The sequence below is a fragment of the Marmota marmota genome, unplaced genomic scaffold (genome assembly GCF_001458135.2).
Source record: "Marmota marmota marmota unplaced genomic scaffold, marMar, whole genome shotgun sequence".
Lineage (NCBI taxonomy): Eukaryota > Metazoa > Chordata > Mammalia > Rodentia > Sciuridae > Marmota > Marmota marmota.
In genome coordinates this window covers 65,634,307-65,706,151 of record NW_025999842.1, presented here as the reverse complement: position 1 = coordinate 65,706,151, position 71,845 = coordinate 65,634,307, and the positions used below count along the sequence as shown (strand labels likewise).

General features: G+C 42.8%; 3 protein-coding genes across 9 annotated transcripts in view; 2 read left to right on the top strand and 1 right to left on the bottom strand.

Annotated features, from left to right (window-relative positions):
* The window catches only part of Rmnd1 (required for meiotic nuclear division 1 homolog), a 79,955-nt gene extending 79,691 nt beyond the window's left edge, over positions 1 to 264 (top strand). For all 6 annotated transcript variants that reach the window (XM_048799961.1, XM_048799928.1, XM_048799931.1 and 3 more), the window contains one exon: positions 53 to 264. In XM_048799961.1, the coding sequence (XP_048655918.1) occupies positions 53 to 85 (33 nt within the window). In that variant the 3' untranslated portion in view covers positions 86 to 264. The remainder of the gene's footprint in view (positions 1 to 52) is intronic.
* Positions 265 to 11,640: 11,376 nt separating this feature from the next.
* Zbtb2 (zinc finger and BTB domain containing 2) lies at positions 11,641 to 33,357 on the top strand. The gene is made up of 3 exons (XM_015502263.2): positions 11,641 to 11,771; positions 25,203 to 25,387; positions 30,577 to 33,357. Exons 2-3 carry the CDS (start codon positions 25,215 to 25,217, stop codon positions 31,946 to 31,948), a joined length of 1,545 nt encoding a protein of 514 aa, XP_015357749.1. The 5' UTR covers positions 11,641 to 11,771; positions 25,203 to 25,214; the 3' UTR covers positions 31,949 to 33,357.
* A 7,750-nt stretch (positions 33,358 to 41,107) lies between these two features.
* Akap12 (A-kinase anchoring protein 12) lies at positions 41,108 to 61,887 on the bottom strand. 2 transcript variants are annotated; one of them, XM_015502257.2, is made up of 3 exons: positions 61,676 to 61,887; positions 43,377 to 48,297; positions 41,108 to 42,150 (listed from the first exon to the last, which is right to left on the bottom strand). In XM_015502257.2, the coding sequence occupies exons 1-2, from the start codon at positions 61,698 to 61,700 to the stop codon at positions 43,385 to 43,387; spliced, it is 4,938 nt and encodes a 1,645-aa protein (XP_015357743.1). In that variant the 5' UTR covers positions 61,701 to 61,887; the 3' UTR covers positions 41,108 to 42,150; positions 43,377 to 43,384. The 2 variants fall into 2 exon arrangements, with proteins under 2 accessions (XP_015357743.1, XP_048655869.1); XM_048799912.1 differs by lacking the exon at positions 61,676 to 61,887 and adding an exon at positions 52,649 to 52,688.
* Between the last annotated feature and the right edge of the window lie 9,958 nt (positions 61,888 to 71,845).

Sequence of the window (71,845 nt, the reverse complement as noted above, 5' to 3'; positions counted from 1 at the left end):
CATTTGTTTACTGTGGAGTTAATTTTTTTTTTTTTTTTTTAATCATCCTAAGGTAATGTTTGAGCTGGGACGAGTATTTTTCTGATCCTGTGATAACCAAAGAGATTCAAGAGATATTCAAGTTCTGCAATCAAAAATGAACATTCACTACTGGGTGATCTCTTATTTAATAGATATTTAATTATTTCAAATATCAAGAAATTGTTACAATGGTCTTTTTCAGCTCTAAATATATTATTGCTTGAATAAAAATTAGGAAGAGTACAGTGTTTTGAGTCTGCATCAATGACAGTTCAAAAGAAAATTGGTTTTCCTCTGGATAACCTTAGCATCCAGGAAATCTCAGCAGATTCCCCTGGGTTTTTGGTATTGAACCCAGACTTTTTAACTACTGACTGAGCTGCATCCCCAGCACTTTTTGAGACAGGGTCTCACCAAGTTGCTAAGGATTGTGCCACTGCAGGCACAATCATACTTCTTAAACAAATAGGCCTAGAATTTGAACACCACCCCTTCATCATGGCCTTGGCTAAAAAAACAGTACAGGATCTCAGGAGTATTAACATACATGGTATCAAGACAGGCTTTTGATGGTAGAAACACAACATACCTATTTTAGATGATAATTTGAGTCAACTGCTCACTAGTATGTGTTCTTCCCAGAGACACTTTTCTCGTTTCACACATACTTTGAGAAAATCAAAAAACTACCCAGCAGAAAGAACTTACATACCTAAAGAACAAGTCAAGGGCTCAGGACCCAGCTCAGTATTAGGGTGCTTTTGCCATCACTAGCAACACAAACACTAAAAAAAAAAAAAAAAAAAAAAAAAAAGGGGGTTGAAGTCACCTGTCTCAGCTACTCAAGAGGCTAAGGCAGGAAAATCACTTGAGCTTGAGCCCATGAGCAAGACCAACCCGAAGAACCCATTAAGACCCCATCTTAAATAATCTTAATACATACTCTTCCTTGGGCCCTAGTCTCCACCAAGATGAATTTGCTTTTTCAAACATACACGTTCACACAATATTACTTTGTTCTAAAATGCGAGACTGTCATTTTGTACCAGGAGATTGAACCCAAGGGTGTTTAACCAGAGCCACATCCCCAGCCATTTATTTAAAAATATTCTGAGACAAGGCCTCACTAAGTTGCTGAGGCTGGCTTTGAAACTGTGATCCTCCTGCCTCAGCCTCCCAAGCCAGTGGGTGCACCACAGCACCAAAGAAACTGTCATTTTAGACCTCAAATGATGCATAGCATTCCACCAAGAAAATACACTCACCTTATACCCTTACTGATAGGCGTTTTGTTTTATCTGCTGTAACAGTATTAAGTGAATGAACATCTGGCATCATTTTCAGCATAATACATAGTGTTTCTATCTTCCACCTGAGTTATGTGTAACTCCAAGGGTAACCAAACTTCCTGAGAAGGATGTAGACATGGATAGATGACAAATTGTTTTTAAAATCAAATTCCATGTAGTTCATAAGGTGAGCATGCTGTAGAATGCACCTATAATCAGTGTATCAAGCCAGTTCTCCTTTCCCATCTTCCCTTCTTACACTTCACAGAAGAGGCATCTCTTACCTATCCTGTATAGTTTGGTCCACTGTATTTAACGCCCTTTAAAAACTTTTAAAAAACCTTGGGAAGCCATAACAAGAAGACAATTTGAACTCTCTTTGAATCAGGGCCATTAACCTCCCCCCCAACCCCTGCCCCAAATCTATTTTAAGATTTAAGCAGCATACCTCCAAAAAATTTTTACTCAAAGTATAAACATGTAGAACTTGCTGTTTAGGTAAAAGTAACAATTTAAACTCAATCCAGAAAAAACATGAATATTTAGTGCCTTTGGTGACAGCAAATTAAAATTTAACAATTTATATACAAATGTTGCACAGAATGAAAGAATCATCAAGTCCATATAAACATTTATTATATTAGGATAAAGTTTTGCAGGGGGAATGTAACAAATTGTCAAGTAAAAGGAACAAAATTAAATTTTAATAATTTACTTGTAGTTAAATAAACATCAATTCATGGTATTACATTCCACTAGACAGAAAGACTGAAAAATCAGGTATAACAGAATTATTTTAGATACCAATATATATGATAAACTGAAAATTATGGATTCAAACAATTCAACTTTTATGATTAAAATCTTCCAACTTAAATTATGAAAAATCTTTAAAAATTACTTTAGTTAGAAATACAAATAACAAGAAATTATTTTCAGGACTATAATCTCAAGAACAAAATGACCAAGACAATTAGCCAGATACTGAGAATTTAAAGTAAATACATTTACCAATGGCTCCCAAATGCCCTACTCCCCCACTGCCACAAAGTAGTATAAGAATTCCTATCACCTATGAGCATTCAGTGGTTAAGATCAACCTGGATTTAAATTCCTGCTTTATCACCACTTACTCTTTGTCCAAGTCACTCAAGTTCTCTGGGCCTCAGTTTCTTCATCTTTTTGGCTTGATAATATACTCCTTCATAATGCTGCTGTGAGGACTAATGTAATGTATGTGGAAGTATGGGAGTGTTAACTATTCCTACAATCCCATTTTATTAGGCAAAAATTCATTCATGATTATGAGATTAAATGGAGGCTGAAGCAAATTTCTAGAATCCCCCTTTGAATCTTTTAAGTAACATTAAGACTAAAACTTAATGGGGCTGGGGTTAAAGCTGAGCGGTAGAACACTTGCCTCGCACATGTGAGGCACTGGGTTCAATCTTCAGCACCACATAAAGATAAATAAAATAAATAAAGACAATGTGTTCACCTTAAACAAAATCTTAAAAAAAAAAAAAAAGACAAACTTAAAGGATAGAAGTTACTGAATCCTGCATCATAATGGAGTTCATTTAAATATAAAATGAACTTACCACTGCTTAAAATGGATTGGCTCTCCAGCCCAGGCCTAAAAAGGCTTTTAGAATTCCACATACTCTGTATGTACCAGGAGCTGCTGACAGATATTCTGGATGCCTTCTTGAATAATTCCACAGCAGGCAAGAAAGAGATTACTTTCAATACATTTCTAGTTTTGTCATTTCTTAACTAATAAATTATCTTCACTATTTACCTTTAAAGCAGTTTTTTCCAAAGCACAGTCCTCAAACCAGGTACCTCAGCAAACACCCAGACTATCCATTAGTATTACTGATTCCTGAGCTCCAAACCACAGTTACTGTACCAGAACCTCTGAGGCTTCAGATAGCAAATTTTTCAAAAGCCATATTTCTATCCCCTCTGCACAATTTTGAAACAAAACGAGTCTAAATGCTTCCTTGAAAACAAAAATGTTTTGCCAGAAGTGGTGGTACATGCCTATAATCTCAGCAATTAAGTGAGGCCCTAAGCAACTTAGCGAGATCCTATCCCTAAATAAAGGGCTGGGGATGTCTCAGTGATACATGTTCCCAGGTTCAATCCCTAGTACAAAAAAAAAAAAAAAAAATCAGTAATAATCTGGAAATCATGCTGCATTATAAAACCTACTCATTCATTCCTTCATCCAATTCAACAAATATTTATTAGAAGTTTCAGTGTACCTACTCTTAGCTCCAAGATATAGTGGTGAAGATATGAGAGAGGACCCTTGCTTTCCACAAAGTTTGCTGTCTTAATAAGGCAGCGGGAAGCCAGTAAGCAACTATGTAGTCTACTTACTGGGACAGGTACTCAGCAAATCTATAGAAAAGGCAGCATGAAAAGTCAAGAAAAGGGAACAGATTAAGTTATGGAACTTAAAATTTACTTGAAGTTTAGACATCATATGGATTTTAAAACTCAAAACAGGAAAGATTCTCATTAAGTATAAACTCAACTTTTAACTTTTAACACACAAGACTCGGACACTGGGACTGGAGTTGTAGCTCAGTGGTAAAGCACTTGTCTAGCACAAGTTCGTCACTGGGTTCAATCCTTGGCATCATAAAAAAAATTAATAGTCATTTAAAAAAAATCCAAGTATGGATAACTTCAGGGTTTAAAAAAAAAACTTGGGAATTTACTTATCACCATAACAACTTTTTAAACTGCTAATATAAAAAAATGAATTAAACTGCTTCTTGAACTTATCAAAGACTTACACAGTGCAGCAAACTAACAAAATGATGTAATGAATCAAACCTAAAACCCCTCCTAGCCACAAAACATTAAATTCAAGATGTGGATCTTAATCCAGAAGGCCACTTGTGGCTTGGATTCTGACTACCTGGGAGATTTTGCACCCTGGTGACAATGAAGGCTTTGAAATATTAGTCCTATGGCTCACTAATAAAACTTGATGAGCTGGATAGAACCCTCTGGTTTTCTGGGTGTCTCTTTTCAGAGAGATTGACCAACCCATCCTGGGACTGCCTGGGACTACGGATCTTCCTGGATAGCCATGCTGGGTTAAACATGACTGGTCCTCTTATCCTCAAACATCATTTTACTCTAACCTTATTTCAAAAGCCACCCTTTTCACCTCAGGACTTTGCTGCAACTCTATAGATCTTTAATATGGATCAACTACTAAAAACAAGAGCCTCCCCTACCAATCATTTTCATTTAAAAAAAAAAAAAAAACTGGTATCAATACAGACATACAGTTGTATGTAATCAAGGGAAGTACAGATACTCCTCTATTTATGATAGGATTAGCCCCTCCCCCAATAACCCCATTCTAAATTTAAAATGTCAAGTCCAAAATGCATTCAAGATGCCTAACTTACCAAACATCCTAACTTAAGAATGTAGCACACTCTATAGTATCAGTTGAATGTTCACACTTGTGAATGGCTGACTAAAGCTGTAGCTCAGAGGATCATACCACATACCCTTACACAGGAAAAGGTCACTATTCAAAATCTGAGTTCAGTTTCTACTAAATGTGTATTACTTTTACATCATCATAAAGTGGAAAAATCTTAAAACCACTGTAAGTTGACAACCATCTATAGTAAATTATCCCTATAAATCTCATCATATATTTCACTTTTTCTTTTTACACTACTACTGAGGACTGAATCCAGGGGCATTCTGCCACTGATCTACATTCCCAGCCTTTTCTAAATTTTGAGACAGGTTGCCACTAAATTGACCAGGCTAACCCAGAATTTTGAGCCTCCCAAGTAGCTGGGATTATAGGCACATACTACCACGACTGGCCATAGATTTCACTTTTATACATAAAAATCCCAAGTGGAATAAAAGTCAAAGAACTATAAGCAAGAATTCAGATTCACATTTTTTGTTTAAGACATCATATTTCAAGGCCTGGGGGTTTAGCTCAATGGTAGAGTGCTTGCTTACTATGTGCTATACTGAGGCCCTGGATTCCATTCACAGAACCTGAAAAGAAAGGAAGAAAAAAAGAGAAAAGAGGGGAGGAAGGAAAGGAATAAGTTTCAAAATTAAAGTAAGTGTCTTAAAAATCAGTTGTAGTGCCCAGGGGTATAACTGAGCACTTCTGCCAGCTGCCCAGGGTTTGATCCCCAAAGCAAAAAGGGAAAGAGCAGCTGTAAACTACTGATACTTGTAACAACCTGGATGAATCTCTCACTTCACTTGGCTGAATAAGAGGCCAGTCTGAAAAGGATACAAATTGTATAATTTCATTTATATAACATGCTAGAAAACTCAAAACCTATAGTAAAGAGAGAACAAATTAGTTGGTGCCAAGGGTTGGGGATAGAGGATTTGGTCAAGTCTTAGAAAAAATAACCCTAGTGGGCCACACACCTGTAATACCAACTACTCAGGAGGTTCATGCAGCAAAATTGCAAGTTCAAGGCCAGCCTGGACAACTTTTGAGAGACCCTATCTCAAAAATAAAAAGGGCTAAAGATGCTTCTATGGTAGTACTACCCCTAGGTTCAATCCCAGAGCCACCAAAAAAACAAAAACAAAAAAAAACCCTACCTCAGGGAGTTTTTTGAAGTAAAAGACCTGTCCATCCTGGTGGAAATAGCAAAAATGTATATACCATCTTGAAATTCACAGAACTTTGTGGGGATAAGGCCAATTTTATTGTAAAAATTTATTTAAAATCAGTATTATAAAAATATATTAATGATCCCATTATTTACCAAGTAAACCCTCTTGTATATACCATTTTATATTCACAAAACTTTTTTTTTTTTTGGGGGGGCTGGTTTAATGGTTATTGAACCAGGGTCTTTATCACCGAGCCACATGTTCCCAGTCCTCTCTTATCTGAAGACCTGGATCTCACTAATAGAACTCTGAAGATAAATAGTAGCCCTATTTGAGTTTTAAAAAAAAGAAAAGAAAGAAAAAAATTTAAGTTCAGAGGTTAACAGTTTACAAGAATGGAGCATGATTCTGCCCAAAGCCTACTTAACCACTACAATACACTACACTGACTCCCCTCTATTCATAATTACCAACTAGTATGTCTCTCCCTGTTGACAGTGTAAGGAAACTATTGAGTTCCTTTGTTCTATTCCTAACTCGGTGCACTACAGGTAATATAGACAAGTAAAACTTAACTGTAGTGCAACATTAATAGAATTTTCTCCAACAACAGAAATCTTCTGTAGTATCTGTGCAATTCAATATAATAGCCTCCAGCCTCATCTTGGCCACTGAGCACATGTGGCTAGAAATTAATTTGTTTATATAACGTGTGGCTTTCATCTACTGAATTGAACCACACAGTTCTAGAAAATAAGAATGAACATGCCAAAAAAACAAGCAATTCATTAATTATGATGGTAATTTGCCACCCACCAACAAGAAGAAAATAATTCTAGGTAAATGTGTCATTAAAGAATAAAGGAAAGAAATGTATAACCCCCACCAACATGTCACCAAACTAAGCCCATCTCTTGAATATCTGTTCACTCTTCATGATTCATGTACATACAACTTCAACTACACTACCACAGTACTTTGCACATCTGTAGAATAGAACCAACTATATTATATGATTTGTGTTTTTCTCCCCCACTGGACTGTGAGCATATTAAGAGCAGAGTTAGTTCTTATCCATATATATATATATATATATATATATATATATATATATATATATATATATATATCACTAGCACCTACCAACTACACCCAAGGGCTTTCTACAACAATAGACATCTTTTCATTCAGTTACAATGGGAAAAATAAATCATCTTTGATCCTTTAGTACACAAGAGCATGCTCAAAAAGCTTAGGGTTAGGGTGAAGGGTACAAGATGGAGGTATATGAAGAGGACTAACCAGTAAGTCTATACAAACAGAGCTTTGAAACATGAACTATCAGGCATCATAATGGTGAGGGAAAATGGAAAGTGTTTTAAGAAAAAAGCTGTCATTATCCCATTCTCTAAGATCACTTACTGTATTCCCCCATTACTCGGAAAAGCCTAATGGAGTAGGTGGTTAAAAAAAAGACAGGCCTTAGAAATTTATCCTGGCTTCACTACACTATCAATGTCAGGGTCTCAAAAGAGTTCTTCTTCTACCACTAAACTAAATCTTAGAAAAAAATCCTTATGGTCCAAAGTTTCCATGAAAATTTCACAGCATAAAAAAGTGGTATAGTTTTCTATTTAAATACTTATTTAAATCCTGATTATCTATCATTCTCTTTTAGGTCTCTGAAATGTACTAACTGGAATTACTCTGCACAGTACAATCTCATGGTTGGTAGACAGGCAGTATTTGGGGCTAACTATATTAAAATTTGAAGAACTACTTGAGTCTGATTTCATTTAATAGATATTTTCTGTTTCCCCTAAAAATCAGTTAGGTGGGGAAAGCACTAATATGAGGAATCTACAAATCCAGACCCCCCCCCCCAAGCACTGTATGTTACTTAAGGCACAAGAACCGGAAAACTAGAAGATCAGAGAAGAGTTATGCATTATAACTTCCTTAGGAAGGCTAAAAAAATTTGCCAATCAATTTTCCATCTTTACCAGTTCACCGATTATTCATGACAAAGGTCAGAGAAAAGCTGTGAAATTCTCCTACTAGACTGAATGGCCTTGAGCCAGTTAATTACTTAACTTCTTTGAGCCTGCTTCCTCAAATTTAAGAGTGAGAAGAGTGAGACTAGATGCCTGGGGGTGAGGGGATTAACTAATGTAATTACTTACAGATTGACTTCAGCAAGGTTTTGGTTCAATCCTAATTTATCTATAAACTGGAAAAATATAAAACTGAAATGGTTATTAAAATACGACCTAAACCCTTGAGATTTCATGATGGATTTGGTGCTTTGTTTTTACTAGAATGATGGCCTAAGTGATGGTATGTGGCTTCCTCTTTGCTCTTGCTTAGATGATTCACTGTAGAGAAGCCAACTTCCACCATGTTGTGAGGACACTCAAGTAATACAATACAATACAATGGAGAACTGAGACTTGCCATGAGCCAGTGATGACTTGCCAGAAAGAGTGAGCCACCTTGGAAGCAGATCCTGCAGCCCCAGTCAACATCTTAACTACAACAGCATGAAAGACACCTTGAGACAGAGTCGCCCCATTTTGCTACTCCCAGATTCCTCACTATGTGAGAAAAACATGTTTATAGTTTTAAGCCACTAAGTTTGGGACTCATTTATAACAGCTGAAGAACTAATACACCAGTACTTTTCAGACTATGGACCCTGACCCATTTGCAGTTGATGAAATAAATTTAAGACTGTCCTATCAACTTTTTTAAAAATGAAATAGTTGAAAGATTAAAACATTGTACACATAAGTACTATTTCCTAAAATTTCATTTCAGTTTTACATATGTATGTAGTAGGTACCAACTGAAAATGTTTCTTAGAATTACAGTTGAAAATGTAATATACCTACAGGTCTACACCATTAAAACAAAAAGCTCCCTAAAACACAGGGAATTCCTTGAGGGAATATGATCTCAATAACAACCAACTATAAAACAAGCATTTTCTATAAAATTTTATGACTAAACCAATGAAACATTAAGAGTCTCTCAAAATACATCTTTCCTGATTCATATGTTACAGTTTGCTATAAATCAGAAGGCATGGTATCTGCCCTAGACTTCAAAGTCTAACATGTAAAAACATGTCATTTTCCTAATTTAAGAAGTTATTCAACAGGACATCCTTCATAAAATTTAGTAAAAAGGCTGTTTTGAGCTTTAACCACATTTATCATTTCTTCCTCCAATTACTTTTCTTATCAACGTTAAAGGAAATTATATTTTCAACCTGAGCACACACTCACAAATTTTCTCCAAAACCAAGAAAAAATACAAGGTTAAGTTCAGAAATATTAAATTGTTTTCTGCCCTCTGTCAAAGTCACACAGGAACTCTCTTCCTCACAAGCAAATATCTATTTTTATGGTTATGTCTCAGAACAAAAATCAAAACTTTTAGTAACACAAGACTTCGCAAAATATTTACTCATAACTTGATGAGTCCACTCAGATTATACATATGTGCAGTGGTTTTCTTTGATGTAAAATGTGTTAACAATTTTTGAACTCCTAATATGTCAGATTTACTTTCAAAATTGAAAATCAGTAAACACTAAAAGTGACTTATTTTTCTTATCACTTAACTCAGAGCATTTGTGGCTCTCCCAATAACCAGACTTTTTAGTAAATCTACATCTAATGTTGGAGAAAGCAGATACAGTCTGGCTCTCCTTATAATGCTACCGAATGATGCTGACAATTATCAAAATAGCCTGCATACTTGGCAAAAGTCAAGTGTGCCTGCCTATGCCTTGAGAATTAGCAGCTAAGTGGCCTAGTTATATATTCAAAAGCAGCAGCTCTTGAAAAGAATAGGATGCTCTGGACAGCACATTCCTTAGGAATGTTTTAGGGGTTAACCCTAGGCTTATTTCTATAAACCTATACAGATTGTAGGAGTGGGAAACTGTTCACTCACCTTAAGAATAAGCATAGTTACCTTGACCCAAGGCCAGTTCTCTAACACCTAGGTTAAGTTTCAGCCTAATGACTTCAATCTAAAACTTCCGTGTTATTTTTTTGTACACTTTTTCTTATAAAATCAGTTCACTCTTCACATAAGTACTCCATTAGCACAACTTTGAAGATTTCAAAGTCAAGGTCCAAATAATTAGGAGCTTAAACACACTTGAACTGTAGGGCCACTTCAAGGAATGTAGCATGCCAATCTGAAGACCAACTTTGATGTTTTAGTGACAGTGCACCAGAACACTTAAATCAGGATCAGAATTTGGTGCTGGAGGCAGACATTTAACTAGCAGATTAAAGAATAAGAAAGTTCAAGGCAGGTAAATGCTGTATCTATTATTCACTTTGGGCCACTAAGGTTAAACAGCTGCTTATTCTGTCTTCAAGAAGCAATCAGTCATCAGTAGTTGCAGAAACAACTGAATACTAAATCAAACTCAAGATTTTTAAGAGGGACATTCTGTACATTAAATTGCCTTCAGATAGTAAGCTTGCCTTACACGTTTTAACTCCGTGCCAGCCACTGTGCCAGGGTCTGGATGTACAAACCAAAACAAGTTAGACATCAAGATACTTAATAAATAGGTTAGCATGCTTTAAAACCGAGTAACCGGGAACTGCTGCCTCCATTTCCTTAAGAACCTTATCCTTAAGTTTTCAGAATCCTAGATATGTAAAACAAATCATAAAACTCCAATCTTCAAAGGACTCAACTGTACTTTAAAATTAAAAAATATAAATACCAGAAAAATGGCAAAAAAATAAATTTGATGACCATCAGGTATTCCAATTCCCCTGACATGTTACCATGTTTCCAGTATCTCCCTATATAAGACTTACCCGACCTCAAAATCTGAGGCAACTATGAAATCCATTCTACCAGCACCTCAAAAGACCAAAACTTAACAGGAAAGTCAATACTTCTTAAACAACAAGCTCTGCAGGCTTTGATTTTCTTGGACCCAAAGTTGAACAACTCAAATCCAATTTCTGAAATAACCATCACATTCAATCCTAACAGAAAGCTTACACCATATTCAACTCGTCTGAGGAAGCACCTCTACCCTCCATCACAACACTTCAATATGACTTTTCAATTACCACTAATGACAAGAAAGATACTAGTAATTTACAACAGTTCTTCGGTTCTACATGTCTTAAAAGATGAAAATTTAAGCTAATACAGGATGTCAAGAACAAAGGTACAAGCCGAGAGATGTCAAGCAGAAGCTGGAGAGAAGTATCCGAGCAGCTCTCATCTGTTCCCCGAGCGTCTCGAGGATATGTCCTACCAAAACACTTTATGTAAACAGGGGGCTTGTAACTCAAGCCTCCAGCCCCAATAGGTGCAGAGAAGTTTCCTCGCCTCGGCTGCACATGGCTCGCAGAAGTTTGGCTGGAGCAGAGAGCCGAGCCTGGGTGGGAGCGGCAGTGTAGTTAGTGCTGCAGGCGGCGGCGGCGGCGGCGGCAGAACAGCAGGAGGCGGAGGCGGAGGCGGGCGGGGGAGGGAGCGGCTGGGGGGGCGGAGGGGCTCTTGCCGCCACTGCTCTCTCGCCGCCTCTCCCCCCCGGCGGGAGCCGCTCTCAGCCTCTTTGCACTAGTCGCTCCGCTCTCTCGGTCATGTGACCTTAACGTAACCGGACAGGAAAAGCCCCGCCGCCGCCGCCGCCGCCGCGCCGGAGACACCGACCGCGGCGGCAGCAGCAGCAGCAGCAGCAGCGAGGAGAGGCGGCGGCGGGGAGGAAGGCACGGCCAAAGCTGCCCAGCGCTTCCTCCTCCACACCCCCCGCCGCAGCAGCACCGGCGACAGGTAAGCGCGCACCGCCTCCGCCTCCCGGGGCCGGTGCCCACGTGCCGCCCCCGGCCCGGGCTCCGGGAAGCGGAGGGGGGGCCGGGGGCCACCGGAGCTCGCAAACGGTTCCGGCAGCGGCGGTGGCAACAAAGACGACGAATGACCCCGTCCCGAGGCTCCGGGTGAAGGCAGGCGGAGGGCCCGGACCACACGGGACCCGGTTCTGGGAAGCGAGGGCAGGGGCGGCCCGTGGGGGCGGTGGCGGCTGCGCCTGGCGCCGGGGCTCTGGCCGCCTGACAAAACCATCCCCCGGAGCCAGGCGGCGGCGAGTCGGCGGCGGCTCCATCCGGGGCTTTGCGGGAGGGGGGAGGGGACGGAAGCCGGAGAGGGGCGGGGCGGGCGGATCGGANCGGGTATTGAGCGCGCGGAGCCTGCGGCCTTGAGCTTCCTCTATACGGGCGCGGACGCCATAAGGCCGCGCTGCCGGATCGGAGCTGCGGTTGCCGCCTCGCCTCGGCACAGCCCGCCGGGCTCCGGGAAGGGGAGGTTGCGGCGCGAGGCCGGTCTGGGTCTCGAGTCGTCTTCCGGGTGCAGCGAGACCCCCTAACCATTAATTTTTAAACAAAACCGCAGTGAGAACCGTTAAGTCAGAAGCTGCGTAGGAAGCAAGGTTTTTGTCGGCCTCAGCTGATGGTGAATTAAAGAGGCAGTAAAGGGAAAAGCGAGGAAGGGTAGTCGAATGGGCAGTGTGAGAGTGGTTACTGCTGCACCATTTACAGCACGAACTTCCACCCGCCGCTGGAACTCCTACTTGTGCCCCGGGGAAATAACCCGAGCTCTTTACTTCCCCCACCCATTTGCATTGTTCATTTGTTCTATCATCATCATACAATGGGTCTGCGTGGTGTGTGAGTGAGCCTGGATGCTCTTCGTTTTCACAAGTTGTTGTAATACAATAAGGCAAAAAGAAGGCCGGGATTTCAGGCTCACAGAACTCCAGGACGTCTGGTTTTGCTTAACAGAGGACTTCCAGGCCGTCCGTACAGACCCTGACGGCCCAATGGTGTACTGAGCACTAACATTTGAGTCTGCAACCTGAAACTGTATTATAAACGAGAGCATAAGCCGAAAATAACAGATGGGGGGGGGGGGGCATTCCTAATAACTTTGGTATGTAACCAGATGTTTGTAAACTGTTAAAAGGCAATTTTTAAGAAGAAAGTAATTGTATCACTAATATTGCTTTCTTTTAAACTGATCATTTCTCATTTAATAAACGTGAAATTTATGTTTATTTTCTAGCCAAAAAATTGGCCTGCAATTAAAACCTTTATAATATCTAAAAATACAAGAAGTGATACACCCGTGGTATTAAATGCCACCAAAAGTCAACAGTGGAGGAGCTTATGGAAATATAAACCACACATAAAGTGTTATACTACAGTCCATATTCGTATTTGCCAGTTTTAAAGCTTTTCAAAAAAGACGTAAATAGGTTGGTGCAAACTTTTTCCAGCAGCAGAGTATAAACACTAGACAAGTTTTAAGTCACAGAATAAAAACTTCCAGTGACAACTTCTTTAAAAAAAAAAAAAAAAAAAAAAGGACTAATATAAGCTTTGCACTAACTTCCAAATTTTGCAGTATTGTAAGATCACATAATATAAAAATTTACTTACCACCACACCCCGGAAGGAGATGCCTCTTGTAACCCTGTGATTTCAAGTTATCTACTGCTTGTCCTTGAATACCAGGATGTGCTTTCCACGGTTTGAGAATTACCAGGCCCAGTGAAGAAAATACCTAAGACCTAAGTGTGGCATCTGCTTGGGACCAACTTCTTTAGGGTAGGGGATCCACCTGCTATCTCTCAGTGTCTCTTGATGCTTCATCCAAAGAACCACTCCTCTTTCCATCCCTTTCCCTGTTGAAACTTTGAAAAGCTGGTCAAGTAGTGTGCATCAGGCACAAGAAAGGAAGATTGGAAGAACTGCTGATATCCTACAGATTTTTATAATAAACTTCAAAATGCATCTGGCAAAAAGGCAAGGCAGTTTTCCTATTTCCTTGAGTTTTTTGGGTCTCCGAACACAATCCTGAAAATATAAAAGGGAATTGAATTTATTTTCTGATGGGAAAATTATTGTGAACATTCTAAACATTAGATTGAGAACATTTTTAAGAGCTTTATTATGCTCAATAAGTTTATAATTTTCATTGGCTCATCCCAGCAGCTCTAGAGACTGAGGCAGGAGGAATGTGAGTTCAAAGCCAGCCTCAGCAACTTAGCAAGACCCTGTCTCTAAATAAAATAATTTTAAAAGGCTGGGGATATGGCTCAGTGGTTGAGCACTCCTGGGTTCAATCCCTCGTACCAATTAAAAAAAAGTGGAATCAGAGCCCCGCATGGTGATAACACGCTGTCATCGTAGCTACTGGGGAGGCTGAGATGGGCCAGTCTGGGCAACTTGGTAAGACCCCATCGCAGAACAAAACAAAAAATTCAGGGTGTAACTCCATGGTAGAGACCTTACCTAGCATGCAATAGACCCTGGGTTCAGCCTAGATACCACACAAAACAATGATTGACAATCCAAGACATGTAGGACCATTCTTGCATGGTAGAGACCAAGTTCGAGGTTGATGTTTATACCCAAACATACAATCCCCAGTTCACATGCATGAGGTATGTACCATGAGACTTTTGTTCTCATTGCAAGAAAGCTCACCATGTAAAGATAGGAATTTGTAAAGCACTTATAGATATGTGGACAAATATTTTTGGAACTACTTTTCACTTTGCAAAAGGTTTCAGTGTACCTCTTGCAAAGTGAAAAATTCCTTAAAATTGTGTGCATCATCTAAATTCAGCACAGAAGGAAGATGAATAATCATCTGAAAACAATTTCAAAGTGAGCATGCATTCTCCTGGGCCAGGCTGGTCATTTAGATTCTCCAAGTCCCCAAAATGATTTTGTAAAGTGGTTGTCAAAAAGTGTGGCATTACAGATCCTTGTGAATCCCTAGGGTCCTGTCAAGAGTCTTTGAGATCAAACTGTTTTCATAATAATACCAAGATATTATTGTCCTTTCAATGTGTTGACATTGGGAAAATATGCATAATTCAGTGAGCCAGTATTTTCCAAATAACCGGTGAATTATGTTAAATATCATGCGTGGGAAAAATTCCATTCAAAGTGCATATACCAATGAATTTTAGCAAAACAAAGAAGGAAAAGTTCAGTCATTGCTACCGTTCTAGATTGCACAACTAGCCTTTAAAAAGCTAACATCCCAAGTTTTGGTGTAATATCAAAGAAAAATATTCAGAATTACCTGACATTTTGGCTATTAAAATAAAGAGAATTGAAAAAATATTTAAAAAGCCACTTCACTCTTTTATATTGTTTCTGAAAATACAGTTATTTTCATTAAAACATGTTATTCATTAACGTGTAGTGGGGTTTTTTTTAATCAAATCCTTGTAAAGTTCTAAGTTTTATATTTTCTAAAGGTAAATATCACTAGTTGTAATCTACATAAATTTACAAAATTTTGTTTGTTTGTTTGTTTTGGTACTGGGCATGAATCCAGTACCTTAAGCATGCTAGGCAAATGTTCTACCACTAAACTATGTCAACAGCCTTTTTTAAAATTTTATTTTGAGATAGGACCTCACTGAGTTGCCCAGGCTAGCTCTGAACTTTACAATCTTTCTGCCTCAGCCTCCCGAGTAGCTGTAATTAAATGTCTTTAATAATTTTAAAGAGCATAAAGGGGTCCTAACACCAAAAAGTTGAGAAACTCTTTTAAAATAGGGGTTGTGGCTCAGATATAGAGTGCTCACCTAGCATGCGTGAGGCACTGGGTTCGGTCCACAGCACCACATTAAAAAAAAATAAAGATATTCATCCACCTATAACTAAAAAATAAACATTTTTTAAAAATACAGAAATATACTATTCAAGTCAGACCTCAGTTAAACACACTTGCTACTAGACCTGTAAGTGATTATGTTTTCTTCAGACTAATTTTATTAATCATCATATGGCACATAAAAAAGGAAGCCTCTACTTTGGTTAGTAGAAGCAGATTAGGGTTCTTAATTTTGCTAGGGGTGATCATATGTAGGTTTCTTTGAAGTTAATTGTAGCATAATTTCTTTAGAATTATCACTTTAATATCGACTTTTTATTAGCCATAATTCTCTGACCTACTTCTAACTTGACACCTAAAATATCCCTGATATGCCCCCTTCTCACTGCAATTTACATGTGGAAATTGAAATCTAATTTAAATGTAAACATAAGCAAAATATTGAAAAAACAAATCTTTTTACCAATGTAGTGCTTTCCAATGTGAAAATAAGTGCTATTCTAATTACTATGGAAGAAGGTTAACAAAAGAAATGTTAGGGAAAACATACCAGTTCATCATCACTACTAAGATGCCTTTCTTATCTTTGAGTTGCAGTTTTAAAATATGTTGAAATTCAAATGACCACCTCATACAGGTTCCTTCATGGATTCTCCAACATTAATTTTTAATACTACTAATTGGAAAGGCAGTTTTTATCCTAATAAGTGGTCTAAGCTACTTGAAAGAATCCATCTTACTTGTGAGTAATTCTGCTTTTGTTGCTGATGTGCCTCGTGCATTGCAGCATTCATTTATGCTTCACTTAAATAAAATCAAGGACTTCAGAGAACCCTTTTAGTGCCCTTGAAATGGGTAGTCTAAGTGGTGTTTAGCGTCTTCCAAGAGCTATTATCTTTAGAAGGTAATTCATCAATCCCCAAAAGCCGTTTTAGTCTTCACTTCTCATACTGAAAGTGAAGGAAGAACTTAGATTGTCAGAATGTAATGTGATTATATGTGTCCTGTTCAGCTGCATCTCCAAAGTAACTTGTTTAAGCACCAGCCCAACTGAAAGCACTTGACAGCTGGGCGATCAGTGTCCTGTTGTCAAAGGTGGAAACAGGGGCGCAAAGCATTAAATAGTTTAAAAGATGATCTATACTTGGCTTTGGAAAGTTTTGTTGGGGGGGGGGGGTGTTTGTTTGTTTACTAATTTTTTAAAACATTTTACATATATACACATAAAGAAAGCATTCTACCAAAAAAACAAAAGCCAACTTTAAAAAACTGCCTCCCCTCTTTTTGAAGTTCCATTTATAGTGTTAAGTTTTATATAGATCTTCAATGTCCTGTCATTGCCAGCCCTTTGTCACCAGGATCATTTAGAACTGTGAAAGACTGGCCTGGTGGCTCATTCCTGTAACTAACCCCAGCTACTCTGGAGGCTAAGGTAGGAGAATCGAAAGTTAGAGGACAGCCTCAGCAATTAAAAAAGAGAAGAGTGGGGAGTTGGGTATATAGCTTAGTGGTAAATAACTTTAAAAGTTTGCTTAGTGTGTATGAGGCCCTGGGTTTGATCCTCAGTACCACACATACACACACACACACACACACACACACACACACACACACAAAGAGAACTTGGAGTAGTGCTATATGGAACTAGGTGGGTAGTGCCCAGAGAATGAAGCATATACCCAGAAGACAGGCTTCAGCTTATTTGTTAGCCATTTGAAGAGCCGTAATTTAAGGACAGGGCTCTTGAGTCAGATAGCCTGGCTTCTCTGAAGACCACCAGACATCACAGAACTTCTGAGCCCCAGACCAGCATCACCTATCAACAGGCACTCTATCACCTCCACATCTGGAGGGAGGGGGCGAAGAGGGAGAGGCTTGTCAGTGTCTCCAACCTAGCATGCTCTTCCCCACCCACCTGGGATTTTGTCCTTGTTCCACCTGGTGGACAGCACCACCTACCCAGCTATAGAAGGAAGAAGTCTAGGAGTCATCTTGGGGCCTGCTGTTCTTCCCCACCCTGCTCCACCTGACTCACAGACCAGTGTTCTTGATTTTTTTATCTTCTCAATATCTCTGGAATCCTGCCTAGTCCCTTCCTCGTGATCCCCATCATCTAGTTCCTCATCTCTCTTCTAGACCACAAGAAAGGCTCCTCTGCCTGCCCTTTGTCCCTCCTCCCCAGTTTGGGCAGTTCTGCACCTGCAGCCAGGTAGTCTTTACAGTGGAACTATTCTATTGTGTCACAGGCTTAACTCCTTTTGGAGGCTTCCCATTGTTTTTAAGATAAGGACCAAAGTCCTTACCTGGGCCTCAGTGGTGCCTCATTCTTCCCAGGCTTTTTGCTCTGCAGGGTCATGGTAAACTCTAAAGTAGACTCAGAACCTAATTACTAGCAGCAAGAAACACTAAGTGACATTTTAAATTGAAAAATTCTTCCAAAATATAATACACATTAAGTTGATGAGAGTTTTTTAATTCAGCCCAGGGTTTAAAAAAAAAAAAAAACAAGCTTTTATCCCATATCAGTCAGGTGTGACTGGAGAACTCAGCAGTCTTCTCAGCCGTTAGCAGATTGTCTAGCAAAGACTGAACACAAAGCTAGGCACGAGTTAATGATAAGGACTGTGTGTTAGCTTTCTAGAGCATTGGGCTGCCGACCTAACCAGCACATTCACAGATGCTCCAAGGCAAGAAGAGCATTCTAGGGCTGGGGCAAGCATGGGTACACGCATGTGTGTGTGAACATGTACGTGTGTGTCTATGATGAGCGTGATGAAAGTAAGTTCAGAAGTCCAAGCATAAGTTCTAAGCTGCTGTTCACACAGCCCATCTCTCCCGACCTGGGCTGAATTAGAGATGAGATGGCTGAGTGCTCCCCTTGGAGAGCAGTGAGTGTTATACACTGTTAGGAGCCCAATAATGGCCTGGCCATTCTGGGCCCTCTGGGAAGAGAAATTATCATTCCTCCACTTAGCTCATCCAGAAATTGTGAGTGAAACATCATTTTGTCTCCATGATCAGCACACTCCAATCAAAGAGGATCTTTATCGTCGTCGTTTTGCAGTGCTGAAGATCAGACCCAGGGCGACGCACCTCTAGGCCAGTGCTCTACCACTGAGCTACATCCCCAGCAGAAACTTGATTTTTAGTAAGGGCTTAGATTTCAGAACAAGCTCCACACTTGATAATCACTTTGTAAAGATCACCAAACTAACAGTCTTGCATCAATAAATAATTGGACACTTTAATGTCATAAAGAGTTTATGTTGTAATTTTTTTGCAAATTGAAAAACCTTTTCATATACTGAATGTAATGCCAGCTGGAAGGATATGCTGATAATATGTCCTTCCTGCTTCTTCATGTGCAAAAGTCCCTGTCCCTGTAGGGTTTATAAATAGCTTGGTTCTGATTGCAGAATAAACAGAGAGCATCACTCTGGACCCCCAGTTTAGAGGTTGGTTGGTTGGTTGGTTGGATGGTAAGTGTGAAATCAAGGAGCTGGATCGGCACTGGAGTACATTGTGCAGACTGAGCAACAGTGAGATGGCACAGTCAAAGCTGTGCTCAGCGGTCAGGGCTTCTTCGTGGGGAGTCACAGGAAGATATGGAGCAAGACAGAGCCATCAGATTTGCCCTTGGGAAAGCTCACTCTGGCTGTTACAAGGTGGATGGGTTAAGGAGGCCAGAAATGGGAGGTGGATTGGGAGGTAAAACTAAGATGAGGCATGGGGGAAAGTTTCAGGTGAGGCAAGGTCTAAGAGAAACGGAGGCCTGAAGGCTGTGCTGAGATTCTGGTTTGATCAAGGGGGTGGGGGGCATGCATTGAGGTGGGGAATACAGAACAGGTTTGTGCCCCAGGTTTTCATGGTCTCTTGTAGAAGTGTGAGGAGCCTATAGGGCATTTGCTTTTACATCTACTGAGTGTAGGGTTCCTGTGGCACACTGAGCAGAGGTGGATACTCTCACCAAGAGCATTGGGAGGCGGCTGTGGACCAGGCGTGGAGAGCACAGCAAGAGTACTCCTTGGGCCAGACACTGTGGCACACACTGGTTATCCCAGCCACTCAAAAGTTCAAGGCCAAACTCAGCAATTTAGCAAGGCCCTAAGCAGTGTCTCAAAATAAGATTTAAAAGGGCTGGGGATGTAGCTTAAGTGGTTAAACACCCCTGTGTTCAATCTCCAATACCAAAAAAAGGGTGGGGGGGCCTCCTAGATAGGGAGCAAGGTGACAGCCTGAGTTGAGGCCAAATGAGAGTGGTGACCCCAGCACCATAAAGGAGGACTTATCAATGCAGAAAAAAGGGTATGAAGTACCACAGAGAGGCCGAGGCCTGCAGCAGAGGTCTTCCCTGACCCTGGTGAGCCTGTCAGCCCAGCAGGTGGCAGGGGCTGCACCTGTCCTGAGCAGTGGTGGAGGTCAGAAGAGCAGATGCTGTTTCCCTGGGGGAGGGGTGGCTGCCTCCTGGGCCCACACAGCATTTTTGTACAAGTTAAGCCTCATGGAAACAGTGCGGGGTGGCCAGGAAGCTGTCGCTGGGGTGAGGGGTGGGATGGAGCTGCCTATGGAGCAGTCCCCTCTGTTACCCCTTCTTTTCAGGTAATTCACATATGGAAAAGTCTAGAGGTTTTGTGTTTGATCTCAAGATTTTTTTAAAACTTGACCTGTGTATTTTTCCCCATGTAAATTTTGAGCATGCAACTCATCCTCTGGTTTTCCTCCTTTGCTTTTTTCATTTCTCTGAGAGCCATGCACGTGTTCTTCCCTCTATATTTGAACACTTATGTTCACCATTTCTTGATCTAAGAGATGTTCTTAAATTGAGATCCTAAAATAGCGAGTAGCCTCCCTTATAAAAAAGAACATTCAGCATTTTTATTGTGGCTTCATTCTTGTGGGTTGACGAGTACACTTATATTAGTTTGTTTGTGGAAAGAGAGGGAGCCATACATTTAGCTATGTCAAAGAAGAGAGTGCTGTATGTATCCACTGATGTAAAAACTAAGAACCTTGGAGCAGGAGGTGAGGTTCAGTAGTAGATCTTGTGCTTAGTATGCTCAAGCCTTGATTGTATACACACACACACACACACACACACAAATCTAAACAAAATTAAAAGAAAATTAGATGCTGGCAATTTAGCTCAATGATAGAGCACTTGACTAGCATGAGTGAGGCCCTGAGTTCAGTCCTAGCACTGCAAAAGAAGAAAGGGAGGAAGAGAAGGAAGAAAGAAAAATGTTAGTAGCATGTGACACAGAGCTCATTTTCCTTATGTTATAGTGAGTTTTATAAAATTAATATTAAAAAAATTACAAGAGCTGGGCAAGGTGGCACACACTGGCAATCTCTGATGCCAGCCTCAGCAACTTAGCAAGGCCCTAAGTGATTTAGTGAGACCCTGTCTCAAAATGAAAAATAAAAAGGGCTGAGGATGTACCTCCATGGTAGAGTGCTGGGCTAGCAAATGTGAGGCCCTGGGTTTGATCCCCAGTTCTACAAAAAGAAAAGAAAAAGAAAGAATAAAATGGGCGAAGCTCATGTAGAGATGCTAGAGGAAATAAGAGTGGCCAATTAATGTAAAATATGCTTTAAATTCATAGAAAGTTAAAAAAAAAAAAGAAACAAAAGTGATGTTCAGCAAAGATTCTTTTGAAAGTGGTAAAGCAGTAATTAAATGCCCAGTATTAGCCAGAGTGTGGAGAAATGGGTGAATGGCTGGGCAGCTCTCACATTTTGTTTGTCCATAGTATTTGAGTCTTTGTCTTTTTATTATTATTATTATTTATTTGGTACTGGAGATTGAAAACCAGAGGCTCTTTATCACTGAAGAGCTGTATCACTGAGCTGCATCCTTAGCCCTTTTTATTTTTATTTTGACACAGTGTCTTGCTAAATTGCTGAGACGGGCCTCAAACTTACCATCCTCCTGCCTCAGCCTCTGGAATTGCTGGGATCACAGGCATGTGCCCCTGCACCTGCTGTATTTGAGACTTCTTAGCAAGTGTATATATTTAAAAGTAACAATAAAAATATGGTATTTCCTGTTATCAAGTAAACCTTAATTTGAATTCCATTCTTGAACTTACTGAGGCAAGCTCTACCCTCTTTAAGCCAGCCTCCTTGTTCATAAAGTGAGTAGCAATACCATAACTATCTCCAGTAAGTAAGTGTGAAACTAAATGAACAGCATGTGGACATGAGGGGCTAATAGTAAGCCAGCCAGCCTTCATGAGCAACAGCCTCTCCTGTCCTGGAGGGATAACTGGTGATGTGCTTGATATTTCTGTCAAAGGTGTCACTCAAAGGTGTGGGACTGAAAGCTGCCTAGACCCACGGGTAAGCCAGGGCGTAGTCAGTATGTGGCAGGGCAGCACTTCAGAACTGGGTCTCAAGGATGTGATACCTTTTGCTGGAGGAAAGGTAGGTGAATACACTGGGAAGGGGTTGCTCTGACACTAGGCAGAACAGCTTTGAAGACAAGCTTCGAAGTCCTCCTGGGGCGGTCAGGTTAGAGTGACGTTTCTCTGTAATCACAGTTACTCTGCAACCTGGCAGTGTCTGTGGCTTTCATCCTGACCCCATTTCTTTTCTGTCTCTCCTTCCTAATTCTGATCGTTTCACCTTCATTGTACAGACAGATCCTGTGCACCCGTTAGCCCATCTCCCTAGTGGAAACAGCATGCAGAACTATAGCACTATCTAGTGCCACAACCAGGATAATGGCATTGATGTAGTCTCTAGCTGCAGAACTTGTCTGTCATCACCAGAATCCCTCAGGTTGCCCTTCGGTGGCCACACCCGCCTGCTCCCCCTTGCCCCCCCATTGCAAGTCTGTTCATTTCTATATTTTCAAGAGCAGTATACCAAAAGAATCACATGGTGTGTGATCTTTAGGGATTAACCTTTTTCTCTGAGCATAATTCACCCAAGCTGTATATATCAATACCATTTCTTCACATGGCTGAGTAGCTTTCCACATAGGGACACACCAATTATTTCTCATTTACTTCTGGTTTTGACTCTTGGGAATGAAGTTGATATGGACATAATGTACAGGTTTTTGTGTGAATGTGGTTTTCATTTCTCTGAAGTAAATCCAGAAGTACAATTTCTAGTTCACATGATAATTGTGTGTTTAGTTTTTAAAGAAACTGCTATTTTCCAGAAGTAAAGGAAACTGCACCATTTTACATTCCTGTCAGCAACGTATGAGTGGTCCAGTTTCTCTACATCCTCATCAGCATTTGGTACTACTGTGACTGTGTTTTATTTTAACCATCCTGATAGGTGTATAAGGATATTGTGTTTTGAATTTACATTTCCCTAGGGAATGGCATTGAGCAATTTCATGTATTTATTTGCCATCTGTATATCCTCTTTGGTGAAATATCTCTTCAGGTCTGTTGCACATCTTCTATTTCAGTTGTTTTTTACTGTTGAGTTGAGAGAATGTGTGTGTGTATTTTGGTTGGTTGGTTGAACATGCTAGGCCAGCACTCCACCCCTGAGCTATATCCCAGCCCTGGAGAGATCTTTTTGCATTGCAGATGTTATCCCTTTGTTGGAGGAGTATTTTGCAAAAGTTTTTTAAGATATTTTTCTCCTAATCTTTAGTTTGTCTTTTCATCCTCTTAACAGAATCTTTTACAGAGCAAAAGTTTTAATTTTGATGAAGTTCAATATATTATTTTCTCCTTATGAATGTTCTACTGCCATGTCAAGTGTAGAAACTCTGCCTAACCCTAGATTCTGAAGGATTTCTCCAAACATAGTATAGTCTTGTGTTTTTCATTGAAGGCTGTGGTAACTTAGGGTTCATTTGTATGTAAGGTGTGAGGCTTAGCCAAGTGCTGTCTGTCTGCCTGCCTTCCTTGCTTGTGGAAGTCAATTGATCCAGCACCATTTTTTGAGAAGGTTCTGCTTCTGTATCTGTGTCAGCAATCAATTGTATATTGTAAAATTTTGTCTAATTTAAGATAAAGTAATTGAATTTCTTTCAAAAATTAATTGTGCATATTTACATGGGTCTACTTCTGGGTTCTCTGTTCTGATGCATTGATGCCCGTCTGTCTCTCTGCCAGTTCCAACATTTCTAACTTCATGCCAGTATAATGCATCCTGAAAATAGGTAGACTGATTTTTCCCCACTTTATTGTTCTTTTTTTAAAATTGTTTGAGCTACTCCAGTTCCTTTGCCTTTACATACGCATTTTAGAATAATTTATCTATCAAAAAAGTCTTGAGGTTTTGATAGGAATTGTGTAAAACCTGTATATCAGCTTGGGGTAGACTCATCTTTATTATGTCAAGTCTTTCTATCCATAAGCATATTGTGTCTGTCCGTTTATTTAACACTTCTTGATTTATTCCCCAGCACATTGTTGATTACAACTCTGTGTTTTGTTTTTTGAGTCATTTTAAATGGCATTACATTCTTAATTTCAGTGTCCACACGTTCATTACTAGATTGGTATATTTATCTTGTAGGCTTATGACCTTGTCAAACTTATTTATTAATTCTAGGAGTTTTCGTAGATTCCTTGAGATTCTCTCCATTGCAATCATGTTATCTGCAAACAGGGACACTTTTATTTCTTCCTTTGCCCTCAGAATGTCTTCTATTTCATTTTTTGCATAGTTGTACTGGTGAGTACCTCCAGAGAAAAGGGACATCTTTGCCTTGATCCAAAATATAAGAAAGTATTCACTTTTTTCTCAGCAAGAATTATAATGTTAATCTGTGTGTTGTGGGCTTTTATAAATGCTGTTTGTGGAAAGGGAGTGATCTAGGGATTTGGGGAGCTGGGCAAAATCTGATAGTTTCTCTACTAGTTTGCTGGGATGCTGTTTGAATAATAGAAATCATAGAATTTTTATTGGAACATTCAGATTTAAATTTTGTCTCCCTCCCCCACCTTCAGATGGAAGGCCTGGGGCAAATACCTTATCCATATCAAATCCCATTTCCTCTTCCACAAAAGGGAGGCAGAGGCCAGACCTGCTTCCTCCCTGGATTGGTGTTAAGAGTGAAAAGGACAGGAGAATGTATGAGGGATCTTATCACCTGCATGTGCATGAAGAGGAGCTAGAAAACCCCCAGAGTTAGTAAGGTTTCCATCCTGCCTTACTAGAACTCCACCCAACACTTTAATTAATCAATCTTTGTGGAAAATTGAACAAATTCTGACAGATCATTAGAACATGTATTTGGGGTCTGCAAAAGACTCTCTGTTCCAGGAATATTTGCTGTGCCAGGGACTCAATGCTTGGAGGTAGACAACCTGGTTCTCTTACCGGCTTCTCCACATACCATCTGTGTAAACTTGGGCAAGTCACAAAACCTCCTAAGTTACGGCATTTGTTGTCATCTATAAGCCGGGAATCATGGCAGACCTAATTCCTAGGACTGTTATGAAGACAAATGAGTTAATTTATGGACCATGTTTAGCAATGCCTGACATGTTCGATACCTGCAATGACATGTTAGTGATGATCATTATTGATGACTGTAAAGGACACATTCTGATTTGTGAATCACCTTTCTTAAAAATAAAATTGTTTACTTTGCAGATATTTAAAAAAATGGATTTGACCAACCATGGACTTATTCTACTGCAGCAGTTAAACGCTCAGCGAGAGTTTGGTTTCCTGTGTGACTGCACGGTTGCAATCGGCGATGTGTACTTCAAGGCACACAAATCAGTTCTTGCTTCATTCTCCAATTACTTTAAGATGTTGTTTGTCCATCAGACCAGGTAACTAAAGTGGTTGATAATAATCTAATGACTATAGACTTCCTAACTCCATGTTCCTCTGTCCTCTGAGCACGCTCTTTGCCTTCATCCAGTCCATGGGTCTCTCTGCCTCTCCCTAGGCTCCTAGGTGCCCAGTTCCCTTGTGACCCTGTCCCCTGCCCTTCTTGGTTCCTCATGCTTTCAGCAGCACTTGAGAATCACCGACCTCTCTGCCCCATGCAGCCCCTCCCGCTCTAGATAGCCTCAGTGGGTGTCACCTGCAGGGTCTGGATGGCAGGTCCAGGTCCATTGCCTAAGCCCTCCCTCCTGCAGCCCCAGTGCCTGAGCGTCTGCCAGGCTTACAACAAGTCCTTCCTCTTAGTCCCATTCTGATGAGAAGCTGGAGGACATGAATTCCCCGAATTTCCCTCTTTTCTGTCTTTGCTCAGGTTTTCTTCTTCCTCTCTCTCCTAAGTGTCTTAGAGAAAGATCCTCTTGGTGTCTGAGGAGAATGGTCCTCCGACCTCTCTTGTGTCTCTCAGGTTTCCTTCTGTACTTCATACTTACTCTTGGTCCCTTCCCCGTGCCCCGCTGGTCTGTGGGAGATCAGGACCCTCGCCTTGCTGTCCGCTTGAGTTCAGCACTGTTCTCCTCTAGTTGACTGTGAACGTTCTCAACAGGGTCCCCTGTGTCCTCTTGTGCACCTTCCTCATCTCACCCTCTTCCTGTCATTTGCACCGTGGTTTCCTCCCATCACTCCGCTGACGTCGTGTCTCAAAGGTCACCCTTTCTCCCAGTGTCCATCCTACTGTCCTCAGCAGCACTTCTGCTGTCTTCTCCCAGCTGAATCAGAATTCCTGATTCGTGTAACTGAATGCCCCTGTTCTTTTCCTCGGGGCCCAGGCCTCCCTCAGCTTTGGTCTCGGGCTCCCTTGCCCTCCTTGTGCACTCTCCTGTGAAGCCGGTGCTTATCCTAGGTCTTGCCTTTGCTGCTGGGAACTTGCAGGTTACAGCTCTGGCCACTGTCTTTCTGTTTGCAGAACCCATTCCCAACCCCTGTCCCCCATCCTGGCAACCCACTGATGACTCAGCTTTGACTGTCCCCTTTGTCTCATTGGCATATCCAAAATGAATTCAGTCTCTACCCTCAAGCCCCTGACCTGCCTGTTGCATCTCCAGGTAACCCAAGCTTAACATGTCTTTCAGATCACATCTTATCAACCCCCAGATTGTGTTTCCTTCAAAATACCTTTCACTCTTGTCCTTCCGTTCTGGCTTCCTTTTTCTGTTCATTCGTTTTCATATCCTGTCAGGTTGCTGTCCCACACACTGTTTGGTTGCAGAGTGCCTTTGATGGGAAGCTACTAAACTGGGTGAGGTCTTTGATGATCGACCACAAGGACACCCATTGCATAAAAAACAATGTTCAGGCTCCTTACTCTGGCCGTGGGTCTGGAGCCTGATCCTCCGGCCTCGTCCCTTGGGGACATTCCACAGGACACTTCCCAGGACCTGATGCAGCTGCCCTGGCTTACTCACCATTCCCTGAGTCCAGCTCTCAGCTCTATGCCATGGCACCTCCCTTGTCAAGCAGACAAAATAATCAAAAGTGCCCTCCTTCCTCCCTCATGGGTATGACCCCAGCACTATTCATGCCACTTCCAGGGGCTGTACATTTTTCCCAAATGGTTGTTGTTTGTGTTTTTATTTCCACTCCTCATTTGTAAGTTTCTTGAGGGCAGAGATGGGGTTTTACACAGCTTTGTGGACACCACAGAGGATAACAATAGAACAGCCACTCAATAAACATCTGGAAGAGCAAAAGGGCCAGTAACAAAATAGCAGGATTGCAGGCTTAGTGGCGACAGCAGGTTGGGCACATGGCTAAGTGGTAGAGCACTGGCATGGCGCTAGAAGGCTCTGGGTTGGATCCCAGCAGTGCAAAAAAGAAAGAAAGAAAGAACCCCTTTAACTCTACTGTGTTAGAGACTTCACGACCAATGAGGTCTTGGCACTTAGTAGCTTCAATACAGTAAATTAAATGATCTCAAAAAGGATATTTTAATTTTGAGGAGTAAAGACAATGTAATGGGCTTTCGTTAAATGCAGGAAACTTAAGTATAGGGTAGTGAACAAGTGTCTTTCTAGTAAGGGAGTGTGATCTTGGTGTCACAGGAGGTCCTAAGTTTAAGCAGTAGTGTGAATTACACCAGAGGTGACAAGAGCAGTTTGGGCAGCTACTGCTGGCCAGCCTTGTGCAGCTCCAGGTGCAGAGTGCAAGCTCACTGAGGCAAACGCTGGCCAGAGGCCCGGAGCATTCCACATAGCACTGTGACCACGCCTGGCACTCAGAGACTCAGAGGACAATGGGAATCTTCAGGTTTTACTTAGGGTATTTTATGCCCTGTAGTTACCACTAGATGTCTCTGTCTCTGTCTCTGGTTTATGTCTAGAGACTGAGCCCTCAAAAACGAGCTGTTGCAGGGTAGGTCTTGCCAAGTGCAACCACTGATGATGTTCAGCACTGTTTAAAATTCCTCACCTTAAAATTCTAGTGAAAGAAAAAATGAACATGGAAATTACCACAAATTGAACATGGAAATTATCTGACTAAACAAAAAATAAAACATTATTCACATTTTTTCCTGCATAAAGTGTTAATGCCAAGCAAAAGTCCACAAATCATACATTAGGCGAGGTTATATTGTAGAGGACTAGAAGTGACCAGAGCTGGTCCACAGTGAGCTGAGAGGTCAGGCTGCCCAGGAGTAAGAGCAGTCAAGGATGGTGGTGGCTGGAATATGACATCTGAAACTTAGAAAAATGCCCCTGTTATCTAACTGTGTGTGTGGGTATGTGTATACACATGAGCTTCTGCTTTAAAATTTTTTTTAAACAAAGAAACTAAATTGGTGGCTGAAGACCTCCCTGGGCCCTGGGGTTCTGGCTGTGACCCTAGGGATAGGCTGTTTCCTCTGCCTGGCCCTTGGCCAGCACTGCCTGCCCTGGTAGTCCTTATTCTCCAGCCTGACTGAAGTGTGGGCAGTGGGCTCCCTAGCTCCTTCCTGGCTTTACCACTAGGGACTGTACATAGTTGCTTAAAATTTAAGAGGTTTACTGTGGAGTAACCCTTCTCAAGGAATAGACAGGACAGCTTATCCAACCAGAAGTAAGAGAAATTATAACACACTAAGCATTTTTTGGAAAAGGACTCTAAGTAATACCCTTCATGGATGCTTTAAAGTTGGGGGGAGGCCCCCTTTAAATTTCCACTCCCTCTATTTCCTCTTTCTCCCATGAGGACTGGTCTGGGAATAATATGTATCTCTGAAGGCATAAGTTTCCCTGGACCTCTGCCTGATTCTGGAAGGGTTCCTCCAGTGCCTTCTTCCCCTGGGAGATGATTGTTTACATTACTAAAGTCATCTTCGTCACATAAAATTCCTGAAGCTTTTTTGATTATTAAATTTCACCAGAGCATCTAAATATACTACACTCTTCAGATACTTTTGTTGGCACTCCTCTTGTGCTAAAAGAAAACACCCCCATATTTACATTCCTGTTTCAAGGAATATAAGTAACTTAAAGGAATAAAAAAGATTCCAAGTGAAAATATAAATGATCTGTGTGTGTTTTTTAAAAGAAAAGAAAAGCAGTCACATTTACTCCTCCATTTGGACTGTCAAAAGGATGCTAGTTGTTTTTCTTTGGTTTGGTTTTGAAGTTTATTATTTATTTATTCTGTAGTAATGAGTGCTACTGAGCTGCACCCCAAGCCCTTTTTATTTTTTGAGACAGTGTCTCAACTATTAAGTTGAACTTGCCTTGAACTTGCAATCCCCCTGCCTCAACCTCCCGAGCAGCTGGGGCTGTAGGTGTGCACCACCAAGCCCACAAAGGGATACTAGTTTGTATGCTTGATTTTCCTCTTTGGCTTCCATCCTCTGCAGTCAGGCACAAATAACCACGTGGTTATTTGTATGCAGTCTTCTTAGTATACACAATTGACGGCTATGCAGTAATTATTCAAAACTGTCCTGTCACAAGTCATTGTTCAAATCACTTTGTTCTATTTATAAATTTTAGCATATTAAAAAATATTCGATAATAACAAAATTAACATTATTACCAAAACATTCAAAAGAGAACTAAAATACCAAGAAGTCTTATGATCAAATTGTTATGAATTCTAAAAGCATATTGAGGACATAATCCCTGAAAATGCATTGTTTATAGAATGTGTTCACTTGGTGGGTGATAATGTGCCTCATGATATGTAGTTATATAAATCATTGATTTCTGATGATGTGTTAGAATTTCTGTCATTACTGGTGGTCTGAGGAGAGTCCTTGGGGACCTCTTCCTTATTGTTGTTGCTTGATCAGGATGATGTTTCTGAAGCAATGCAGTAGAGTCTGAAATTCAAAAAATCACCTGTGCTACCAGCTGCTTTAGTTGCCTCAGATAGGTCACTTAGCTTTTGGTATCTCAGGTTCCATATCTGTCAAATGAGAATCATCACCCCCCCACCCCCACCCCCCGCCCCCGTATTTGCTATACAGAATTGTTTTGCTGCTCTGAAGTTTCTTAGTGAGATGGCTTTGGGACTAAATAATCTAGATTCAAACCCCAGTTCTGCCACTTGCCAACTCTGTGATACTGAGCAGAGGGTCAGTCCCTTGGCCACACCCTCACCTGGAAAATAAGCATGACTGGGAGTTAATGAGGGATTGCCCCTGCAGTCTGCTGGCGCTGGTGCTAATGATTGCATCCAAAAGGGACCGTGTTGTGCCACAGCGGCTCTTTAATGCCACCTGGCAGCACCAGGAAGGTGACTGGCCTCTCTGCTGTCCCCCCGCTTTGCTGCCCTTCAGCCCTCATGCAGGAGAGAGCCGTGGAGCTCCAACATTGTGAGCGTGGCCAGCACTGTCCGTGCTAGTATAGCTCCCCGGGTCAGCTCAGACCTGAAGACACTTTCTAATCAGACTGTTGACTTACTGTAAAGATCTGCTGCTAGGCTGTGGGGTGGGTCAATACAGAACTCTAGACTTCTAGCTAAAAGCTCTGCTAGGCCAAGAGATTCCAACAGGCAGAAATGAGAAACATTATTTCATTGTTTTCATGTGTCTGTTTTTTTCTTCTTTGGGCTTTATGTTATCATTTGAGACATCAACTGACATTTACTCACACATTTTACTTGTTTCTTCCAGCGAGTGCGTCCGTTTGAAACCAACTGACATACAGCCTGACATCTTCAGCTATCTCTTACATTTGATGTACACTGGAAAGATGGCGCCTCAGTTGATCGACCCTGTTCGATTAGAGCAGGGGATCAAGTTTCTGCACGCCTACCCACTGATCCAGGAAGCCAGCCTTGCCAGCCAAGGCACCTTTTCTCACCCTGACCAAGTCTTCCCACTGGCCTCTTCGTTGTATGGCATTCAGATCGCAGATCACCAGTTGAGACAAGCCACCAAGATTGCCTCCGCACCTGAAAAACTTGGTCGAGAACCAAGGCCACAGACCTCCAGGATGAGCCAGGAACAGGTGCCAGAGGCTTCACAGCTGTCGCAGCTGACTTCCAATCTGGCCCAGGTGAACCGGACCAACATGACTCCCTCGGACCCCCTGCAGACCTCGCTGTCTCCAGAACTTGTCTCCACTCCTGTTCCTCCCCCTCCTCCTGGGGAGGAGACCAATCTGGAGGCCTCTTCCTCTGATGAGCAGCCTGCGTCCCTCACCATTGCCCACGTCAAGCCAAGCATCATGAAGAGGAACGGAAGCTTCCCCAAGTACTATGCCTGCCACCTGTGTGGACGGCGCTTCACCCTCCGGAGCAGCCTGCGAGAGCACCTCCAGATTCACACGGGAGTACCCTTCACGTCCAGCCAGCAGGGGGAAAGCCGCGTCCCCTTGTCTCTCTGCAGCAACGCCGCTGACCTCGGGAAAGACGCCATGGAAGTGCCTGAAGCGGGGATGATCAGTGACAGCGAGCTGCAGCACATCTCAGACTCCCCCATCATCGATGGGCAGCAGCAGTCGGAAACCCCGCCCCCCTCAGACATCGCTGACATCGACAACTTGGAGCAGGCTGACCAGGAGAGGGAGGTGAAGAGGCGGAAATACGAGTGCACGATATGTGGACGCAAATTCATCCAGAAAAGCCACTGGAGGGAGCACATGTACATACACACCGGGAAGCCTTTCAAGTGTAGCACTTGTGACAAGAGCTTTTGCAGGGCCAACCAGGCTGCGCGGCACGTGTGCCTCAACCAGAGCATCGACACCTACACCATGGTGGACAAACAGACTCTGGAACTCTGCACATTTGAGGAAGGTAGTCAGATGGACAACATGCTGGTGCAAACCAACAAACCCTACAAGTGCAACTTGTGTGACAAAACGTTCTCGACTCCCAATGAGGTGGTCAAACACTCTTGCCAAAACCAGAACTCAGACGTGTTTGCCCTAGATGAGGGGCGGTCCATTCTCCTGGGCAGTGGGGACTCAGAAGTAGCAGAACCTGACCACCCAGTGTTAGCTTCCATCAAAAAGGAACAGGAAACCGTGTTACTAGACTGAATGTTGCTTGTCTTTTTAAAAACTGTCATTTTTACAAAAACTATCTTCTTTCCCTTCCCCCAGCTCAGAACTGTGCTTCTGCACAGTTCAGACTATGACACACACAGGTCCCTGTTCCCTTCTCCTCTTCTTCATCTCCCCATCCCAGCCCCACCTCTGGAAAGGCTTTGTGCATTATAAACCTGGAATATATTTACTTTAATTCAGGGGATATTGGAAAGATAATGGTCGGTAGTACTTGTAAACTTAAAATAGATTTTGAGAAGTTTTAGATTATTTAAAAGCATACATGGAACTAATTAAGGGTCTATAACAAAACAAAACAACAAGAATATAATTTGGTAAGCTAAAATTATGACTTTCCCTGGGTAATGAGTCTTCCTTCTCAGAAAAACAATGTCAGAAAATACAGCATGCTTTTTAGAGATAAAGCGGGGCTCTGTACTATGCAAACCCTAGAAGGTGTGGGGAAACTTTAAACCCAAGAAAACGTTATTAGTATATATCCTCCAGGTGTCTTGTTTCAGAATGCACCCTTTGAGATTATGTCCAGTTAAGAGAAATCACTAGTTAGGAAATCTACTTTAACAAAACACAAAACAGAAAAAGTAATAATGTGATGGCAATCTTAATTTTTGGATAAAACATGACAAGCTGTGACTTTGTGTGTTTGTAAGAGAAAATGTGGACACTTGCTATAAACAGGTGAATTAATGCACATGCCTTAGCTAGTTGCTGGCTTCTTTCCAAGTTGAACAACAAAATGCTGTATTTTAGTTTCTGACACATTTGTTTTAAAAGTCAGATTTGAAAGTACTATATAGATTGTCTTTCTGGATAGAAAATGACATACCATTTTCTAGCAGTTGCCAGTGGGAAATTTGTTTCAGTACCAACCAGCTGCTTTTAAATCAATGTGTGCACTGCAGGGAAAAGGATATTGGAATATGCATCTTAAAGAGGAGGTGTGAGCAGGAAATGTAACTTTATTGAAAGTCAGTGCTAATACTTCACTGGGAACATTCATTGAAGTATCTAAAATGGCAAAGAGAAATCAGGACAAAATCTGATTTGCCGTTTGGAGAAAAAAACTTAATTTTGATGTGTATTCTTTTGATTTTTTTTTTTTTTTCCTTAACACCTAAAATTTTCTCCACTGACCTGAAAGCAGTACAAGTTGTCCGTTAATCTTCCCATAGGCCAATAAGAGAATGAATGGTCTCACAGGACAAAATAGGAGCCAGAAGTGAAAACCGAAGGGGAAAGGGAAGGGGGAGAATAGTCAATAGCTATACTGTATGTACATGTTAAAAACTGAATATCCCATCATCCTATTGTATGTATAGTTGAGTTCTCAGATTTGTAAGTTTTTATACATCCTTTCATTGAATAAACATTTATTAAATGGGCATGTGATCTTAAGTCTTGTGTACCTATTTCCCCAGAGAGATACAGAACGGAGGGAGGCATGCACAGAAGCATTGAACTGAGAGTCATTTTCCTGCTGTCTGCAGGACTTTGGGTGTTTCCCCTAACCTGAGTGGCATCTTCCAGATGTAAAATGAAGAAGTTGATAACTGCATTGGGTCTGGAAATTGTGAGAATCAAACAAGTGAACTCTACAGATGCTAGAAACAGTCAAAGGCTAACTAGGAACAGGCTTAGAGTCCATTTCCCTGACTTTCTTTAGAAGAAAAAAGGAGACCAATAGATGCTTGCCTAACAACAGGAATTCAAAGTACAATATAAACCAAAATTAATAAATGATGAATGGTTTCTACTGGTTTAATCATCATATATTTTTGTTTGTTTGTTTGTTCTAATTAGTTATACATGGTAGTAGAATATGTTTTGACACATCATACATAAATGGGTGTAACTTCTCATTTGTCTGGTTGTACATGATATTGTGTCACACAGGTCATGTAATCATGTATGCACATAGGGTAATAATTCTGATTCATTCTACTATCGTTCCTATCCTCTGGTTGAATCTTAAAAACAATTTACATCTCCCAACTCAAATGACAGCCTTGTATCAAGTTAATGTCTGAATATCTGTGAAAAGGTAAAATTAGGGGGAGCCTCTGCAGCCCTCCACCCACCTTGCCACCCCCCTGAGGCCTCAAAGGGATACAAGGTACAGCCAAAAGGCAGAAAGTCATGGGAATCACAAGGAACAAAGACAGATGTGGGCAGGATCCCAGCCAACCCCAGTTCAGCTCCTACAAGCTTGTACAGGGGAAAAGACAGGCAGGCCATGCAGAGGCTTGTAGTACCTGAGGCCACCTCCACCACGGCAGTCTGGGAAACTCCCTCCGATGAAAAGAGCTGGGTGTTGTAAATAACTGAAAACCACCCCACCAAAATGTTCATTTGCCTATTCATCTGTCTTGTCTTAAATGCTCCTTCGCTGAGCACTGGGGCCCATCCCTGTAATGCAGCTGCTCAGGAGCCAAGGCAGGAGGATCACAAGTTCAAGGCCTACCTGGGCCTTTTCTCAAAACAAAAAGGGCTCAGTGGTAAAGCATCCCTGTGTTCAATCCCCAGTACCCCAAAAGGAAAGAAATATCATATATACAATCAGAGCTTAACAACTCTGGGGTGCATCACCATCTTCTTGCAGGGTACCCACATCCTGCCTATGGAGTGTATACACATTTGCTGTCCTTTAATGAAATCTTTGCTTGTGCCTGACTCTTAATTTTTGAGATGCTGGGGATTGAACCCAGGGCCTTGTGCATGCAAGGTAAGCACTCTACCAACTGGACTATATCCCCAGCCCCTTGTGCCTGGCTTTTGACACATCCCAGAATTCTTTTCAGCAGTATAAATCAAGAACCTGCCCAGGTCAAATTGAGGTCCGATTGCCCCCTTGGAGGAACCTCCTGGGACCTCTGTCCAGTGTCACTTTCTCTGCTTAACACCAATATATGCGGTTTGACCAGCACTTGGCAAATAACAAGTCTTGGGTTTTTTTTTTTTTTTTTTTTTTTGGTACTAGGAATTGAATCCATGGGCAGGTGACCCTGAGCCAAACAAGGCCCGTTTGTATTTTCTTTTCTTTTCTTTCTTTTTTTTTTTTTTTACTTAGAGACAAGTTCTTACTAAATTTCTTAGGGCATCACTAAGTTGCTGAGGCTGGCTTTGAACTTGCTATCCTCCTGTCTCAGCTTCCCAAGTCACTGGGACTTATAGGTGTATACCAAGCTAGGTCTTGTGTTCTTGCAATTGACAAACTTTCGATGCATCACCAAATAAAAGCATGGGGAAGATGTGGAAGGAATGGCTTTTCTTGTTCATCTGACATATCTTTTTGTGTTTGGCTTTAGACCTAGATTGTTCCAAATTATAAAGGAAAAAGGTGATATTTTCTCAAACATGCAAGCATTTGTATGATCTATAACTGGGGGAAGGAGAATGGAAGAAAAACTTAGCCACCTGTTAACCTATTTATTCTGCTATTGAGGCAGTTTGCTTAAAGCCATTATTTCATCTTGGTTCTACTTCTCAGAACTGTAAAAAGCAGAGGAGCTAATAGAGGGGCATAAAGGAACCTGCGCCGTTTCTAGCATACTTCTCTACTGCAAGGTGCTTTTTAACAACTTCTTTCCAGTACTGGGTGTCCAAGCCAGGCCTACACATGCTAGGTAAGTGCTCTACCACTGAGCTATATTCCCATCCCTTTTCACTTTTATGTTTTTATTTTGAGACAGGGTCTCACCAACTTGCCCAGGCTGGCTTTGAACTTGTGATCCTCCTACCTTGGCCTTCTGAATAACTGGGATTACAGGTATGCGCCACTGAGCCCAGTGATAAGGTACTTCCTAATAAGACAGGTGCAATGTGCACGTCTGTACATTAGCCATCAGAAGTACATGTTTGAAAGGCTCTGGGATTTATTCTAAGCCCCACAACCTCATTCTAAGTGTCTTTGTAATCTGCCCAAGTAATCAAATGCCCCAAATGATTTCCAAAGAGTCATCTGTACCATCTTCCACAAAGAATCCAGATGACAAAGCAAGATGGGATTTAGGTGATTTGCCAAATTCACACAACTTCTTAGTGATATTGTAGAGCACAGATGTCCCAATTCAGGGCCCTCTCTCCACCATTGTCACACTGCCTAGGAAAGAAACACTTCCTGGACTTTTGATGTTTATGATTTTTCAGAAAATCATAATTTTTTAGGAAAAAAAATCCTGTAATCCCAGCTTCTCAGGAGGCTGAAGCAGGAGGAGATCCCTAGTTCAAGACCAGCCTCAGCAACTTAAGCACTGGGGAGGTAGCTCAGTGATAAAGCACTCTTGGGTGGAATCCCCAGTACCAAACAAAAGAGAGAGCAAACTAAAGAATTCTCTTTTTTCAGTTACACAAGGATGCCTCAAAGCAGACAAGGTCAGCAGGCAGCCAGCCAGAGAGAACCAAGAGCCTAAATAACCCATGGTCTGCAGAGACCTGGGAGAGACCGGGAAGAAACTGCAGGTTAGGCTTCCTCTTCTGAGTGATGCACCCTCTTCCCAGAGAGATGCGCTAGCTGGCCACCAAGGCCCAAAAGGTAAAAGGATGCAGAGGAAAGAAAAATACAGATGACACAGAGAGTGGGTGACTCCTCTTTAAATAAGGGCATGTGTACCTTCATCGTATACTCGCAGTTTTGAAAGGAAGATCTTTGCAATTATTCTGAATCTGCCAAAATATTCAAGGAGTCAGTAGCAGTTCATCAGCGGTCACAAAGTGCTTCGGGTAGACAGTGATCAAATTTCTCTTTCTCTTCCAGTGACAATTCATTGATGTGCATTATGCTTTATATCTTTCATCACAGAAGAATCTAGTGAAGTATTTTTGTATTCTAAAATGAAGTGGACTCCAAATCCTCACCTTTCTCAGTAACTGAGCTAAAGTTTATGCATGAGAGTATTTCTTGTTATTGTTTTTTGCCCCCTCCCCTGACAACCCATATTGAGGCTAGAACCCAGGGGTGTTCTATCCCTGAGCTACATCCCAACCCTTTTTATTTTTTGAAACAAAGTCTTGCTCAATTCCCCAGGTTGGCTGTCTGCCCCCATCTCCTGAATCATGGAAATTACAGGCATATGCCAGCCACTGTGCTCACCTATGCATGAGGTTTTAAGAAATGTTACAAGGATCTGGGTATGTGTTCTTTCTCCATTCTTCCATGGACAGAGAGGGCAACAAATCTGTTGATGTCCTCCCACCTCAAAATCACTCGTTTATGATTGCACAAACTAACACTATTTTACTGTAGGCCACCCCCAGACCTTGCTTGGATTATTGAAACAGTATGTTAGCCAGTCTCTTCCCAGTCTCAAGTTTTCTTTTTTTTTTTTTTAATATTTATTTTTTAATTTTAGGTGGACACAAAATCTTTATTTTATTTTTTTAATGTGGTGCTGAGAATCAAACCCAGTGCCTCATGCATGCTAGGCAAGCACGTTACCACTTGAGCCACATCCTCAGCCCCCAGGTCTCAAGTTTTCCATTCTCTGAAAGCAGGACACCACTGACATTTTTGGTAGAAACTCCTTTCTTACGCAAGCCTGTCTCTGCAGGGTATAAAACATCTGAGGCCCCAATTCATAACATACCAGTAACCCCTAGCCAATGCAATACCCCCAAAACACGTGTGGGCAGCACATACAGGGGCATCATGTCAGGCATGCCCAATGGGCCTGGAGACTCCCTAAGGCAGAAGGGTCACATTACTTCCCTGGTTAATGACTCTGTAGGATAAACCCTGCTCTTGTTCCCTGGCCATCTCTGCAGGATCATTTTTGCAAAGTCTTTTATAAGAACCCCAGTTTTATTGTGTGCATGTACAAATATGTAATAACAAATCCCACCATTATGTATAATTATAATGCACCAATAAAAAAATAGGAAAAAAAAAGAACCTGAGTTCTTCTCTCAGGTTGCCAGCTCTGAAAGCAAGTCCACCTGCTTTCCCAAGCGTTGGGTGAGGCCCAGAGGCAAAGTTGAGTAGGTAGGATCAAGTATAATGTGGTTCTTTATGTTAGCCTGTTAAAGTACTGCTGTGTTCACTAATTACACCAAGTTATTTAGGATTGTTAGAGGACGAAGCATAGAGCTAGATACACTGGGCTTTAGTCCTCAAGTACCCCGTGTGTGGGAAAAAACTCATTGTGTCATTCGGGAAGCATCCCTCTACCTCTGATCTCCAAACAGGAGGGTTATAGAGAGGCTTCTCCAAAGAGTAAAACCACCCTTTGTCCTGTTCACACTTTTAATGTCAATAAGCAATGGAAGAGTATGCAGTTAGGAGATTGTCCTCCCAATTACAGAAAGCTACAGTAAAAGTGCCTGTTACTCAATGTCTAAGGAAGGCAGAGTGGTTATTAGAATATGGCAGCATTAAAAAAAACAGAAAGTCATAATTATCTTCATAATAATATCTTCATAACCATGCAATCCCCAAGTCCTGTCACCTTAGCCAAAATCTCTGACATCACCCTTTGGCAGGCATGGTGGCACATGTGTGTAATCACAGCTAGGTATGGGTGAGGCAGGGGGATCACAAGTTTGAGGGCAGCCCTGGCAGCTTACAAAGCTCTGTCCTCAAAATAAAAGGGGCTGGGTACAAAGCTCAAGGCGGAGGGCTTACAAGGGCCTGGATTCAATTCCCAGTTATGCAAAAAAGAAAAAAGAAATGTCAGCTTTCTTGGATAGAATCATTAGGGCCCAGATTATTTCCCTAAATCCAGTGAGATGCTGGGGAAGAACTTGGAAGAGAAACCTGCCTGTGTCCAGAGTTGTGCGAGAGGTGGTGTGTTCAGCAGACACAATTCCAGAACCGTGCCCATCCCAGATACACCCATTCCACGCTCCCGTGAAGCTCTGTGGACACTGTCCCTGGCGAAGTGCTTCATTCAAAGCAGCACTTGTGTGACACCGATATCACAGCAGTGAAGAGAACAGCATTACAAACTGAATCGAAGTGAAATTACAGAAAGAAAATTTAATTACATTGCTTTTTATTTAATGAAAACTGGACCCCAAACAGAACTAGGAACCAAAAATATTTGAGGTAACTGCTAAGCTTAAAGCTTACATTTAAAGCTAAATTCGCAGCCCCTATCTCTAGTTCCAAACATCAAAGGAAAACATTGGAACAAAGGATCTATATACAGAGAGAGGCAACTCATGGGTACGTCAAGCAACATTACCTGAGGGGGAACACTTTATATTCCTCAATGACTAGAGGCAGGAGTTTACAAGTTTGTTGTTGTGCTGGGGATTAGAACCCAGGGCCTTGTACATGCAAGGCAAGCACTCTACCAACTGAGCTATATCCCCAGCCTGAGCTTATAAGCCCTGCAGCATTGTTTTCTATTGTCCATGGCTCCATGGTAATGCAAATATTTTATTGTCAAAAATAGCAAAATTGAGGCACTTGCTCAAACTTCTGCAGTTTACATTTGATTATGCTTATAAATTAACGGCAGCTTTAAAATTATAAAACTGGCTACTGTTGGCGTTCTCGTTAATAAAACAAATATTGCTACACAGCCCTTGATGTATAGCTTATACAGAAGCAATCCAGGGCACACAGGCATCGTTGATACAAAAAGCAGTCATGAAGCAGTGATCACTGGAAAGCCAGTTGTGATGGCCTGTCACTTGGTCACACATGGTAAGAAAGGACAACGACACACATTTAACTTGCTTGGGACGGTGACGTTTCTTTCTGCTACAGAGAGAAACACTATGAACAGCCGTCATCTCCCATACTTTCCATTATCCTTGAAAAAGTCTCTGTGGGTAGAGGTGGGAGTCAGAGGATTTTAAATTGGAGGATGATAACATTTGAATTACTTAATACACAGTATTCTGGGTTTACTGGCACGTGCCTGTAGTTCCATCTGTGGGGGAAGCTGGGGCAAGAGGATCACTTGAGCCCAGAAATTAGAGATCAGCTTGATCCTTACAGAGAGACTCCATCTCAAAAACAAATAATTATGCACGGGTGACTATGAAAAGAACTCCTAAAAGGATATTAAATGTTATGATACAGTTATCATGAGGTGTCGTACTAATATGACCAATTGTATGTAGTCAGATTTGTTAAAATAAGAAAAACTACTTCCAATTTTACTACCAAATTTTCTTGTTAAAACTAAGTAACTTTCTAGAATGTTTACCTTTTTAAAAATCATTGACAGTTAAAATTTAAATTCTCAAACTGGAGTACTGAGGTTAAGTCGAATTTATGCATATTTGCCAGGCCAGTTTCATATGAGGAAAAGCACAACTATATACTATAGGTGACATATACTATATATACATATAGCTTGTTCTTTATGGGACAGCTGTCTGACAAAATCCTTTATGTAAGAATCATCACGTTAACTTGGCGGGGGCAGGAGGAGGCACGAGGAGAGTGTACTAGGGATTTAAACCAAGTGCACTTCACCACCTTTTTATTTTTTTTGAGACAGGGTCTCAGTGAATTGTCCCAACTCTGTCCTTGAACTTGGGATCCTCAAACTTGGGATCCTCCTGCCTCAGTCTCCAGAGATGCTGGGATTACAGGTGTGCACCACCACACCCTGCCATCAAGTCAACTTTTAGGTAAGGCATTTTGTACTATTAAGTCTTCTTAAAAATTTCCTTTCGGAGCCAGGGGCGATGGTGCAGGCATGTAATCCCAGCAGCTCAGGAAGCTGAGGCAGAAGAATTGCAACTTCAAAGCCAGGCTCAGCAAAAGCAAGGCGCTAAGCAACTCAATGAGACCCTGTCTCTAAACGAAATACAAAATAGGGCTGGGGATGTGGCTCAGTGGTTGAGTGGTTGAGTCCCTGGTCCACCCCTCCCCACCACCAAAAAAAAATTCCTTTTGAAGACATCTGCCATTTGGGGTTTGAAACCAAATATTAACAAAGAAAACTGGCTTTTTCAGGAATTAAGACGAGAAACTGTACCAGAAATGTCAGTCTGAAAAACTACTGCTGAGACTTCCTCTGAACATCTAACTCAAACCAGTGTAAAGTGAGGATTCATGTAGTGATGACATTAGAAAGCACCAGCTTACCTACTACTGTCTTACCACTGTCATCATCTTATTCTAACCCAGTAAACGTTGGTCCTGGGCTTCCTAGTACCTAATAAAACCAGCAAATCTAAGTGAAGCAAATATTTTATTTAAATCAGTTGTCAAATCACAATTTATCCAAATGAACATAATGCAACATTGTTCTTAAAAGAAGGGGCACAAATATGACACAGACACAATCCAGTATCTATCAAAATACCATTTGTAAAGAACCGGACTCCATCTCTGAATACAGCCCAGCATACAAGAGTAAAAATCAAAAACTTACAACAGTCAATTTTTTTCTGCATAACATGAAAAAAACATCTCACTACTCTGCCTCAGAATCAGCACACTCATCTGTCCAAACAACAGTAACAATTGGGAGCAAGGACTTAGGACTTCATTTGCTACTGAAAAGGCCTTCTTTCCAACCGTCCCTGGACTAGAAAGAAAAATCTCACAGTAACAATGGAACATACTGTATTTTTCAAAATGCTGCTTTTTTTTTTTTTTTTTTAGCTCATTGCGCATAATAGGAAAGTGATGGATTTCAGAGTGCTTCTACCATGGACCTGAGCATTAGTGAATTTTAAAGTAAGAACTGTACCTTCTCATTAGGGATGTTATTTCTCAGAAGCTGTTTTTCACAGGTTATCATTGAGGCTTAAGTCTTTCCAAGGCTTCCCCACAGCTGCACATCCCATCATATAGTGTGTGACACAAAGGGCATGTGCTATGTTGCACGTGTCCTTACACAGTAAGAAAAAACATACAATAAACACAGAGGGATGATTACTTAAACACACATACACAAATACATAAAGAATGATACTCCAGTTTGAGAAGCAGAACCAGGTATTGCCAACTCCAGTTCCAGGTTAAGAATTCAGAACCTTAAATCAGAAATGTTATAAGGTAACAAGGGAAAATACAGGTGGTCTTGGAACAAAGGAACTGTGAGATGGCTATAGCTCCTGATGAAGCCTCAGGATTGTCGGGGGCGCTCTAGGAGTGGGATCAGTGGACATTCCGGTTCTCAAAGTTCTGAAACGTTGGTCTCAAGTCTCAGCAGCATCTTCTCCACGACTTGTTTTCACACTCTGGTCTTGCAAATATACGATGAGTTTAACTGCAGAAGGAAGTGAGAAGCAGAGTAAATAAAACCTTGTTTTTCCCCCTTATTAATTAAAACAGAAGAGCCGTCCAAGTGAACTGCAGCAACTGAGAATCCCAATAATATGACAGTTTACCTCCATTAAAAATAAGAAACGTGGCAGGGTGCAGGGGCACACACCTGTAATCTCAGTGACAGGGCCGAGGGAGGAGGATTCACAGGTTCAAGACCACTCTCAGCAACTTATTCTATCTTAAAATAAAAAGAACTGGGGATGTATATTTCAGGGGTTAAAGTTCCCCTGGGTTCACTCCCCACTACCAAATATAATAAATAAATAAATACATTGGGCTGGGGTTGTGGTTCAGTGGTAAAGCGCTCACCTACCACACATGAGGCACTGGATTCAAACTTCAGCACCCCATAAAAATGAAATAAAGATATTGTGTTCACCTATAACTAAAAAGTAAATATAAAAAAAAATAAATAAATACATTTTTAAAAGATAGTGGGCTAGGGAGGTCTTTTTCAGCTATAGAGTGCATGCTCAATATGCCCCAAGTCCTGAGTTCAATCCTCAGAACCACACACAAAAAAGAAAGGCTAGAGGGGTCCACATTATATTATGCTAAAATATCACAAAACTTGTGGATGTAGTAGTACTTCCTATCAGGTCCATATGCATTGGATACTTCAGAAAACACTTTTTAGTGCTGCTGGTAGGTGGGGGGAGGGGCACAGGGGGAGCAGGAAATATACTTGTTTCTAAAGAACTATAAATAAAAATTCAAACACTCGGATATAAACCTCCTTTTTTTTTAAAAAAATACTTTTAGTTGTAGATGGCACAATACTTTTATTTTATTTATTTATATTTATGTGGTGCTGAGGATGGAATCCAGTGCCTCACAAATGACAGACAAGTGCGCTACCACTGAGCCACAACCCCAGCCCTACACTCCTTTTGACTGCTAGTTATTTCAAAATAAAACAAAAAACTCAACAAACCAGTTGATATGAGGCTGGGTGTGCACAGTGTATCTCCTATGCCTTCAGCCAAACACACACATGCCCTTTATCCTCTTCTAAAGCAGTTCCACAGGGTTCAAATGAAGCCATTATTTCTGTGACACCAAAAAGACTAAATGGCATTTCAATGAAGAAAAAAATTAATAATCATAATTATTTGATTCCCAAATAAAGGGGGGGAATCTCTTTAGAAGACAAAGAAGTTTACTTACACGATGTCTTAGGATTCTGCCAGTTCGGGTCTTGCCAGTTCTCTCTCGTGTTTCTGTATCTCCTCTTCTGTTTGGGGTTTGGGCTCCTTATCTGACTCACTGTGCACTTTTCCCCCGTGAAATCCTGCTTCCTGGGCATCTTCCTCCTCTTTCGGTTTTGGTCCATTGGCATCCAGGGACTCTTTGGTTAAGTCTCCCGAGGCATCAGCATCCGCCAGGGTTGAGCTTTGGTTCTCTGGGTGGTCAGCATCTCCTTTTTCGTCTTCTTTGGACTCCAATGGCGACTTCTTTGTTCTTTCTCCTAATTCAGCCTGACCCTCATCCGACACAGACTTCATTCCTGTTCCATCTCCCTCGGCCTTGGATGAGAGAATCAGCTCTTCGCCCTGCTGGTCATTGACACTGGGACTTTTGACCTCAGCGGTCACGATCTTTTCAGAAGCTGTGCTCACATCTTGGGAAGCATCAGCAAGTGGTGGATGCACAGCAGTGAGCTCTGGCTCCTCTTGGGCTGCAATAGCTTCCCTTTCATCCTGTGCAGATTCCTGACTTTCTTCTTCTTTCTTGGGTTTCTCTGTGGCCTCCTGGCTGTCAGCTTGCACCAGGAGGGTCTGCGTCTGCCATTCAGTTGTGAGCATACCTGTGGCTGTTTCTTCCGACCCTGTGAACTGGTCAACGGCTGTCTGAATGATGTTTTGGACAAACTTACTGCTCCTGGTCTCAAGTTCCCAAGCCTCATTTTCGCCCAGGGGATCGTCTCTGGCTATACTCATTTGGCCTTCCTGCTGACCAGTCTGCTCCTCGTCTTCGTCTGACCTCTGTTTCTGTGATGTGCTCTTCTCTCCTTCCAGGTCAGAGGGCAGGCCTCTTTCGGGAGTGGCAGATACGATTACTGGCATGAATTCTGCCTGAGGCTCGGGCCCCACGAGCACAGTGGTGTCCCCTGGTTGAGGAATCGAGTCTTCTTTTTCAGAGGTTTTCCCTTCTGGTCCTAAACGTGCACCTGCACACTCCAAGATTTCACCTGTTTCTGAAATCTCGACAGTTTCTTCTAAGACCTTTTCCTCCACTGCTGCTGGAGATGCCAGTGCCTCAGAGCTCTGCACATGAACCTCTGTGCACCCCACTCCCCTTTGATCTGGGCCAGGAGAGACTCCTTCAAGGCTGCCCCCTTCCTGTCTCCCGTCCAGGCCAGGCACACTAACGGTCTCAGCCAGTTCCTGGCTGGGCTCTTCAGATCCGGGAACAGCTGGTTTTTGCTCAGGGATTTCTTCACTCACTTGCGCTGACTTTGCTTCTGTCTTCTCCTCTTCCCCCTGAGCTGCCATCTCTGGACTCGGGCTCCGGAGTTCAGTATTATCGTTCTGGCTTTCCGCTCCTATGGTCACTTCACCTGTCAGGGCAACCTCAGTGACCTTTTCCTGGCTGATGCTTTTGTCTGTGTGTAAAGGCGCTTCGAGTTCTTCGACATACTCTCCATCTTTGGCTTCCTCCTCAGCAAACTGGCCGGTCTCTTGAATCACCTCAGTCTTGGATAGAATGGGTACAGCTTCCACTGACACCTCTTGATCTCTATGTTCTAGACTTCCTTCCATTTCTGATTGCTCTATATTTTCTTCTTGGGATTGAAAATGAGGTGGTGAGGGAGGCCCCTCTTTCTGCCCAGGAACAGCCTCTGCCAGTGTGACCTGTGACTGGGTACCCGAGACGCCCGCATCATCTTCTTGGCTTTCCACGACTTCATCTTGCTGCATGGTATCCAGGGCTTCAAAATCTGCTACGGGGGTGCTTCCGTTGGTCCCACTGTCTGTCAGAGTTTCAGTCGAGTCAGGGGGATGAGCCTCTTCCGATGGATTCTCCTGGGACTTGACCCCAGCTAAAGTCTCCTCTTGACACGTGGTTTCAGGCTTCCTGGACTCTGCACTCGCCGGGAGGTGAGGAACATTTTCAGAGCTTTCCAGGCTGATCTGGGTAAGGACAGGGCCTGGGGTGGAGTGCTCAGCCTTGGTCTCTCGCCCAGGTACTTCCATCTCTCTCCTCAGACCCTCTTCTGCTCCTTCCACCTCTGGGGCTCTGGGCTCCTCTTTCTGTGAGATCTGGATCCCACCTTCCGGCCCACGGGTCTCCAGCAGCTGGGATTCCTCTATCACTTTTTCCGCGACAGCCTGCAGGACGGCTTGAGTCCGCCTCTCCTGGTCTTCCATGTCTGGCGCGTCACCTTCTACCTCCTGAACAGGGGTGGCTTCCTCAGTGGTGTCTGGGGATTCGGTTAACTGGGAAACTGCTGACACCATTTCCGTAGTCTCTTCGGCACCCGAGGCTTCCGTTGCTTCTTCGGCACCCAGTGCCTCGGTGGTTTCTGCAGCCGTCACCGCCTCAGAAGTCAACTCCACCTCGCTGGCCATCGTGACATCCTGGGCCTCTCTGCTCTCCGGCAAAGTCTCCATAACCACGGGGGCTTCTTCTACAATGACTTCTCTTTCAGTGACCTCCCCAATTAATGGAATGCCCTCCTCTTCTGCCTGTTCAACGGGTTCTGTCACTGAAGCAGAAATCCAAGAAGGAGACCGTTCTTCAATATCGGTAACCGCCCTTGTCCCATCGATGACGGACACAGTCACCGTGTGAACCAGATTCTTGCTGAGCTCCTCAGACACATCCACAGGCATCTTTTCTTGGGACGTCTCTGCACTTTGGAGGGCCTGCTGTGCCTCCAGCTTCTCCCTCTCCACCGCATCGTACTCGGACAGAGGTACCACGGCTGGGACATCGGGATCATCTTCGTTGGCTTCTGTTGGCCCCTGGTCTTCGGCCGCGACTGGTTCTTGTTTGCCATCCGACCTTTTCTTCCGACGGCCTGGAATAAATTTCTTAATTGAGACCCAAGATTCTTCCTTCCCGGGTTCAACCTCTGAAGCTAAATGTTCCACACCGGGCTCTTCGGTTTTCTCTTCCAGTTTTGATTTGGATTTTTTTCTTGGGGTGACTAATCTCTTAAAGGACTCCCAGGTGGAAACACCCTCCCCTTCGGAGGGGCTTCCGGCTGGCTCGGGGGAGAAACTTCCTGGCCCCTGATCCTGATCCTGGGAGCTGGCAAGGATGGTGTTGCTTCCCGTCTCTTTGTCTTTGCCGGCTTCCTCTGCCTTGTAGCCGTCTCCTCCTGTGGTTTTCGGTCCTTCTTCCTCATCAGAAGATGATCCTTTCCTTGCCCTTTTCTTGGATGACCCCACACAGATTAAAGCTTCCCACGACACAGACGTGTCTACCTTGCGCTTTGGTTCTTCCGGCTTCTGCTCTTCTCCGGTTCCTTTGGTTTCTTCTTGCATTTCAGAGACGGCACTCTCCGTGGAAGACAAGGTAGAGCTCTTCACCTTGTCCAGTTCATCCTCTTTATCGCTTTCCGAGGGCCTCCGGACCCGTTTCTTGGGCGTCACCATCTTTTTGAAAGATGCCCAGGGTGTGATGCCTTCTCTCTTTTTTTCTCCGTCGGAAGTAGCTCCCTCTTCCCCTTCCCCTTCCTGGTGTCCCTCTGCTATCCCTTTCTCCAGACACGTGATCTCTTCGGGTTCTTCGGGGGATGAAGGGGAGCTCTCGCCCTTCTGCTCATCGGCGCTGTCTGGAGACTCTGCTGCAGCCTGAGGCTGCTCCCCTGACTCGTCGTCGCCCCCGCGTTTCCCCTTCTGTTTCTTCCCAGAACGCTTCTTTAAGCCAGTGCTAGTGAAGAGTTTCTTGAGGGGGCTTCCCTGCACCTTGATTCGCTCTTGTGATGACAGCATTTCCACCTCACTCACGATGCCTTCAGGGTGTTTAGACATCCCCTGCTCGTGGGCACTCAGCTCAGCTGGCTGGGGACCTTCTTCTCTGGAGACACACAAGTCTTCCGTCTCCACCAGCTCCTCGGCGGCTCCAGCTTCCATTTCAACCAGATTTTCAGGTGGTGAGGGCTCTCCCGCGTCTTCCACATCTGATTCTTGCTCCTCTGTTTTCTTCTCAATGGCGTTGGTGACATGGACTTCTGCAATGACTTCTTGCTGGACTTCTATTTTGTCATCGAAGATTTCTGTTGCCAGTGGAGCGCACTTCTCTTCGGAAGAGCCCTGCAAGCCACTGCCTGGATCCTCGGGAGGCAGCTCCACCTTCTCAAACTCACCGGATAGTCTGACCTCGTCTACACCTCCCGTGGGTTCCTGTGGCCGTGGCTGCTCCTCTGAGGTTTCTTCTGTCTTCTCCTCTGCGCCTGACTTTTCTGGCTCTTGCTCCTTTTTCTTCTCCAAAGCTTCTAACTCATCATCCCTTGTCTTTCTGAAGCTGGTCTTTTTGCGCCAGCCAGCCCAACCTTGGGTGAAGAATTTCTTGAAGGGCGATGCTGTCTCGCTGGCAATCGGGCTGGTGGGAGATTCTGAAGTCTTGGTGGGTTCTTTTTCTTCCCCTTCGTCTTTGCCTTCCTCTGACCCCTGACCAGACTCAGTCTGAAGAGAAACCTCTGTGTTGCTTTGCTCGAGCTTAAGGGAGTCTTCTGGCTGCTCTGTGGATTGTTTTAATTCACTTTCTTTGGATGCCGACTCCCTGATCTCCATGCTGAGCTCTTGGTGGTCACCGGCCCCATTTGACCCTTCTGTTCCCTCAACTTCATCTTTTTTGGCGGCAAGCACCTGGACAGTGTCAGACTTCTCGTTCTTATCCTTTTTCACAGTGAATTTAAAGCCAACAAACTTAAACACCTTCTTAAATCCAACATCATTAGCCTGGGACTCAGTAGGTTGGGTTAACTCTTCTAAATTGCTTTCTGAAGGGATCTGTTCGATGACTTCAGGCATTTCCTCCTGCCTGTCCTTCGTGATGTCCTCAACAACGGCAGACTGGGCAGCCATCTCTTTATCAGAGTCTCTTTCCCTCACATCTTCAGACTCGCTCTGTCCAACTATTAACAAAAAGTGAGGAGAAGGGGGAAAAATAAGTACAGTTCAAGGAAACCAAATATATCTTGAAACATGACTAATTAATACTCTCATTAACATCAGGTATTTCAGGATAAGGTTAAGGGTCCTATGGGATTCAGATAGCCTATCTTTTGCTGCATGGTCAAATGCAATCACACCCCACACCCACAGGTTCCAAATGGAACCCATCAGGTCTAGATATAACCTCCACTGTGTAGAAAACGAAGAGTAAGAAGTGTAAGCTAAATAACAACGCAAGCTAGGTATCTACACAGTTCCAAAGGAGGGAACATTCTATGTGTTAACTAGACTTATCTTGGCAGGTCCCTGAGACCAACTCTATAGAGAAATTCCAGGCTGGGTTGTAGAACGCTGGCTTTATTGTGAGAAAAAGGAGGTACCCAAGAGCTGGTAAGGTGTGTGAGAGAACGGGAGGGCCAGTCTGCAGGGGCTCCCACTGGCCACTCTGAAGCATAAAAAGAGGAATGGCATGAACTGATGGGTTATAGCACACAGAATTAAAAAGAAGGAGAAGGAGAGGGCAAGTGGGGGAGGAGGAGAAAGAGAGGAAGAGAGAACCACAAATTGAGAATGACACCAAAAACTGAGGAGCGGGAAGTACTTGTTATGAAAAATATCAATTGGTTGGGGATATAGCTCAGCCCAGCTGCACAAGGCCCTGGATTCAATTCCCAGCGTACATGTGTGCATGCGCATGCACACACACAAATTCAATAAACAGATATAACTTCCACACTGATCCTTGAAGTCATTCTCTTTTGAATATTAGATTTAGAAAAATTACAAATTGTAAATCTCATTTTAATGAGTTAGGCTGAAAGTACTACTCAGTGGTAGAGCACTTTCCCACCATGTGTGAGGCCCTGGGTTCCAGGGTTGCATCTCCAACAAACACCAGGCTGGTTTTAAAAAAAGGCAATAGTTATTCAGTCGAGAATCAAGGAAGGCTGAAAACACTGGGTGAAAAGAGCATTAACACACAGATTACTCCCCCCCACCCCCCGCCCCAGTTCTAGGGATGGAACTCATGGGGACTTGTCACATCCCAGCCCTTTTTATTCATTTTATTTTATTTTGGTACCAAGAGATGAAACCAGAAGTGCTTAACCACTGGGGAGCCACATCCCAGGCCTTTTTATTTTTTGAGACAAGGTCTTACCAAGTTGCTTAGGGCCTCACTAAGTTGCTGAGGCTGTCTTTGAACATGCAATCCTCCTGGTTGGGGATGTAGCTCCTCAGCCTCTGGAGCTGCTGGGATTATAGGTATTTCAAGTGTCAATGAACCAAAGGATCAAACTTAACATACTCAAGAATGGAACCAAATGTTATTCTGCCTCCTTAGGAGAGGCACCGAGGAAGACCATAAATCCTGTTTACAGTGCTCCTGATACCAACACAAAACAATCAAACCATGAGGAAAATCAAATCCACAGTGAAGGATATTCTGTAAAAGAACTAGCCTGGCCTGAAAAGTCAATGTCATGAAGGACAAAAATCAGGCAAAACCACAAAAGGGTTGTGTGCAGTACCTTCAAATATTTTAAGGAAGCGGGCAGAGAGGATGTGGTAAGATCTCCATAACTGGTGAATTAAGTCAAGGGCATATAGATATTTGCTATATTTTTCAGGAGGTTTGACATTTTAAAAATAACTGGAGGTAAAAAGCAACCTAATGTGACTCAGTGAACTGGATGGAGGTGTTGGGAGGAGTGGCGGCTAACTGAACTGAGGAATAGTACAATTAAGAGATGCCTGCTATGTCCCGAATTGGATATTCATTTGGGAAAACCAGTAAAAGAACACTTTGGGGTTCTCTGGAATTAGGAAATGTGTGGGAGGAAGCACGTTTTCTACACACCACTGTTCCCCCATCTCCTAAGCCCCAATTTCAATTTGCAACTTTTTAATTCTGGGAGGACTAGAATGATTCTAGTCAAAACTAGAGACACAAAAATAATGAACAGTGGCCAGTTGGCAGAGCAGAAACCATTCCCTGGTAGCTGGATCAGAGCTCGGCAACATTCAATATGACTTTCAGGATTCCTGTTATTAGTGCAGTATGGTTCTACACACTAGCTGGGTTCGTCCTGACAAAACTGTACACGCAAGGAATTTGATTCCAGTCCCCATTCCCAGCTTTTCCCTCCTTTCTTCCCTCCCCCTATTTCCTCCCACAATTCTATTGATTTTCCATTTAATTCAAAATTTATTTTTAATTGGTTCTTTCCCCATATGCAGAAAGGTGAAGTTACCTGTGGCATATTTATACATGCACATAGCATGATTTTTAAAAATTCATGCCTCTTTTCCTCCCCTTTCCTTTCCCTCCTCCTTCCTGCTTGATCTCCTTTTACTTTATTAATCTTCCCTGTATCTTTATGATACCTAATCCCCCCATACCTTCTCTTTTTAAATTTTTTTAGTTGATGGACCTTTATTTTATTCATTTATTTTTATGCTGAGAATTGAACCCAGAGCCTCAGACATGTGAGGCAAGTGCTCTACCACTGAGCCACAGCCCCACCCCCACTACACCTTCTTTCCATTCCATTTGCTCTAGCGTCCACATAGGAGAAAACCATCAACCTTGATTTTTGGAGACTAGCTTTATTTCACTTAGCATGAGGTTCTCTCTTTCCATCCATTTTTCCAGCAAATGCCATAATTTCATTCTTCTTTATGGCTAAAACGCCATTGTGTAAAAACACCACATTTTCTCAATTCATTCATCTATTTACGGAAATCTGGGCTGACTCCATAACGTGGCTATTATGAGTTGTGGTGTGCAAACAACTGAGGTGGCTGGATTGCTATAGTATGCTGATTTTTACTTTATAAATTCCCAAGAGTGGGATACCTGAGTCAGATGGTGGTTCCATTCCTAGTTTTTTGAGGAATCTCCATATTGCTTTCCAGAGTGGTTGTACTAGTTTGCAGTCCCACCAACAATGTACATCTTTACCTCCACATTCTTGCCAGCATGTATTACTGTCTGTGTGCTTGATCACTGCCATTCTGACTGGAGTGAAATGAAATCTTAGTATAGTTTTGATATGCATTTCCTGATTAGTGGGAATGTTGAACATTCTCTCATATATTTGTAGGTCATTTGTGTTTCTTTTGAGAAATCTCTATTTAGTTCTTTTGCCCATTTATTGATTGAGTTATTTTGGGCTTTTTGGTGCCGTTTTAAGTTTTTTAAAATCTTTATTGATCTGGATATTAATCCTTTCAGAGGAACAGCTGGCAAAGATTTTCTCCCATCCTGTGGGCTTAGAGGGACATTTTTAAGTACGTAGGACATTTAAAAATCGTAACTGGTCAAATAGTCTGTAGTCTCTTTTGACCTAAGCAATGCTAGACACTGCTAGGGTCAGAATAATCTTCCAGACAGGACACCCTGGCTGGCCCAGCTTGCACTTTTGCAGTTTGGGTGCAGATTGGATATGCGCAGCGTTGGGGCGCTTGGATCTCACCCTCTATTTGCCCTCTGCGCCAGGCACAACCTACACAGACCTTAGAGGGAGGGAGGCCATGCTTCCTAAAAGTTGGTTTCCATTATGTCACCAGGCTATTACACATCTGATGAGCCCTGGGCCTTAGGGTAGCACAACCGCCCTCCTCTCCTGTTGTCTAGGTAGGACATGGCACTGTTGCTCAGCCATAGGGTCTTGCAGCGTGGATAGTTTTCTACCTCCCATGGCCATTTATCTATCTATCTATCTGTCTATCTCCCCCCACACCCCCAGGGATTGAACTCAGGGGCACTTAACCACTGAGCTACATCCCCAACTCTTTTTCTTATTTTATTTAGAGACAGGGTATCTCTGAGTTGCTTAGGGCCTAAGTAGCTGAGGCTGGCTTTGAACTGGCGATCCTCCTATCTCAGCCTCTGTATCCCAACTGGCTTCCCGGGACTGTGTCCGCTGGAACGAAGCGGTGGACTGCAGCTGTGTTCAAAACTGTTTTCATCTCATCTCCGGGTTGGATTAAGGACATGATTGGGGGCTTTGGCTTACGCTTATAGGACCCAGAAGGAGGCCTTGTCTTTCCGGTCCCTTGGCTAACTAACCCTGAGGCATGCGGGTCCACTGGACAGCCCTTGGGGGGATGCGGTGGGCGCTGTTCTTATCCCCGTCCCTTCCTGCCCTCTCTCTGAGTGCTGCCCTCAGCAGGCTGACTTTTCCAAGGAAGGGACAGGGAGACAGAAGGCTGGAAAACCCCACCCAAAGCCTTCCCTGGAGGTGGCTCTCGGGATCCCAGCCACCGCCGCGCAGGGCGAGGGCTGCCGCTGGGGGGCGCGCTACTCACGGCAAAGTCTACTCCACCAGGGCATGGCGCGCTCCGCCGGCCGGGGGCAGAGCGACAGGGGCCCGTGAGGCCCGGCCAGCCTCTCGGGGCTGCCCCATCGCGGAATGCGCGCCTTGCCCTGAGCGGATGCCCTTAGCGCTGCTGACGGGGCCGCCCCGGGGGGCCGCTGCGCGCGTCACAGAGGCCTGCTGGTTCCCGGGTGGCCGCGACAGCCCCTGGTCAGCCCGAGCCCCGCCCCCCGGGTCTCGCCCGAGCCCGGCCAGGCACCTTAGGAGGCAGAAAGCTAGTCCTGGCGACCTGGCCTTGGGCGCTGAACATCCCCGCTGCTGGGTCCACCATCTGCTTCCCACGCTCCGCTCCTCCAGCTGCTGGGCTCCAAACCCCGCTTGGCTCCGTGACTGCAGCAGGCGGAGGGTTTGCTGGGTGCTAAGAGCTGTGAATTCTAGCCGAGCACGTTGCTGCACACCACTGATCCCAGGGAGTTGGGAGACTGAGGCAGGAGGACCGCAAGTTTGAGGCCAGCTTGGGCAACTGAGTGAAGCCTGTCTCAAAAAACGGTTGGGATGTGGTTTAGCGGTAAAGCACACCTGGGTTCAATCTCTGGTACTGAATAAAAGGGGGGCGGGCAGTGGCGCACGTCTGTAATCCCGGTGGCTTGGGAGACTGAGAGTTCAAAGCCAGCCTCAGCATCTTAGTGAGGCCCTAAGCAACTCAGCAAGACCCTGTCTCTTAAATAAAATATATTCAAGGGGAAGGGGGGCTGGGATGTGGCTCAGTGGCTGACCCCCACCCCCACCGTTGGTTCAACTCCCAGTACTAGAGAGAAAGGAGAAAAAAAAAGAGGGACATTGTTAAAATCTGGAAAAAATAACTTCGGACATCGCACAATTTTCCTGTACAAAGCTATGACCCTCCAACTGGCTTACAAAGGAATGCACCGACTTCAAAAATGGCATCTGGGAGAACGCAATGCCATATGCTACTGGGGAGAAGAGTTTGGCAATTTCTTATACCAAACATACTTTTTACAATAAGACCCAGCAATTGTGCTCCTTGGTATTTACCCAAATGTGTTGAAAAGTAAACACAAATAAACCGCACATGGATATTTATGACAGCTTTATTCATAATTGCAAAACTTGGAGTCAACCAAGATGTCCCTCAGTAGGTTGAGTAGATACATGATGGTACATGCACGCAACAGAATATTATTCAGCACTAAAAAGAAATGAGCTATCGAGCCATGCAAAGACAGGGAGGAGGCCAAGCATGGTGCGCTCACTTGTGATCCCAGCAGCTGGATAGGCTGAGGCTGGAAAATTGCAAGTTCAAAGCCAGCCTTCGCAATTTAGCAAGATCTTAAGCAAGTCTGTGAGACCTTGTCTTTAAATTTAAAAAATTAAAATTAGAAAAGAGCTAGGGATGTGACTCAGTGGTTAAGAGCCCCCAGGGGGAGCCTTAAATACATATTGTAAGTGAAAGAAGCCAATCTGAAAAGGTTATGTATTGTATGATTCTAAATCTATATGACATTCCAGAAAGGGCTAAACTGTGCAGATGGGAAAAGATCAGTGGTAGCCAGGGTTAGGAGAAAAAAGAATAAAAAGGTGAACCATAAGGGATTGGTTGTGGGGGCACACACCTGTAATCCCAATGACTCGAGAGGCTGAGGCAGAAGGATCGGATGTTCGGGGCCAGCCTCAGCAACTCCATGAAACCCTATCTCAAAATTTAAAATTTATATCTTATGCCTCCATAACAGAAATCTAGGTTCTGGTGTTTGTTTTGTTTCCCAAGAAATGGTTAGGAGGGGATATAAAATAAATGGGGGCTCTACTACTGAGTCCCTTTTATTTTTCATTTACATTTTTATTTAGAGACAGGGTCTCACTAAGTTGCCCAGGATGGCCTGAAATTGTGTTCCTCCTTCCTCAGCCTCCCAAGGTGCTGGGATTACAGGCGTGCTGGCTCCAATGAAGAAAAACGTTAACTATAGGTCAATCCAGCTAAAGGGCATATGGACATTTCTTGTATTATTTTTATATTTGCAAATTTGTCAGTTTGAAGTTATTGTTTTAAACACAAAGCTGCAGATATCTAGCAAAAACATAGAAAACAAAATGAAGAGAGTAATATCCACCTTCTATCAGTTTAGAGGAGGCCATTTATCTTTGATATGCTATATACTAAGATATAAATTTCAACTAAGTATTTAACAATAGGAAAACTACACCCCACCTCCAAAAAAGAGAAAGAGGATTCAGATAAAGAGGAAGACCCTGGACAGATTGGCTTTTAAGTTTCAGCTTTACCATTTCCTAACCTGGGGCCCCAAGACAAATTTCCTAAAATCTCAGTTGTTAAGTGTCCTCACCTGTAATAGCCATCACTGCCCTAACTGGAATTGCCTGGAAAGATTAGCCTATCAGTGGACTGTCTCTAATAATAATAAAATAAAAATGATAGTGACTTTTGTCTTCGTTGTTTTCTTCAGAATGAAACTACTTATTTAACGTTCGTCAATTCCGACAATAATTCAAATAAACTGTAGAGACTTTAAAATACAGAAATCAGAAAGAAATTTCCATAAAGTACCATTCAGAAATAATCACTATTAATACTTAACACTTTTTCCAGGTGAGTTATTCAACAGCCTTCAAAACGATGACCTAATGACTGCATGATGGATAAATGTCCCCCTACTGTTGGACAATGTGCATTAGACATTCACAAGTATAAAAACCATTGTCCAAATCCCAGAGTGTTTGAACAGAAGGGGGCAGTGTTGACCCACTTCAGCTGCTGAACTACAAGGAGGGACAGGCACATGGTGAAGAAATCCCACCAACTGGGTTCAGGTACACCTTCAAATTCTGTAAATGGAATGCTCTGGGGTGCCCATTTTCACCTCTGACGTTCAACAGAAACATTTCAAGGGGAGAATACGGGCACCCATACCCCAAGTCAGTCTTCTATCCCTTCTTTGCCTTTATTTGCACTATTTAAAGATGCAGGTCCATCACTCCATTTTGGACCAGTGCAGGTCAGGATAGGGCCTCAGACCTCCTTCTGTGTTGACCCCCCTTCTTTACCTCCCCACCTCACTTTTTGTGCTTCCTGTGACCCAACTGTGTACAGTACCCTCCAAATCCCCCATTTCCCAGGTTCTGGCTGGAGGTGGAGATCCCAAATGAGATGTCACCGTTTCCTTCCATCATTCTCGTCCAGTTTATGGCTCAGCAGACACCTTTGCAAAGGTATTTTTTTCATGCTCCCTGCGCTGGTGCTCAATGAGATGATAACTTAGCAAAGTGGAAGGCGGTTAAATGGGTTTTTAAAAAAAATGACTCAATAATCTGGGGTGGCAGGAAAGGAAGGGAACCAGTAGGCCTGGCTGCTGGGTAACCAGTAAGACACAGTGGAGCAGGCTTCCAAGAGAGAAGGTCCACTGCTGGCCTGTCCAGGCTTCACCTAGCAGAATCCATTCACAACTGCACTTCACGAGAACCTTCTATTAATGTGTTTGTTTTTGCCAGGCACAGTACTGCATGCCTGTAATCCCAGCCACTCAGGAGAGTGAAACAGAAGGATCGAAAGTTGGAGGTCAGTCTGTACAATTAATTTAACAAAATGCTGCCTCAAAATAAAATTTTAAAAATGGCTGGGGATGTAGTTCAGTGTAGAGCACTTGCCAAATATGCATAAGGCCTGGGGTTCAATCCCCAACACTGCAAAAAAAAAAAAATCTACTTTTTAATTTATCATTTCAAAACCTCCTCTCTCACCATTTTTGACACATCAACTCACTATAGATATTTTGGTGCTCAGGATGGAACGGAGGGCTTCAGGCATACAAAGCATACACCTTATCACCAAGCTACAGAACTATCATCTGCCTTTGATTTGTCCAAGGATAGGAAGAGAAAAAAAAAATCAAAGCAACTCTCCCAAAAGTCCACCCACAGAAACAACCGGTGTTAGCGTGGGCCTTGCTCACATGGTGTGGCATTCACTCATGTGCAACTCCCCACCGGGAAGGACACTGCCATCAATCCAGCAAACTTCTCAAGTACTATGCAGCACAGACATGGTGTTCACTGCCTCACTGAGGATGATATTGAGCTAGAAAGGATATCAGGAGAGATTTGAGATGGCCAAATCACTGGAAAGGGAGTGGCCAGGGTGTCTACTGAAAAAAACTGAGTGGCCAGCAATTTCCATCTTCACACTGCCCCTGCAAGTCTTCCATCTTCTCCCACTCCAGACATGTAAAAAGGGTTGAGAAAAAGACCCCTCCAAGGGTCCACAAGGCCATCTGTACCACCCCAAACACCGTCGTGTGTGGTGTGTGTTTTGGTGTGAACAGGTTCTTACACATCTACCATTAGTGGAAACAACATCATAAATATCTTGTTTCTAGATAGTAAATACTTTGCGGTGGGGGGGGAAACTGTCTGCACTGAACATGTACAGACATCTTTTCCATGTCATTATTCCCTAACAACATAGTATAAAATTTTAAAAAATAGTATAATAACTATTTGAAGCATTTATACTCTATTAGGCCTAGTAAGTAATCTAGGAATGATTTAAAGTATATGGAAGGGCTGGGAGTGGTAACACACACCTGTAATCCCAGCAACTGGGGAGGCTAAGACAGGAGCATTTCAAGTTCAAGGCCAGCCTCAGCAACTTAGCAAGGTCTTAAGCAATTTAGTGAGGTCTTGTCTCAAAATAAAAATAAAAAGGCCTGGGGAATGTAGCTATGTAGTAAAGTGTTCATGGGTTAAATCCCCAGTACCCCACCAAAAATAAAATAAAGTATATGGGAGGATATGTGTAGTTTATTTGCAAATACCATGCCATTTTATATAAAGGACTTGAGCATCCACAGATTTTGGTATCTTAGGGGATCCTGGAACAAACTCCCCACAGATGCCAAGGGATGACTACAGAGATTAAGAGATAAAAGTATAATTTGTACAATAAATAAACAGAAGTGTAATTTGTTTGCTTTAGATACTTAAAACATTAGGGAATGTGTCCAATTAAATATTAAAAATTTTTTAATGTTATAATCTGAACTTTGCTGTTGGGTTTCAGTGACACATCATTTTTAGCAGAGAAATAGAAGTGCAATATTACAAAAGCTACAACATTCATTTTTTTAGGTTTAGAATAACCAGGGTTCTCGGTCCCCAGGCACATTACGATGGCTTACTATGACATCTGGAACTGGTTAACTTTCCCCCACAACTTGTAGCACTGTCCTGGAATTTTTCCAGGAATTCCCTGCATTCTAAATCCACCCCTTATCCTGACACACCCAACCCCCCTTGTCCTAAAGCTCATTAAGCCACAGAATCTCCAAGGGGAGATGCTTCACTGGGATTCAAACTCAGAGAAGTAAAACCCTGTACAGGAGCTGACAGGTGACATCATCATCGTCCCTGGTCTTGACCTTCACATTTCGTGTCTGGACAGGCTTGAAAAATTGTGGGTGTCACTAAGCAATTATTACCATCTTCTATAAAATGAGAAAAAGGTCAAATTTTTACAAGGTACTCTATAGTTACACTTCTTTAGTCGCTATGAAGCTTTGGATAAATTATCAAACCATGAGAAATCTACTTTTATGATAAGAAGGGGGTTAAACAACCACTTTTTGCAGGATTAATGTGAGGAATAAGTTATGATGTGCACAAAGTACTGAACATACCTGACAAAATAGGCACTCAATAGGCATGGTCATTGATCTTAGCAGTTGCAAAGGTACCGATTTCATTTCTCCCAAATCTCTGGACAACTACTCTGTATCCACAGCAGATTTCAACAGCCACATGCAGGCTTTTTGTTTTGTTTTTTGGTTTTTTTTTTCTTTTTCTCTTGTAAAACAATTTGCATAGGTAGGTGCATGCATTATAAATACTCAAAAATATGCATGAATATTTGCATAGGTAGGTGCATGCATTATACATACTCAAAAATATGCATGAATACTTAAAACAGTAAAGCTGTTTTCCCCAGCTTACTGTGGTGATAAAGAATAATATTGTCTGAGTGCTATGGCACATGCCTGTGATCTCAGTGACTCAGGAGGCTGAGGAAGGAGGGTCAAAAGTTGGAGGCCAGCCTGGGCAATTTAACAAGGCTCTGTCTCAAAATAAGATTTAAAAAGGCTTTGGGGATATAGCTCAGCAGTACAGCAAACCTGGGTTTCAATCCCCAGTATTGAGGGGGGTGGAGGAGCGGGGCGGCCCTACCCCCTCACAATACCTTTGCAAAGTTCGCCAAGTATCAATAATACCTGCAAATCTAAATAAAATTTATGAGTTAAGGAAAACAGAAAAGATATTTTGCTGGCATGCCTGGTGTGTGAGTAAGGAAGGGGCCCTCTCTCATCACTGTGTCAAATCACTATGCTCTAGTTTCTAGGCTGTTATTGCTAATGGGACACAAGGGAAAGGAGACCTCAGGAATGGCAGCACGAAACGTGAATAATCCATCATTGCATAATTCAAGTTCTGCTGCATAGTTTCAGTTGTTTGAAACAGAGAGAAATGATAATGGTTACTATTGAGAGATAGTTTTTTCCCACCTTTCAGAAAAGAAAGCTCATTCTTCAATAGTTCCTACAAAAGCACTATCCGTCCTGTTATGAACTGTGAAGCTTGGACACCGCCTCCTCAAGTTCCATAGTACTGAAGAGGACTCCAGGAACTTTTTTCTCCTTTATTTAAAAGAGTAACTCCACAGAGAATGAGAGCTTTGAATATTTAATTCATCCTACACCATGTTTTAAAACTTTCATTGCTTTTCATGATTCTGACCAACTATTCAAAGGCTGATTATAGCCAGGCAAAGTGGCACATGTCTACAATCCCAGTGGATTGGGCGGCTGAGGCAGAAGGATTACAGGTTCAAAGCCAGCCTCAGTAACTTAGCAAGGCCCTGTTTCTAAGGAATAAATTTAAGAAGGGCTGGGGATGTGGCCCAGTAGTTAAGTGCTCCTGAGTTCAATCCCCAGAACCAAAAAGAAAAGACTGATTACAAATTTTCCTTGTCAGGATAACTTGCAGAGAGAAAAGAGAGAGAGAGACAGAAACCACCAACACCCTGCTTTTTTTTTTTTCCTTACCTTTTCCATCATGAAATGTCTACTTGCTGTTAAATTTTGCACAGTTTTCCATATCCTCCATATCCACATTGCAATAAAAATAAAATTCACCAGGGCATGGTGGCACATATCTATAATCCCAGCAATTCAATTTGGTTGGCTGAGGCAGGAGGACTGCCAAATTCAAGGCCAACTTCTGCAAATTAGTGAGACCCTGTCTCAAAAACTAAAAAGAGCTGGGAATGTGGCTCAGTAGTAACGTATCCTTGGGTTCAATTCTAGCACCAACAACAGCAAAAAAATTCAGAATAGGCCCAACCACTTAAGATTGTCTTAAAAATCAGATAGTCCTTCCAAACCTTCCTGTTCATTGATTGTTCCATCATTATTATCTGAATCCATTGTTAAAAGCTCCCTCCAGTGCCACAAGTTTATTAACTCTTAATTACTGCTTAAGAACCACCCTCCTTTCCCACAAGAAGCTGGACATGTGACAAACTATAATTAAACAGTGAGTATAATAAATATCTTGTATACAAAAAGTGTCCAAAAAAGTGAGAACTCAGAAGTCCCTCCCTCCTCTATGACTCCCACAAGACACACCTCAGGTGGCCTCTACCAGGACTGGATATTTGCACACTTCAAACATGGAAAAATTAATGACTTGGGAAAATCATGAATCTTGTGTTTTTCACTTTTTCACTTTGTCTAATAATAATCTCTTACGTATATCACATAAATGTTCGTACTGGTAAATGGTAGTAAAGCTAATCAAGTTAAGTTGGGGGAAGGAATATGAAGGAAATCTCAAAGTAAACAAGCTAATCTATAGGAAGTGAGAGATATTTTTAGTTTTGCTAAACTTTCACATTGATTTAAAATTCCACAAGACAACAAGGCTTTGCCAAAGTAGTTAGATTGAGAAAACATTTAACTCCTAGAAAGTCTATACTGCGCTTTTAAGAAAACACATAGATCTGGCAGCACTGATCTCAAATATTTAAATAAGAGCTCTCTGATCAATCTAGATTAGCAAATGGAGTTGAATTTTTTTGATGAGGGGGAGTGAGGAAGAAAAAAATGTGCAGGCTCCCAAAGAAGAAGCCAGGCCATCCTACAACTGCATTAAGATAATCAAATACCAAGTTAGAGGAACTATAAGTACATTCTAAAAGTTTGATGTAAGTAACTTATTTTCTAGATGTAGGAATTAAATATTATACTTCATATTGCCAGATTCCTAGAAAACAAGCTAAGAAAAATACATTTTTAACTTTTTTACTAATGCTCAAATGGGTAAGTTTATAGTAAATATAGCTTTATTAAACATACCTCCACTTAAGGCTTGGGTTTATGCTCAGTAGTAGAGCACTTGCCTAACATGGAGAAGCTCCAGGTTCAATTTGCAGTACTGCCAAAAGTTCATATATACATACATACTTCAGTTGACCACCCTTAAACCAGAGCTCAAACTTCAGCCTCCTAAACCACCAAGTGTACCTGTCTTCAAAGTTCCTAATAAGCAAGTCAAAAGGCCAAACACTTGCAGTTTCTAAAAAAATCAGGATTTTTTTTTGGTTTGTGAATACTGCGAAAGATTAAGCTTTCGCGCCTTATTTTCAAATTCGCACAAATCTGGTATTTTCTATTCTGCTGGCTGCTGCAGTTTCGGTCCCCATGGCACCGCCGGAGCCCCCTACCAAGGGAAAGGCTACTCCACAACCTGAACGGAAAATACACGCTCCCATGAGCGCCTTCTGGAAGATTTCTGCTTTGGCAAAGATGAAAGAGCAGCTCTGGATGAAAAGGCGCGCCTGGCCTCCCAGGGTGCCCACCCAAATGCAGGGCAGAGGGAAGAAAGCCCGGTTCTCGCCCCAGGCCGGTCGCCGAGGGTCTGGCTCGTGTCTCACCTGTGATCGTAATGGTCCCCAGCATATTTTAATAGCACAAGTCCAGAGGCCAATCAGTGGGCCAGTCCTTGCCCTCTTGGGCAGCTGGCTGCTGCTCAGCCTCCTTCCTACCAACCCGCTGAGGTCTAGGTGTGATCGGAACGAAGAGCCAGTCACCGCAGAGCTCCAGGGGGGCCGAGGTGTCCTCGGAGCCGCAGCGCAAAGCGACCCGCGAGGGCACTTCCCCGCTAATTATAGGCGGGCCACGCCCACCCGCCACGCCCACCACCCCGCCTCCGGAGCGCAGCACCTCTCCCCAGACTTGGCCCAGCCGCGGGAGTCACGTGTCCACCCTACAGGAGAGAACCCTTCCCTGGGCTGGTCCTCTTAGTGGTCAGCTGGCTCCACAGACACCCACCGAGGGCTTCGAAGACAAGGGGATGAAAGCGACCCAGAGAGCAGCTTTTGATCTAAATGGTTACTTCATCCCTGGCTGACTTGCGCATCTCAACTTTTAAGATTATGTAAAGGAAATAACCTTACAGATACTAAAGTCTCCTTCAATTTTTAATACTGTGTTCTGCATCCTTCCATTTATTCTATGGCTGATGAGGTGCAAAACACTGCTCCCCTTTTCACACCTATGGTATTTTATATTTCACTATCTGTTTCTCACATAGGCACCCAAATGCCGTCCTGATCTGAGGGTTGGCAAATCGCAGTAGTCCTGTTTCCTGGACGCTTTGAGAAAGGCTGTTACAAAGCAAACGTTGTCTTCAACATTTGATCAAGGCAACTTTTAAAAAGCAGAAATACTTAAGCATTTGGTCTTTTTTTTTTTTTTATGGTACAAACTGGCTAAATATTTAGATCAAACTATGCTCTAGTCCAATATATAGACATTATCATGCTTCTACTGAACAAGCCCATTAGCAAGAAAAACAAGCAGAACTAAAAATTCAGGCCGGCATACAGGTACACGCCTGTAAAGTCCAGGTGCTCAGGAGGCTGAGGCTGGAGGGTCACAAGTTCAAGACCAGCCTCAGCAACTTAGCAAGACTCTGTCTCAAAATAAACAATTTAAAAAGGGCTGCAGATGTGGCTCAGTGGTTAGGTTCCCTGGGTTCAATCCCAGGTCCCAAAAAATAATAATAATAAAAAATTTTTTCAGAAATTTGGTGAAGGGGGGTCTGCTGGGACATAGGTCAGTAGTCTAGAATGCTGGTCTAGCATGTACCCAGGCCCTAAGGTTTATCTTCAGCACAGAAAGAGACAGAAAATTAAGTTGTGTTTTTTAAAAATAAGAAATTCAGGCAGCCATAGAATTCTTCAACTCTTTTTCAGTGAAGTTTCAGATTTGTTCTGAAGTGATAAATGACAATTTATCACACTTTTTCAAACGGTTTTGTATGCCAGGATTGTCAGGGTAGATCCATTAGGTCCCCTGCGTTTCCCCCTCCTTTTCATCTTTTTTCTATTTATCACTTCATGCCTTGCCTGTCTGACCCCATTAGCCTTGGCTCTTCCCCTAAGCAAACAAAGAGAAAAGTTTTACTATTGCTCTTTTCTTCAGACCGTGAAGATCACGTTCATTACTGCTTGAGCCAGGAGGAGGGTGGGCGGCCTCCGCATTGGGCCAGAGTGGACACAGCAACCACTAGGTTGGAGGGAGAGCCAGAGAATCCAGAGAAAGAGGAAGCCCAGGCCAGAGGCAGGGTCTTGGCACGTAATTGCTTCTGTAGTCACCAGGCGGCGATATGCACCACATTCAGGCCTAGAGTGAGCAAAATGAGGGCCACTTCTTGCCGGCAATCAGAAATTAGCTTCAGTCTCTCCCCAAAACGTGACTTCCGTCTTTTATTCCTGCAAACACCCGACTCGGCTGTAAATTTTACATGTGTGTAGGGCGCAATGGGCCTTTTTCTGATGTAGTAAGAGATTGTCTGGGGGCTGCTTCCAAACCTTTCGTCTTCCCTAGAGGATCCTCAACTTGAGTTCTCAAGTAGCTTCAGCTGTAATGAGAATCTGGCGTGTCTGAGATGCTGCTGGGCTAATGGTCCCTCTGCAGTCTCCATTAGGAGTGGGGACAGAGGGCAGAACAGCAGTTTTTCTCCTCCCAATGCCCATACCCCCATCCCAGCCTGGGAGTGTCCTGGCTGAATAGCTCATAAAAAAGAAGCCTCTGGAGGTTGCATATTAGTGTTCTTCACTAAATGAACCCTTTCTCAGAAACCTGGGAAGCCTCCATCCTCAATCACTCCTCAGCACCAGCTGATGTGGACAGCATGTGGCTGTGACTCCATACCTCCATTGATTTCAAACTTCCATACCTCTATCACCAGCACCTGCCTTGCTGTAAGTCCAAATTCAAAACGCGGGCCAAGTGATATCTAATTCACTGATCTGGATAGGAAAAACATTTCACAAGTCACAAAGTTTAGGCCCCAAATGGCATTTTAAAAGGTGAATGTTTTACTCTCCAATCATGGCTCTTAAACTTTTTTTTTTTTATGACACTGATGACGACACTAACACATCTGATTCGAGATTCTTAAAAGAGGCAGTTAAAAGTCACAAGGCTGAGCAATAGATAATGCAGCAAGTTGTTGACTGTCTCAGCAGACTGCTCTCCTTTGATCTCCACCTCTCAGAGCAATCAAGGCCAGCGTGCACCGCATGGCTGCCCAGCTAGCACCCCTGTGAGTGGATCTACAAAGAAAAGTCATCAGCCAGGATAAGCAGAAGGAAAGTCTACACATAGGGACCATGTACAATGCAGGCAACTTTCCTTTGTTATAACTTCCATTCTCTGTTAGTTTTTGTGAAATCGGGGGGTTTTAGAGGTAGAACATCACTAACCAAAGCAAAAACTACAGGACGATGTTAGGTGGATGTTAGGTGGATGGTGGAGGAAAAAACTGTTTCCAAAATCTGCATGGTTCCTCAAAAAATACTTAACGAGATGTTGCTCTATATTTATTATGCTAAACATCTAAGGACACAATTAGAGTCCCTGGCCTCAGGGAACTCAGTGGCAAATGGTGGGCAAACCCAGAGGCTTAGGTGGGCATACTCTGGTTTAGCTGATCTCTGGAAGTATGGGAGACAGACCACCTGGGGCTTGGAGGTGGACAGCGTTTGCAGAGTCAATGGCACACAGGGGCAGAGGCGTGGAGAGTATGGCCACCAGGGCATCATGAGTGCCTCCCTGACAGCTGCATGCTCAGGTCTACTTCAGCAGGCCAGGTCGGGAGAGGAGGCCAGAGAGAACTGGAAATGAGGCTAGGAATATTACACTGGGGAGGGTGTGGAAGGACATCTTAAGAACTTTGTAAACAATCCTACTTAAAAATAGGCAAAAAATGTGAATACAGTAGATGTTTCTCTATAGAAGATATAAAAAAAAAATGGCCAGTGAACACACAAAAAGATGTGGAATGTCCTTAACCATTAGGGAAATCAAAATCAAAACTGCTTCACACCTACTGGGATAAAGATGATCTAAAAGACAATAATCAAAAGGACAGCAATAGCCAAGTGTGGGGGCACACACCTATAATCTCTGCAACTCAAAAGGCTGGGGCAAAAGGATCACAAGTTCAAAGCCAGCCTCAGCAACTTAGTGAGGCCCTAAGCAACCATCTCAAAATTAAAGAAAAAAAAATTTAAAAGGACTAAGGATGTGGCTTAGTGGTAAAGTGCCCCTGGGTTCAATCCCAGATACAAAAGACAAAAAGACAACAGTAACAAGGAAGAGAGAAACTGGAAACCTCAGACACAGCTAACACGAATGTTATATGGTGCAAATGCTTTGGAAAACAATCTGGTATGTTCTCAGAATGTTCAATGTAGATTTACAAGTTGAACTAGCAATTCTCCTAGATGGACACCCAAGAGAATGAACACACATCTACATGCAAAAGCTTGCTCATGACTGTTCACGGCAGCATTATACACAGCCAAAGATTTTGGTATCTGTGGGGGTTTTTAGAATCAGACCTTAGAGATACCAGACACCAAGGGACAGCGGTATTATATGAGCTCACATATATGAGGTATCTATAAAAGTAGTCAAATAATCTATAGAGATGGAATGTGGAATGATGACATCCAGGAGCTATGGGGAGGGACAGTGGGGAGTTGCTTAGTGGGTTGGTTCAGAATTTTAGTTTTGCAAGATGAAAACAGTCCTGGAGAATGCCTGCACAACAGTGGGAATGTACTTACACTGCTGGTATTAAGATGGTACATTTTATATTATGTGTATTTTACCCCCATGGATGGGGATATTTATAGATAAGGATACACACACACACACACACACACACACACACGCACGTGCAACATAGATCAAGAAAACCACAACAAGAGAAAGCATCACAGCAGAAATAGACAAGGAATATTCCCCTCATGATTTCACAAGCCTTGTGAAATTACTCAGAAGTCTCATTCCCAGGCAGGCAGGCAGTCCCTGGGAGCACTGGTCGTGAAACCCTGTTCCCCAAAGCATCTAGTCCCTTGGGCCAGCTGCTTGGGAGCAGAGAATGGACTTCAGGAGCACAGGCTTTGGGGCTTGGGACTGGGGTCTGCCCTGGGCACAAGGACTTCGCCAGATGGTTTAATGTCTTTGATCTTCAGCTTCCTCCTTACAGGGGCTGTTGGCACAACATGCATAGAGCTCAGGAACCATGACCCACAGATACTTTAAGTGGGTCAAATACATGTTCTGTGAATGACAGCTCATTGAAGCCAGTGTATTTGCTCATCCTTTTTTAAGAACTTTGCATGGATTCTAAAAACCACAGGAACCACTGGAGGTTTAGAGGCAGGGTTTGGTGGTCCAGGATTAGATCTGGTGATTTAGAAAAAGCAAGTGGGGAAGGAAATACAGAGAAATACACTCAAGGACTGGGAGCGATGGAGCAGATGTTGGAGGAAGGAGCAGAGTGAGGGCACCAAGAACTGAAAGATGCTGCACAGCAACGGAAGCCAACTACAGCCCTGCCCATCTGCGAGACATCCAATCCAAATGATGTCCAGGAAGTAAGAAAGGCCTGGACCCTGAGGAAGGGGATCTGAAAAGCACCCGAGGGCAGACAGAGATCAGAGGCAATTGAGGGGAAAGTGGTGTCAGACTCCAAATGCAGAGAGGACTTCAGGGCGAGGACGTGGGGATGAATGACTATAATACAGACCAGGACTTTCTCTCTCTCTCTCTCTCTCTCTCTCTCTCTCCAGGACTTCTCTCTCTCTCTCTCTCTCTCTCTCTCTCTCTCTCTCTCATGGGAGGGAACAAGGGCCCATATACCAGAATAGGTCCACTAACTTCCTTGTATTTTATCCAAATAGGAGAATCAGGGGCCAGAAAAATGAACACCCATCAAATCCGACCCACCCTGGCCTTATCTTAAACTTGCTCTTCAACCTGGTGTTAATTACCCTTGGAGGAAAATAAGCCAAAAACCAGCGGCTGGAAAAGGACAGATAAAATCTAAGTAAGAGACGATCTGCACCACTCTTCCTTCTTTAAAGTGCCCCAAGATAACTGCTCTCGGGCTAGGAGTCTAGCTCAATGGCAAAGTGCCTGCCTAGTCTGCAAGGCTAGCTATGCCAATTGCCTTGATCCAGTTATTACACTGTATACATAGAGTGAAATGTCCCACTGTACCCCATAAATATGTATAATTACCATGTGTCAAAAGTAAAAATATTCGCCTGGGAATACCGGGTGCTGTAGCCTTAAAAAAAAAAAAAGTAAAAATATTGGGCTGGGGATGTGGCTCAGTGGTTAAGTGCCCAGGTTCAATCTCTGGTACCCCCCCAAAAAAAGGTAAAAATATTTCTAAAAACTATTAAAATTGGATAACTATAGAAGAATAATAAATATAAATAAATGCACAGTCATTCTTCAGTATTTGCAGGGTTCACTCCCTGACTCACCCTCAAGATACCAAAATCTTCAGATTCTCAAGTCCCTTCTATAAAAGAGTGCTGTATTTTATGTAACCTACACACACAGCCTCCCAAATACTTTAAATCATCTTGACTACTTATAATACCTAGTGCAATGCAAATTCTACATAATAGCTGTTAGACTATCATTTGGGGAATAATGACAAAGAAAAAAGTCCTTATGTATTCAGTACATGCACAAACTCACTCATGCCCTCCCCCCTCCCCCACTAGAATTTTTTTTTTTTTTTTCGGTACCAGGGATAGAACCCAGAGGTGTTTAACCACTGAGGTATTCCCCTAACCCTTTTTATATTTTATCTTGAGACAGAGTCCAGCTAAGGTGCTTAGGGCCTCCCTAAGTTGCTGAAGCTGATCTTGAATTTGCTATCCTCCTGCCTCAGCCTCCTGAGCTGCTGGGATGGATTATAGGCGTGTGCCACCACTGGGCCTGGTTCCCTAGAATATTTTTTTGATTTAAGATCAATTGACTCCATAGCTGGTTGAGTCTGTGGATGTGAAGTCCTCTCTGAAACTAATCACCAGCAGATACCAAGGGACAACTGGACTTTAATTGGGTCAACTGCGCATCATGTCAATTACACCTAATAGAGTCAGTGCATGTGCTCATGGCCACATGCACTGAATCGAAACAGCATGGACAAGTGAGACACAGGACAGCTGGGGGTGCTGGGCTCAACATATTTTCAGGTCTCTGTCTCATGCGATGAACACAGACAGATACCAACTGAAATTCCTTGTTGAAATGTGCGTGCGTGTGTATGTGTGTGTGTGTGTGTGTGTGTGTGTGTTACTGGATTTGAACGGGGCCTCACACATATTAAGAAAGTGCTTTACCACTGAGCGACATCCCCAGTCCTTTTTACTTTTTATATTGATAGAGTCTCACTGAGTTACTAAGTCTGAGCTTTGAACTTTCAATCCTCCTCCTCAGCCTCCTGAAACTGGAATTATTGGCATGCACTACTGCTCCCAGCCCCATTTTTGCTTTTTAAAATGCACATATACCTTCCCGTACATGAGGGTGAAGAGAATACTGAAAGAAAAGCAACAAAGACAAACCAAAGTAGAATTATGAGCAATTTCTATCTCAAGATTTTTCCACACTTTACAAATTCCTCTGCAACTTATCTTTATTACCTTTATGATTGGAAGTCAAACACACTAGCTTCAGGGCTGCGGGTTGTACGAGGTGGTCCAGGGATACCTGGAGAGCCCTAAAACTCAAAGGTGCAAGACTTGGAGCATTGTCTTTGATTTTCTATCAATAATGGAAGATGGGTGCCTATATTCCCAGTCACAGGAGAGGCTGAGGCAGGAGGATCACTTGAGCCCACAAATTCAAGGCCAGCCTTAAGCAACATAGCTACACCCAATCTTTAAAAAAAAAAAAAAGTCTAAATCTGTATCTTAAATTCTCCAATCATGGGAACCTGAAAATAGATGAAAGTCTATTGAAAGCAAAGGGGATTCTTTAAAAATAATGAAATAAGAAAATATTTATTCCACCTAACGTGTTCAGCGACATAAAATAAAAATCAAATTCTCTGACTCAAACGCTCTTAAAAGTCCTTTACACCCTGATATAGTTAGGTCAGTCAGCTTTCCATTACTATAACTAAAATATCTGACAAGAACAACTTAGAGAAGGAAAAGTTTATTTTGAGCTCCTGGTTTGGTGCTGGGCTCAACATATTTTCAGGTCTCTGTCTCATGGGGGTGAGACAACTCCATTGCCAACTCCATTGCTCTCCTGAGCTGAGGCAGACCATCAGGGCAGAAGAAGGGCATGGTGGGGGAGAGCCGCTCCGTTCATGGCAGCCAGGAAGGAGAGAGAGACAAAAGCCAAGCACAAGATACAGTCCAAGGCCACAGCTCCAGTGACCTACATCTTCTTGCCAAGTCCCCACTTGCCTACAGGAACCACCCAGCAGTCTGCTCAAATTACTAATCCATCAAATGGACAAGTCCACCAATGAGCTTACAGCTCTCATCATCAAATCGTTCCACTTAGGAGCATTCCTGTATTGCCTAACACGGAGTTTTTCAGGGGACATTAAAGATCCAAATGGTAATAAAAGTCCAAAGAGGATTCTGAAGTCTGCGAAGCTAGTTTCTGGTCCCAGCTCTTCTGTTAGCTGTGCAGCCAGGGGCAGAGTATGTAAGTCCCTGAGCTTCGGCTAATGGGAGAATGAAAATACCTCCAAAGTACTGTTACTCTGAGGTGCTGGTGAAGGTCAACACCAGCACCAGCAAGTGTTTTGTTTGAGATGCAGTGTCTACTCCTGGGCTCAAGCAATCCTCCTACCTCAGCCTCCCAAGTATCTGGGACTACAGGAGCACATGCCCAGTGTGTGAGTATATTTTAGCTATGCACTCTCAGTAAGGGAGATACTGCCCTCAACAGGGTGAAAGACAAAATTAGTTTGGAAGAAAGACTAAATTTGTATAAAAACAAGAATGCCCTTTCATCACCAGTGTCTCAAGAACGCATTCATTATAAGCCAGGCACAGTAGCGCAAGCCTGTAATTCCAGCTGAGGCAGGAGAATCACAAGTTCAGGGCCAGCCTGGGCAATTTGGCAAGAGCCTGTCTCAAAATGCAAATTAAAAGGGCTGGAAAAGTAATTCAGTGGTAAGCATTTCTGATTTTTAAATGTGGGTTCAATTTCCAATACTAAAAAGTGGTAATAATAATAATGTGAGCCCCAAGCCAGTCATGGAGGTGATAAACCTTCTAGTAGCCACAATCAGAAAAAAATAAAATTAACAATTGAGGTTGATTTTAATACATTTTATATAACCCAATATATCCATGTTATGTCAACGTGTACTTGGTAGGAAAAAATTAATAATCTATTTTAGGTTATTTTATTTTTTTTGTACCAAGTCTTTGAAATCTGGTATATACTTTACACACAGCACACCGCAAATCAGACAAACCACACTTAAGTATTCACATGTGGTCAGTGCACAGCTCTGAAACTGCAAAAATAATTGAACATCCCTTCTGTGTGCTCACAGGAATGAGTCCCAATGACAAATTTACCTCTGATTTGGTTTCTCAGTCTCCAGATATGAATGACCAAAATACCCAATCACAGCATCCATCACTTACTACCTCCATGTACAACCTAGAATTGGCCTTTAGTTCCCCCGTGTACAATCTAGAATTGGCCTTCAGTCTCCCCAAGTGCAATCTAGAATTAGCTGTCAGTTCTCCACAGATGTCCTCAGAATCATTCAGGATATGCCCAAGTCCTACAAAAATACCCCTCCAACAAATCATTACTCAGGCACCCATGAAGGATCCCCCTACTACAGCAAGCTAAAAAACACACAATTAACTAATCTATTTGTCTACTGGAGTTCCTAGTGATCTCTAGGTGGCAAGGAGTTCAATTGCCTTGGTAGATTTACTTGGAACAGCTTTCTCACTGTCTCTTAATTGGGGTGAACATATTCAAATCCATGACTTTCTCTACACTTTCACAGTACAGGGACCAAGGGCTTCCATCCACGTGATGTTTTACTTAAAAGCTCAACCTAGAAGTATATTTAGACTGGCTTCAAACATAAATGCAAAGAAAAAAATGAACACTTTTAAAAGTAAAAAGCTCAGTTTCCCAGGAGATGACTAGATGTTTATATTCTGAGAGGGTTACACAGAGTTTCCTGGGGGCAAAGGCACATCCAAGGGCACCATCTTAAACAAGCAGGGTTGAGTTTATACAGCGGGTATTTGAGTCCTCCATGCAGCCTCTCCTGACTCATATGATTCCAGCAACCAGGCACACATACTGCAGGAGATTTCGGGGGAGATTTGGGGGGACATGAGAATAGAGAAGTTTGGATTGTCCTACGTCATCCTACAGGGATGGCCCCCATTGCTTCACCTTGCCCTGGGACTCAGCAGCAAATTTTTAAGTATGAGAAACCTGTCCCTAAATCAGACATGTAATGAAAACATCTAACTTGAAAGACCACTACAAAATAAAATAAACAGTATCAAACCAAAGAGGCAATTTTGAAGAGACAGAGACCATGCATAGTTTAAATAAACATTTTAAAAAGAAATCCTGGGCTGGGGTTGTGGCTCAAGGGTAGAGTGCTCACCTAGCACGTGCGAGGCCCTGGGTTCAATCCTCGGCACCACATAAAAATAAATAAACAAAATAAAGGTATTGTATACAACTAAAAAATAAATATTAAAAAAAAA

Bases quoted from the DNA above. Each gene is read 5' to 3' on its own strand.
- Zbtb2 (XM_015502263.2), top strand. From the start codon at position 25,215: ATGGATTTGACCAACCATGGACTTATTCTACTGCAGCAGTTAAACGCT. The intron at 25,388-30,576 runs GTAACTAAAGTG...TGTTTCTTCCAG, and splicing joins TTGTTTGTCCATCAGACCAG to CGAGTGCGTCCGTTTGAAAC.
- Akap12 (XM_015502257.2), bottom strand. From the start codon at position 61,700: ATGCTGGGGACCATTACGATCACAG. The intron at 48,298-61,675 runs GTGAGACACGAG...TTTTGTTAATAG, and splicing joins GGGGACCATTACGATCACAG to TTGGACAGAGCGAGTCTGAA.